The following is a 70,245-nucleotide window of genomic DNA, read 5'->3' on the forward strand; positions in this document are numbered from 1 at the left end:
TTTCTATCTTATTTCCTTGAAAAAGAAAATAGAGCAAAAATGAAGTAAAAATGTAATACTCAGACACTAACAACACCGAATGCTGGTGAGGATGTGGAGTGGCAGGAACCCTCACGCATCGCTGGTGGGAACACAAAACAGTGCAGCCGCTTTGAAGGACAGTTTGGCAGTTTCTTACAAAGTGGCTTTCATAGCCTATGAGTCAGCAATTTACGCTTCCTGGTGTTTACCCACATGAGTTGAAAGCTCATGTCTGCATAAAAGCCTGCCCACAGATATTTACAGTTCATTTATAATTGCCCAAACTTTGAAGCCACCAAGATGTCCATCACCAGGTGAGTGGATAAACGCTAAATTCAAAGAATGAAATATTACTCAGTTCTGAAGAGAAATGAGCTATCAAGCCATGAAGAGACATGAAAGAAACTTAAAATGCAAAATACAAAGTAAAGGAAGCCACTGGATAATGCTACATATGATCTGATTCCAACCATGGAGCATTCAGGAAAAGTCAAAGCTATAAAGACAGTGACAGATCAGTGGCCCCAGAGGCTGGGAGAGGGCAGAGGTGAATAGGCTGACCACTGAGGGTTTTGGGGGCAGTGAGGCTATTCTGGGTGATATTACAATGGTGGACCATATCATTATACATTTGTCCAAAGCGACAGAATGCACAACACCACTAGTGAACCCTAATGTAAACTAGGTATGGATTTGGCTGATAGTGATGTGTCAGCCTAGGCTCATGGGTTGTCAGAAATGTTTCACCCTGAATGTGAAGATGGAAGAGGCTGTGCATGTGGCTGGGGGAGGAGCTGTATGGGAACTCTCTGTATGTTTTGCTTAAATTTTCTACGAACCTCAAACTGCTCTAAACAAAAGTCTACTTTTAAAAAATGTTACTGCTACCATTTTGGAGCACCTGTTTTATGCCGGACACCCAGCCTGGCAGGCGAGGCTAGCTATCTCTCCTGCTCACAGCAATGTCATAGATTAGGTGTTATTTTGTTGTTGTTCTATCATTGAAAAAACTATTATTTATGCAGAGTCAATGAGTTTCTCAATGCTATTGTATTTAGCTAATCAGTGATACTATGAATTTCTAGCCTCAATTATCTGGCTGCAAAGACCAGCATTTAAAAGAAATTATACTATAGCCAAAACAGGTTTGGCTCAGTGGATAGAGCGTTGGCCTGTGGACTCAAGGGCCCTGGGTTCGATTCCGGTCAAGGGCATGTACCTTGGTTACGGGCACAGCCCTAGTAGGGGGTGTGCAGGAGGCAGCTGATCGATGTTCTCTCTCATCGATGTTTCTGACTTTCTATCCCTCTCTCTTCCTCTCTGTAAAAAACAAGTAAAATATGTTTTTAAAAAATTATACTATACAAAACATACATATTTGTTTAAATACAGTAGGGAAAATTGTATTTAACAATATGGGAGACAGTTGAAAACAGTCACTGAATCTTCAAGTAGAGAAAGTATCTGAGCTAGGAAACGAAGAGAACATAGCTGAGAAAAAAAACAGGAAATAAGGAAACACACAGGAAGTAGCCGAAGTTCTTCCCAAAGAAGAATGCAGTTCAAAGGCCAGTTCCGTTTAGAGGCCCCGCTTCCAGTTAGACCCTGAGCTGCACGTGTGCGTAGCAGGAGTCAAGCATACGGCTAGGGCTCAAAGAATCGAACAAAGATTTCTGCTGCTGCCCAGTACAGAGGAGCTAGAGTTTGAAGTTCAAGTTCAATCAAGTTACCTGCCAGGTGGGGGGGAAAATGGATTACTCTCCAGAGCAGTGATTCTCAACCTTTCTACTGAATCATTATGTAAATATCTGTGTTTCCCAATGGTCTCAGGCTCTACTGCAGCAGTTCTCAACCTGTGGGACCATTAGAAAACACAGATATTTACATTATGATTCATAACAGTAGCAAAATTGCAGTTACGAAGTAGCAATGAAAAGAATTTTATGATTGGGGGTCACCACAACATGAGGAACTGTATTAATGGGTTGCGGCATTAGAAAGGTTGAGAACCACTGCTCTAGAGAATCTAGTTTCCACAATGAATAGTTCAAAATGTCTATGTGGTTGCCCTAGCTGGTTTTGTTCAGTGGTTAGAGCATTGTCCCTTGGACTGAAGGGTCCTGGGTTCCATTGTCCCTTGGACTGAAGGGTCCTGGTACCTCAGTTGCAGGCTTGATACTGCCTATAGGAGGCAACCAATAGATGTGTTTCGCTCACCTCGACGTTTCTTTCTCTCTGTCTCTCCCCCTCCCTTCCACTCTCTCTAAAAATTAATGGAAAAAATATCCTTGGGTGAGGGTTAACAACAAAAAAAAGTCCAGATGGCAACCAAAAATTATATATGATGCACAAGAGAATGTGAATCAGACTTTTAAATTTCACTCTATATTTTTTATTGACCTTAGAGAAAGACAGGAAGGAAGAAAGAGAGAGAGAGAGAAAGAGAGAGAGAGAGAGAGAGAGAGAGAGAGAGAGAGAGAGAGATTGATCATTGCCTCTCACATGTGCCTGAATGGGGATATAACTTGCTACCTGGGTATGTATCCTGACCAGGAATTGAACCACAACCTTTTGGTGTAAAGAACGATGCTGCAACCACCTGGGCCACACCATGCAGAGGGTCCCATACTTTTTAAATGGCCCTTGCCTATGCTTAGAGTGTAGACCTTCCAGAACACTCGAGAGGCACAGATTCATATTCCGTTTACAAAAGAAGAAACTGAGGCTCGGCAGACACAAGTATACCGGTGTCTTGCCCATGGTCACACTATACATGGCAGAAAGGAACTTAAACTCAGACCTACATTCCAGGTTGAACGATGAGGAAGACGGGAGGCAGGTTAAACAAACACAGGGGTGAACTGCTGAACACACGCCTGGCTCCCTGTCTTCGGCCTCCAGCCAGGAGAGGCCAGCGAAGTGTGTGGAGGGGAAGCCTGGCTGGAAGGAGTTAGCCAACAGCTTTCCCACACAGGTCCCTGCTCCCGAATTCTCACCTCTGCCTGCTCCGGAACCGCCGTCCTTTTCTGACCTTCTCTCCCAGGAGCTGGTGCTGCCTTTATATGGGACCTCCTGGGTTACAGGGATCCCTCCCCACCCCTTACTCCACAGGTGAGAAAAAAAGGTCCACAACCACGGATTAACCATCTATCTTCCATGTGCCAGTTACAAGTGACAAATCCCCACTCTCAAGATCAAGGAGATGGCCCATTTTAAATTAACCAGATGCCTGACTGACTTAGAAACAGGCTCATGAGATGTGGTGATTAGAAACCCACCCTGAACACCATTCCTCTCTGGGAACCATGCGGGGAAGAGATGAGGGGCCCACGGACAGGGGTGAGGAGCCATAGCCATCAGCTTGCATAGGAAACACCTTGCTTAGCTACCCTTTAACATTTTTATGACTCTATTAGTCACTACAGCTATTTTCTGATTGCTATGGTAGTAGACTACTGAAAACAAGCCTCATTAACACTTGTCCTGCCATTGTCTCAGTCCAAACACCATGGTTTTTCTTGTTATGGACATTTATGAAAACACCTGGTTCCAAGAAGTCAAGGAGACCTCTGAACTTTCTAAATTTCAGACAATGATGCCACTGTGAGGAAAATGAAACTAAGCGATGGTCCTTGACAAGGAGAGGGGAGGCATGCTTCTTCACTCTGGATGGTGAGAAGGGGTCTCTCTGAGAAAGTGACTGCCTTAGAGCTGAGACCTGAAGGATCCCAAGAAGGCGGGTGTGCAGAGATGGGGGCGGAAGTGAATAGCGGCGCCCCTGCCCTGTGGTGGGAGCCAGCCTGGCCTCTTTAAGGCATGAAAAGAAGCCGGAGTTTATACCCCCTTTTACACAGGAGGAAACTGCCAAGACCCAGTAAAAATGGAATAAACACTTTTTCCCTTAATGTGGCAAACACAAGTAGCAAGTTCTTTTGCATTCTAAAGTGAAAATGATGCATCAAAATGCTAATGAGAAAATAAAATAGCAGAATCAATTGTAATTCCACATTCTCACACAACTGTCTTTACTGTGCCTTTTTACTCCTATGTGCACATACTTTTCTAGAAGTTGCAATTGGCGTGTACACACATTTTATGTTCAGTTTTTAAAGTTGAGCCTCGGAGCCATGCTCCATGTTGCCACAATCTTCCTAATGAGCATGTTAGTGGTTGCACAGTAAATGTTTCCCTCATGGACAATTAGCTTGATTCCAGTATTTGGTTGCACAAATCAAATTATGTTTTGTGCTAATAGTGTTTTGTTACTATCAAATTATTTCCGTAGAATGAATTCTCAAGTGTGATATTAGTGAAGAAGAGAGGATAAACATTTTTATAGCCCATGCCGCATGATACAAAATTAGCAGAAAAAGAGCACTATGAGTCTAATGACCCACAAGTACATGTGGAGTTAGACATTTTCAAAAACAATCAGGCTGCTTTCCGGTTTTGGCAATGGCAGTAAGTTAGAAATCTGGAAAGACCCTCCAAGTTACAAACAACCAAGATAATGATTTTATAATAATAAAGGGTACTATGCTAATGAGACCAGACATCATTCTGGACGTAGCCTGGGCCTGAGTGAAGCCCGGTGCCAGGGTGCCTACCAGCAGCCAGAAGGAAGCCCAGGTCCTGGATGCCAGAGAAAAGCCAGTCCTGACAGTGGAGGGAAGGGAGGCCTACTCTTGCATCAATTTCATGCACAGGGCCTCTAGTAAAATATAAAAGCCATCTTCTTAAATGAATGACAGAGCTGACAATAAAATAAAAATCTAAGATCCTCAAAACAGATGAAAACCAACAACCCTGGGAAGCCAGGGAAAAGCTGGCCTTGCCTTCGGGGGTCTACACAACACAAGAGGATATTATATTGATGGCGTATCCTTCCGGGTGCATCGTGTTAGGGGACAGGGGATTCCATTTGATCTGTTGCTGGTGGCATTAAGTCTGACCCTAGAAGAAGGTGGCATGCGTGAGATTCTCCCATGGTGAAGGCACCTTCCCATGTGTAATTCATAGATCATCTGCTGGGTGGTACCTTGAGATTGCATGAATGTCCTGTTCCCCCCACCTGTACCCACCAACAATGCTTTCCTGAAATGTTCATTATAACTGTTGTTTGCAAAACAAATGTTCTCCAGTTCTGTCATTTCTTACTTGTTGTTTGATTTTCTTCTGTGAATAAGAGCTCCCCCCCTGCTCCTCCATGGGCTCATGGATTCCTTTTTACTCAAAGGCTTACAACCCATTATTCTCAATGTTTTTTCTCATGCTCAAACGGTCCCAACTGTGGCCTGTGAGGCCTACTTCCAGCGTCCTGTGCTGCCCTTTGATGGGTTCCCATATGTTTTTGATCAGTTTGCCAACTTCTGAGATGGTAAGAAATTTCAGGTTCACCTTGTGCTTCACCTGCCCCAGAGCTGGAGGTCACTTCCTCAAGGAGACCTGTTTCTTTAGTGAAGGATGATAATGAGAAATCAGGCTCTGGGCAATAGGTGTGCCCATCCCACTCGGACACCACTGAATCGAGGCCCAGTCAGTGGACAGAGGCAGGGGATATATTTTTAAAGCCTCACCACAGGGTCCTTCTTTTGTTTGTCAAATCCTACTCATAGTTCTCTTCTCCCACAGTGATAACTTAGTTCCCAATTGCACCATTTACTCAGTCCTGGGTCATACAACAATAGCTTCAGGATTAGTACATCAAGGCGAGTGCCAATAAAATCCCACGCTGAAGTTCAGAATATGTTTGCAGTTCTTTTTGTCTGTAGAACATCCCCCTGAGCATGTACAGCTAGAGTATGATGTTCCACTGGTATTTGAATTGGGTCTTTCATTACTTCTCTGAGTTTATGTTACCAATACTGTTAGGTTCAATTGATTTCTGTTTGCAGTTCATTTTAGGTGTTTGTTTGTTTTTCTACTCATATTAGCTTATCTTTATTTTTAAATATATATTTGTATTGCTTTCAGGGAGGAAAGAAGAGGGGGACAGAGATAAAAAATCAATGATAAGAGAGAATCATTGATTGGCTGCCTCCTGCATGCCCCCCACAAGGGATTGAACCCTCAACCTGGGCACATGCAGGCTCTATCCATTGAGCCAAACTGGCTAAGGCTATTTTTATTTTTGAATATATAAACAATAGAGGCCCGGTGCGTAAAGTTTGTGTACAGGAGAGGGAGGGTGGGGAGATTCCCTCAGCCTGGCCTGCACCGTCTCACAATCTGTGACCGCTGGCTCCTAATCACTCACCTGTCTGCCTGATGGCCTCTAACTGCTGGCCTACCTGCCTGATAACCCCTAACCACTCACCTGCCTATCTAGTCACCTGCCTATCTAATCTGCTTTGGCCCCGCTGCCACGGATTCGGATTCGTCAGGAAGGACATCTGGAATGACATCCGGAAGGTCATTCAGCTGTCTGGTCTAATTAGCATATTATGCTTTTATTATTGTAGATGAATATGGCTCAAAAGTCAAAACCATATATAGATATATACTGAAAGAAGCTTCCTTCTTTTCCACCCTATTCCCACTAGCACCAGGAGATAATCAATTTCATTAGTTTCTGACTTATAGTTCCTGTGTTTATTACTGCAATATTAGCAGCAGATGCATGCTTATGTATCTTATTTCCCTCTTCTGACATGAGAGGTAGCATATTGTATTCCTTGGCACCTTGGTTGACAACATAATTGAACAGGACTTCATTGTACAGTTGTGCCCCCGTTTATTCAGTAAGTCCCCTAACTTTGTGCATTTGGGTGTGGGGAGCTGCCCTGAAAGCAGGGGTCTCACTTGTTGAGACATAGCTCTCTTTTCCTCCCTCGCTGCACAGCAGGCAGTGGGAAACCACTGCTGTTTGCAGTTTTCAGGAAGTGTTTTGACTTGCAGCACAAGGATTGTGTGCATTGCTAGCCTTGACATTTACTTGACCTGGTTAAAGAGCAGTCAGTAGACATAGTAAGGCAAATGTATCTTGCGTAAACAAGGAACTTACTACTTTTGCCTAGATTGCTGTGTGTGCTTAAATACACTGTTTGGAATAAACTCGGGACTGCAGACTTCGGTCTCAGTCCACCCGACCCCATCTTTTCTTGTCTGTCTTTTTTCTCATCCTCACGCCCTCATTCAGGTACTGTTTGTTGCCTGCAGGTTCCAGCATTTGGGTCCTTCACAATATTTTGCTATTAAAATCACACCATAATGAGTAACCTTGTGCATATGTATTTAATATTGTTGAAGTTTATCTTCACCCCAAATTCCTAGAAGTGGGATTGATTGCTTGGTCAAAGAATCAGGGCCGTGCCATTTTGCTGGATGTGGCCAAATCCCTCTCCATTAGGATGGGGCCTTTTCCATCCCAGCAACATATGGAACTGAACGTTTCCCCTCAGTCACTCCAAAACAGTGTGCTGTCTAGCTTCTGAGACAGCCCCTCAACTTCTAAATAGCTTGTCCTCCTAGGGTCTCTATTCTCTCTCGTCCTCCATTTCCCATCGATTTTTGGTTTAGTTTAGGTTTGTTTTGTGAATCCTCACGTGAGGATATTTTCCATTGATTCTTAGGGAGAGTGGAAGTCAGAGGGAAAGATGGAGAGAAACATCAATGTGTGCGGAACACATCAATTGGTTGCCTCCAGCACAAGACCTGAACAGGGCCTGGGCCGGGGAAGATCCTGTAACCAAGGTATGTACCCTTGACTGGAATTGAACCCAGGACCCTTTGGTCTGCAGGCTGACACTTTATTTATTGAGCCAAACTGCCTCGGGACCATCAGTTTTGTAACATTTTTTTTTTTTTTTTTTTTGCCTTGGATTTTCTTTGGTTCTGTGAAGTCTCCAAAAATACCGTGTTTGGCTTGGGGTTTTCACATGCACAACATTTGAGAGGAGATGCTTGTTTGTCAGCGGCTATTCTGAGGCCAGAGGTTGTGCTTCATGGTCCTAGAACACCTAAACAAACAAAGACAGCACGGAAAAATGATGAGCTGTGAAAACCCCCCACGGCCATGCTGAACTCTGCAAAAGCAAAGCCAAATTTCTTTAGGGACCAATCACACAGCAGTACAAATCTCAAAATACATCTTTCTGCCCTTGAACTTTTACAGGACCATGTGCAAAGGGGAGTGTCCACGCCAGCACCCAAGGCTGCAGCATAAATGGAAAAACAATTGACAGAAAACAGCTTACGTTTCTGCTTATGTAGGTGGGAGGTTAAGACAATCTTATTCTGGAACAAAATGTTTTCCTTGTTTTTATCAACAGGACTGCTTTTGTTCGAGGAGGACCAGTGTTTCTAGAAACTTGCCTATAGAGTGGGCCGCTGGCTCACAGAGACCGTGTTTGCAGCTTTGACTATTGAATGGACGTGACATTTGGTAACTTGTAGTTTTTCTGAGACTGGATTGTGAATCCTATGCTCTACCCACAGAAAGGCAAGTGTGTATTGGTTAGAATGCCCCCTAGCCAGTGAGTGAGTCTTTCCTCTAGGGCTCTGTAAGTCTAATGATACACAAAGTCTTTGAAGAAAAGGTAAATGCTGTGCATTTAAAGTTAGATAGTTTCCAATGTTTTGCTACTAAATATGATGCCACAGCCGAAACCAGTGTTGCTCAGTGGATAGAGCGTCAGCCTGTGGACTGAAGGATCCCAGGTTCGATTCCGGTCAAGGGCATGTACGTTGGTTGCGGGCACATCTCCAGTGTGGGGCATGCAGGAGGCAGCTGGTTGATGTTTCTCTCTCATCAGTGTTTCTAGTTCTCTATTTCTCTCCCTTCTTCTCTGTAAAAAATCAATAAAATATATTTTAAAAATTGATACCACAATGAATAATCTTGTGCATACATGTTTGTGTTGTGGGGTTGAACCCTGGATTCAAAATAAGACCGGAGGCTGATGATTGATTAAAAAAAAAGCAGGCAAGAATTTATTGAACAACTGGCCAGGACTGCCTCGAGAGCACCATAAGCAGGTGGGCTCCACACAACCGCACTGTTCCAGGGGTAGGCAATTCTTTTTAAAGGTTCAAACCACAGGAATTTCCCTTGGTTCTAAATCCTAAAGGCTGAGAACATTGGAATGTGGCCCTATTTGCCAAAACCAAGAAGCAGAACTCAGAGGTTAATCTCTAAAGGTCATCTACAGTTTCTACCCCTGAAGCTACTGAGTCTGTGGGAATTAATCTCATGTAACTACCCTATTGTTTAAGCAAGTAAGCGAAGGTCAAAGTCAGAATAGTGGGGTTAAAATTCAAACAGCAGTTTTTTTTGTTTGTTTTTTTTTAAAATATATTTTATTGATTTTTGTACAGAGAGGAAGGGAGAGAGATAGAGAGTTAGAAACATCGATGAGAGAGAGTCATCGATCAGCTGCCTCTTGCACACCCCCTACTGGGGATATGCCCGCAACCAAGGTACATGCCCTTGACCGGAATCGAACCCGGGACCCTTCAGTCCCCAAGCCGACGCTCTATCCATTGAGCCAAACCGGTTTCGGCCTCAAACAGCAGTTTTTACCAAAGTATGGTTGCTGCCATATTTCAGTTTGCATATGTTAGAGGCATGTCAGAGAACGGTGCAGTAGGGAGAAGTATCCATGAGACAGTAGAATGGGGAAATATGTAGGTAGGCAGCTGCAGAGCCCATTTCTCCTCTAACGGACTTATTGGCCTCTCCATGCTAATGAGTATGAAGATTTTCAGGAAGAGTCTTAGACAATTTTCCAAAGTGATTTGGCTGATATTCTTTTCGCACCTCCGGAAAATGGCATTCTATAAGCCACTGAGGTGCGGGCACTGTACTCATACAACGGGTACCCTGGGGTGCTGGGTGCCCATCGCACAGGAAGGCCACGTGTCATCTCCGACCCCTTTCCGAATCCAGCCTGCCCTCTCCAGGGCCTCCCGAGGCCCTTCCTGCGTCTCCCCTTCTTTCCCTGCACTCCGTCCAGATGTTTCTCAGCCACGGGCTTCACACCAGCCTGGACGTCTCCTACCTGGCCAGGCTGGCCCAGGTGAGAGGCATTGCCGGCATCATTCATGGCTGTTCTGAAGGTGGGTTGAGTTCCCAGGCACCATGTGGCAGAGCCACCTTTAGGGGATCATCTCGGAATAGCAACTTCTAAAATCACACTTCACATAGTATCATAGGTGGTGCTGCTTCCTCAGACCTACAGACGGCAAGTACTTTATTCATATTATCTCATCTACTTTTACTTTTTAAAAACCCACAACTATGATGCAGAAAGAATTCCATTTTACAGACACGCACTGTCTCACAGCTTAAGCTCACAGAGAGGCAATGCCAGTGTGTGACAACACCCAGAAGCTTTTCTCTTGCTGATTTGCATAACGACAATGACCAGGGTTTTCTTCATCTTTTTTAAAAAAAAAATATTTTAAATGTATTTTATTGATTTTAGAGAGGAAGGAAGAGGGAGAGAAAGATAGAAACATCAATGATAAGAGAGAATCATTGATTGGCTGCCTCCTGCATGCCCTCTACTGGGGATCAAGCCCACAACCCAGGCATATGCCCTTGACTGGAATCGAACCTGGGACCCCTCCACAGGCTGATGCTCTATCCACTGAGCCAAACCAGCTGGGCTTTCTTCTACTCCATGCTGCTTCCCAGTAATTTAGCAACGCTAAGGCCTTATCAGTTTTCTATTAAACAAAGAAAACCCAAAAGATGTGCGCTTGCTTCAGTCTTCTGTGTATTTCAAGGGGGAAGGTGACTCATTTCTGACCACTCGGAGAGCGGCCTTAGTGTCCCCGAGGGTTTTATTAGTGAGGCTTCTGGCCTGCGCAGGGCTGCGAGGAAAGTGTTTCATTTTCCTGAGTCAGACACCCCACTCTTAATGAGGGGAAACATTCCACTTGTTAGAATCACAGATAAAGACACTCCCATGCCCACTGCCTGCAGCCAGACTGACTGGAGGCATCTTTTCAGGAGGCAAAGCAAAAAGGCCGAGCTTCTTCAAAAGCTATTGTTCTTCTCTTCCTCTCTCATCTCCCAGGAGCAGAGGCGCTGCCTGCCTCGTTCCTGTAACTCTCCCCGGGGGATCTCAACTCTGTGTTCTCGCCAAAGTCAACCTTGTCCAGAGGTGAACGGAACCTCTCACAATCAAAGGCCAAGGAAGCCACCAGCCAGAGAGCCAGGAGATTCCGTTCTGAAAGTCGCCCCGGCTCCTTCCCCAGGCCCCTTCCCGACAATGAGGGTGCCCTCCCCCGACCCCACCCCCAGATTTTTGGTTTCACCGTCTGGGTGCTCTGTCCCACAGGGACTCTGGCAAGCAGGGCGAAGGGGAGGCGGCGGCCCACGGTGACTCCATGTCGCAGACACATGGTCGTGCCCGTGGGCAGACACAGGGACACACTCAGAGGCAGCGCCAGGGTGGTCGGCACAGGTCCGGGCTCTGTGGGACTCTCCTCTCCAGATTCCTCAACAGAAGCGAGAGTGCTGCCCTAGCCGGCTTGGCTCAGCGGGTAGAATGTTGGCCTGTGTGCTAAAGAGTCCAGGCACATTCCCAGGTTGTGGGCTGGATCCTTAGTAGGGGTGTGCGGGAGGCACCCGATCAATGATTTTTCTCTCATCATTGATGTTTCTCTCTCTCTCTCCCTCTCCCTTCCTCTCTGAACTATAAAAGAAGGGAGAGTGCTTTCCTACGTTTGTGCCAACGTTGCCTGGTTTTGATGTGAAGGTTAGAACTTTCCAGAATTAGCTGGGAGGCTCCGCATATTCTAATAGGATGTTAAGATTATTTTAAGGAGGGTTTGCAAACGCTGTAAGTCAGAGGGATTCCTTATTGAGAAAAATCTTCCACTGCCTTTCAAGACAAACACATCCCAGCTACATCTAGGATGGGGAACCGCATTGCTCACCTTGTGGAAATGTGACCCTGAGGGCTGCTCCCTGCCCTCTGGGCACTGACTGCCCATGGCTCCGGGCGTGTCTGGAGCTGCGGGCCAGGCTCTCCCATCTCGCTCAGCAGCTCCTCGAAGCCGGCGCTAGGCTTGGCATGAGAGATGCTCAGGCTGGCAGCCTGTCCCGGAGGCTGTCCTGTCTTCGTGTTGGAAGCAGTGAAGTGCAGAGAGCACGCACACGTTCTCTCTAGGATGCCCAACCCTGTCATCCATGATCGGGACACATGAACACATGTTTACATGCTTCAAGTGACTTTGTCCCTCTAGCTAACCTTCAGTAGCTAACGGTGACAGGGTGTAACCGCAAGTGATATCCTCGATGACAAGCCTCACAGTAAACCCTAAATTACCCCCATTTTTCAGCAAAAATTTGGACACCAAAAAAGAAAAAAATTTGGACACCAGCAACTAACAGACAGGAAGTAACATTGGATCATTGCAAGTGCCACGGATTAGAAAATGGCTCTGTATGGTGGAACTGGCCTTTCCCTATGCCGTGTTAGAACAACCCAGCAAAATAAAATTCCAGTTTATTGTGGGACAACATTGTATCACACATATATCACATGGGCCAAAAAACAAACAGCAATTTACTAGATCACACATACATAAAATAATAAATGTAAAAAAAATAAATAAAATAAAGGAGCTCACTACCGACTGATACAGATGCCTTTCAACATAATGGTTATTGCTTATCTCATTTTTGATTCTTATTAGTATATTCCCAGTAGGACATGATCTAACTCACTAGGGGAAATGGTGAACAACATAGACTGATGAACAAGAACAGACCCAGAGATAAGGAGCCATGGGTCAGACAGTTGGACCTCAGAGGAAGGGTGGGGATAAAAGGGAGAGATCAACCAAAGGACTTATGTGCACACATATTAGCTTAAGGTCAAGGACAATAGAGGGGTGGGAGTATGAGGGGGGGGGATTGAAATGGGGGGTTGAAAACAAATATGTGATAACTTAATCAATAAAGAAATTAATAAAAAATAATAAAAATAAAGGCTCTAATCCTGTCCTGGAATGTGAACGTGGCCTCCTTTGAGTAGAGGCCAGACTAGCTGGTAGCCCACCGAGGCGGCACGCCCTGCAGGTGACCTGTGTTCTTTGCTGCCCCAACCAAAACCACACCGGGTGCTGGCCATTCGCCTGGCCCCTGGAGGCATAGCTGAGCCTACGTCCCTACCATGGAGGCAGAATGCTGAGGACTTCTTCCCCCCTAACAACCCCCCTGAAGTTCCTGTGTGTTGGTTATCCCAGCAAACACCAATCTAGGCCCTGTGAGACGGGATTCTGCAGATGGCATTAAGGCTGCTAACAAACTGAGCCTAACGGAGGGGCGTTATCCTGGGTTATCTGGGTGAGCAATGCAATCCCATGAGCCTAATCGCAGAAGTGGAGGCAGCGGAGTGGGGCAGAGATGCAGGGGTGTTGGGCAGGAGACTGAGGAGGCAGAGGGGAGGCAGGAGAGACCCAGAGAGGGTGACTCCACCTGCCATGGCTGGTTTGGAAGGTGAAGGGGATAAGGAGCCGGGACGTACAGGTGGACAGCAGCCAGCAAGGAAGCAGACCCCAGGCCTGCAACCACAGGGAAGCGGATTCTGGGTGACCTCCGTAGTGGAATGGTCCAAGCAGCTCCAAGAAGATCCCAACGGCCCGACACCTGGAGTTTGGCAACAGGAGACCCAGGGCAGAGAAACAGCCTCGCCCCCTGTACTTCTACCCACAGACACTGTGACACCCCCTGGGCTTGCTGTCAGCCATGGCATTTGTAGTAACTTGTTAAGGCAGCAACAGAACACTAACACTTCGCTTGTCCCAACAGAACACACAGACCTCCTTTTAAAACCAGTCAGATGAGGCCATTTCCAGCTGCAGACACCTGCAGCTCCATGCAGGAGGCCTGCTCCGTCCCAGGAACCCACGGGAATTAACCAGGCCCTCGGCCGATTGCCAGCAGTGGTGGATACATAGACCCCCTCCCCCAGTTCCTTTGCGCCTCTTTGGGGACACTGTGCAGTGTCTCCCAGAGTTCTCTAGGGGGAGGGGGATTGGTACCAGGTGTCTGACCGCTGGGGTGAGACCAGGCCTGGGTTCATCAATCTCAGCACTTGAGTTCTGGCTGGGAAAGAATCCAGAGCAGGACTCAGACGCGCTGGAGATTTGCTGGGCAAGCAAAGAGAGAGAGTAGGGATTTCCGTGAGGGCTCCTTTAAGCCCTCAGAGGGGGCAACAGCATTCTCCTTCCTGCTGACCAATCAGGGTCTGTCTGGTCGCCTCCACCCTCCAGCCCCTCCCTGGTTCTTCCCTAAGGGTGGGGCGGCCCCCATGGCATCACCAGCTGCCAGGGGAGGAAAGTGTGGGGTCGAACCCTGGGTTCAAAATAAGACCACCAGAGGCTGATGATTAATTTTAAAAAAAGCAGGCAAGGATTTATTAAAACAAAAACTGGCCAGGACAGCCATGAGGGCACCACACACGCAGGTGGTCTCCACATGACTGCACTGTTCCAGGTATAGGCAACTCTTTAAAGGCCTAAATCGCAAGAGTTTTTCTTTGTTTCTAAATCCTAAAGACTAAATTCTAAAGACTGGGGACAGCCCGCAGGGTTGGTTCCCAGTCACATCCTGCTGGACATTGGAATGTGGCCCTATCATGCGTTAGCCGATGACACAGAAGCAGAGCTCAGTGGTTAGACTCTAAAGGTTATCTACAGTTTCTATCCCCGAAGCTACTGAGTCAGTGGGAATCAATCTCGTGTGGTCCTGGTCCCAGGCGAGGGCAAATTGCCTTAACCTCCTGGTCTCCACCTGGAAGCTGAGGTAAGTATTCCGTGTTTAATTAGGCAGGAGCCAGACTTAGCAAGGTTAAAATTCAAACAGCAGTTTTTACCAAAGTATGGTTGCCACTATATTTCAGAAAGGTCAGAAGAATCGCACTGCGTGGGCGCAGTATTCTAGGTGGACCGAGGGCCTTAGGGGCAAGTTCCTGATTAACGTACTTCCCTCCAGCACTCGCTCCACCAGCTGTGCCATTACCAGCTGTCCCGACCTTCTACCCGGGTGCCCTGTATCTGGCCCATCGCCCTTGCTCTGGGCATGCCTGTCTAACTGCCCACCTCCATCAGCTGCTCATTAGCACACCTTCCTTCCTCCCTCCCTCCCTTTCCCTCTGTCCCAGAATGGATCCTGGGGTCACGCCCCAAATTAGACTGCACCGCATGGTGCCTCGGGCTCTGCTTCGGAAGGTGCTGACCTATGACCTATGACCTATGACCAGGTGGATGGCCAGGGTAGCCAAGGAGGTGGCTATAACTAGAACTTTTTTCTTTTTATGAAAAAGCTCAGGTACACTCTCCTGTGTGGTTTCTAACTGGGCAGGTGTGGAGACAGCCCGAAGGGCATGTGCTTTGGAGTAACACAGACACGGACTCCAATCCCTGCTTGGCCAGTCATCAACGGGGAGAAACACTGGCCAGTCACGGAACCTCTCCCGTCTGCGCGCCATCGTCTGTAAATCGGAGTGGGTGCTGTCCACCTCACTGGGCGAGACTCCATGCAGGCCTGTCCCTCAGGCATGGCGCACAGTGGGCACTCTGCGGATGGCATCACAGTGAAGGATTAGCTAAAAATCACAGCAAGGAAAAGAGTGAACCCTTGGACTTTAGTGTCTTTTCTGGTGTTTGTACATTGCAGCCGGCGGGGCCTGGAGCCAAGGGCCTTTGGTCCCCAGATGGGAAATCGGAGACGGAAAGAGACAAAGGAGCGCCCTGACTCGTATGCTCAGCGGTTAGGGCGTCAGCCCGTGGACAGAAGGGTTGTGGGTGTGATTCCTGGTGAAGGGCATGTACCTGGGTTGCTGTGTGGTGGGTTTGCTCTGGCCCCAAGGAGCACGTGCAGGAGGCAACCAGTTCATGTGTTTCTCTCACATTGATGTTTCTCTCCCTCCCTCCCTCCCTCCCTCCCTCCCTCCCTCCCTCCCTCCCTCCCTCCCTCCCTCCCTCCTTTCTTTTCACCTTCCCTGAAAAGCCGGGAAAAACATCCTCAGGTGAGGATTAACAACAACAACATAAAGAGGCAGAGAAGCTAGGTAGTGTAAAACAGCAATCTCCTCCTGTCTGAGAAGTGACCAGGCCGGGGTTTTCTGCTGCGAGGCGCGGTGAGCAGAGCTAAGAATAACCCTGAGGAAACTTCCACTTACAAAACACGGGGCGCAGCGGCCAAGGAAAACAAGCAGGGGGCTTTCTCAAACCCGGCATTTCCCTGCCCGCGGTCAGCAGCGAGGGGCTGCGGCCAGGACCAGGAAGAGCGGTCAGTTCCACAGCCGACTGAGACCGTTGGCCGCCTGGGGAATTCACCGCCGGCTCCTTTGGAAGATATTCCCATTGGTTCCTTCCCAGAGCTCCACACCGAAGAGGAAGCCTTGAGATAAGGCTCTGTCATGCAGGAAGCAAGGAAACATTAAAATCATCTCAGCGTTATCTAGCTAGAAAGCTTAGGAAGGGGAGTGGGATTCCATTTCTCCTCCCAGGCAAGCGGAGGACAGAGAATAAGGTCACATGTGTGTACCTACGTCCCTATAAGCCATGGACCTCCCATGTCCAGGAGTCTGAAACCCCCACTCACCCTGCATAGTCCCTGTGTCTGCCCAGAGTTGCTACCAACCGGCATCCAGGCGTTCTGGAGAGAGGGTGTCGGGATTGCCTGCAGCTAAGCGGTGCCTGGAACTGAGCCCCTGACGCAGGCCTTCTCGGTGGCCCCGCCCACACGTGTCAGAATCACTGGAGATATTCGCTTAAAGAGCAGATTCCTGGGACCGACCCAGGCGTGCTGAGTGGGGCGCTCTGGGTGCTGGGCCCAAGGACGTGCATTTCAAACAAGCTGCCCGTGGCCCTGGCCAGGTAGCTCCCGTGGTGGGAGTGTCATTCTGCTACACCAAGGCTCCGGGTTCCATCCCCCGTCAGGGCACATACAAGAATGAATCAATGAATGCATAAACAAGTGGAACAACAAGTCAATGTTTCTCTCTCTCTGTAAAATCAGTAAGTATAATATTTTTATAAACAAACAAACAAACCAATAAACACATACATAACTGAGCTGCCCATTAGTCTTCTTCAAGAGGAAAATCTGAGGACCCTTCCTTCCCCCTTCCCCCACTCACCCTGCATCGTCCCTGTGTCTGCCCAGCTGCTACCCACGGGCGTCCTGCCGTCCAGGAGAGAGGGTGTCAGGATTGACTACAGCTGGGAGTGGGGGGAGAGGGGGGCTGGCAGATCAAGAGTGCCCAGGGCTCCTACCTGACTCCGATGACCTAAGCTATCTCCAGTTCCCAAATGAGTGACCAAGCCTTCCTGGGGAATGGATGTAGAAGGAGCCAGATCAATTTCCCATCAAACATGTCTGTGGGCTGATCAGAGAAGCCACGCCCACACGGTGAGAGTGACAGGAAGTGTATCTCAGGGTTTGGGGTGTGCAAGGACTACACCTGTGATCTGCACAGAGGCCTGAACCTTCATCGGGATTGCCTCCCCTACCGGAGACTCCGCAGAAGTGCTTTGGATGGCAGCAGAGCAGAATTTGGGGGGAAGGTGCCAAGTTTTTTAAAAATGAGCGCCTAGCAGCCCTGCCCAGAGGGGAGGGGGCTGGGAGCCTGGGAGGGCGAGAGCCAGGCCCCTGCCAGCTTTGCCGTTGCCCTCTGCAGCGAGGAGCCAGCGCTAAACCCTCGCCTTTCACAGGCTGCCTTTCGGCCTGTGCCACGGCCGGTGCTGCCTTTTCCCGCCCGTGGCTTTTCTTTGTCCCCTTCCGGTGCACAGGATGCCCGGGATAAAACGGCAACATGTGTCTTGGAAACCCCAACACCCTTGCCCCGGCTCTGGCTCCTCAGGGATGTCCCTCCGGCACAGAGGTGAGCGTGAACTGGCCTGGCACAGCAGCCAGCGTGGCCCCCGGCCTTGGCGCCCCATTAAAGGAGGAGCGGCTGGAGCTTCCAGGAAAGGGATGCTCAGCCGGGAAGTGTGGCGCCTCTGAGACCAAGCGGCCCTGGTGGTGGGGGTGGGCCGTGCCCACGTGTGCTCCCCTCCTGCTTCTTCTCTCCTCTCCCCCACGATGGAGATGGCAAAGGGGCCCACGTGAAGCCAGAGGGGCAGCCCAGCAGGGACACCTCCACAGCGTGTTACTTGGGGGAAATAAGGTTTTTGGGGAGTGAGAGATAAGATTCAACACCCCTATCTATTCAGCTCTCACCCAGTCTCCTCTGGAATTCATTGCTGATCTCCAACAGGGGGTGCCCCCAAAGGGGGGTGCCCTCCACCTGATAGGAAAGTGCAGGTGAAGAGGCTGCCATCCGTCACCTCTCCTGCCCCTCCCTCTGCTGGGGTCTCTCTGTGACAGGCCTCCAGGTCTGTCTATGACCCTTCAGCAGCCCTGGAGCCTGAAGAGAGACCCCTACACCCCAGGCACCTATTCTCAGAGCCCTCTCAGGGGCTCCCTCTGGGAGAATGCAGGGTGACTGTGGTAGGTTTGGAATTTCATAGCTCTGGTGACAATAATAATGTAACCAGAACAACCCCCCCCCCCCACACACACACACACACACAAACTCATGAGACAGGTGCTGGTGAAAAAGGAAAGAGGTTTATTCAAGTGCCGGCATCTCGAGGAGATGGGGGGCTCTTGTCCAAGCCCATCCGCCCATCAGTGGTTTTCATGAGGAGGGAGAGGGAAAGCTGAACAAAGAAAGAAAGGAGAGGGGGTTGGTCTCGGAGGGGCCACACTTCCCTCCAGCACCGTCCATGCCCATAAGGATCTCAAAACTGGTTAGGTGACGGTCTGACGTGCATCCTTCTGGCCTTCGTCATCCTGACTCCGCACTTGAAGTTCAGCAAATATCCCGGAACAGGGATGACTGAAGATCAGGGTCAGTGTCTGCTGAAGCTAATTCCTGGGATTCTTAGACAAACATGCTGTTTACCTACCAGCTGCATACTAGTCTGAGTCTGTATTTAAAGATACAGTGTCAGGAGAACGGTGGGGTGGATTGCAATTCCCACTGTTACAATCCTATGTAATAAAAGGCCAGAGGCCGTAAGCGTCACAACCAGAATGACCGCCTGACCAGTCGCCATGGGGTGCATTGACCACCTCCTGGTCCCTCCCCTGAGGCCCACAGGCTCCAATGGCAGCAAAGCAGGCAGCATGCAAGCGTAGCAAGCAGCGGCGAGTAGGCTTGTGGGGTGGTGGGCGTGGTGAGCAGTGGCGGGCTCCTGCACGCATTTTTTGTGCACTGGGCGTCTAGTAATAAGAATAATAGGTCACCTTTACCCACTCACCTTTACTGGGCGTCTAGTAATAAGAATAATAGGTCACCTTTACTCATTTCTTTTATCCTTCCTTGTGTATTGGGTTCTCTCCCTTGAGTTATCTCAGTTTACATTTAAGCAATCATTTTGTCCTTTAGCTACAGGGAGAATTTGCTCTTGAATGAGGACCTCCTGGAAAGTGTGGCGAAGGGGCCACAGTGGGTCCTGGGGATGCTCAGCCTCATGCTTGCTCCTTTGTCCTCTCCCTCCCCGTATGTTGGGGGCCGGGATCCATTCTCACTGCAGGCTCCGTCCTCTGCTCTGGGTTTCCTTCCTGCCTCCATGTCTCAGAATACGAGAATATCAGCTCTCCCCGCCGAAAGCTGGGGTGGTCCTGTTGCTCTGGGAAGAAGGAGGAGGACTGGAGACCCGGGCAGGACAAGGAGGCCCATCGAGGGTCTGACAATAAGGAACCGGGATGCGAGGCAGCAGTTCAGGGATCGGGTCCTGAGGGTGACTGTCCGGGCCTCCCCCATCGCTCTGTGCTGGTGGCTGAGAAGGGTAAAACCTGTGATGTCTCAATGTCCTCGTCTTTAAAATGGGGAAACTAAGAGCTCCTATTTCACTGGCTGTCGTGAAGATTAGACAGTCTGATAGATGAATGTGCAGAATGCTCAGAATGGGGCCTGGCACATAGTGAGTACTCAACACATTTTGGAAATATTATATCTAGTAGTTTGGCTGTATCTATGCACAGAGCCTGAGGATTATTGTATAGCTTGTGACTCATTGAGACAGTGTTCCTTAATATGGGTTGACTTGATAGGCGAGAAAGAGGAAAAATGTGGTTGGTGACCCATTACTGCTATTACTACCACAATTACAGAGGAGATGCTGCTAAGCAGCAAAGCTTTTTTTTTTTTTTTTTAATTCTCACCTGAGAATATTTTTTCCACTGCCTTTCAGACAGAGGGGAAGGGAGGGAGGGAGAAGAAGAGTGGGAGAGAGAGAGAGACATTGACATGAGACACACCAATTGGTTGTCTCTTCCGTGAGCCCCGACTGGGGCGGTGATCAAACCTGCAACCCAGGTGCATGTCCTTGACTGGGACTCAGACCCCCAACCCTTCAATGCATGAGCCGGCATTCTAACCACTGAGCACGCCGGTCAGGGCTAACTGGCAAAGTTTAAAAGGTGGAGATTTTTTCATGATTAAAATGAAAGACCATGCACTTGTGTCATATTCATGGAATTCATGGAAAGGTGTGTAACAAAGGAGACTTTGGTGTGCGGGGCAGGGTTCCTGATATCATTGTCATCTTTAGCACCGTGGATATTCCCGGGAAACTTCTTGGATATGCCGGGAATTCCTGCCCGCGGGTTTGGGCTGTTTGGCTGTGACTCACAGGAAGCCAGCCGCCCTATAAAGGCTCCAGCAGTGCGGGCTCTGCTGCTGTCGGCTGGCTTGGCACTAGCCCCGGAGGAGCAGCGGACACAGCACGGGGACTCGGAGGGGACAGGACTCAGAGGGGACGTGCTGGGAACCAGACTCGGACAGGGAAACAGCCTCTCCACAAACCCGTAAGTCTCTAGAGAGCAGCCCTGGGCCGTGCCACTGAGACGGTCTCAATGATCAGATATGCCACGGCCTCCTGACGGGACCTTTCCACATCCGGGCCGTCAAAGGCGGGCTTCTCCCTGTGACCTCAAGCACGCAGATGTAAAACTCTCATTTATTCATTCAGGCAAACCTCTCTCTCACAGAGACCGTGGCCCTGGAGCCCTTCACCGAAGGTCTTGGGAGGCTGCGGCAAACATCCCTGGAGGCTGAGCTGAGAAATCGGCCGCCTGGGTTTCGTCCTGTAATTCACTTTGTACCTTTTCTCTCAGGAAAACCACCTCAAGTCCGACCTTGGACGGGAAGAACTCTTGAAGCCATGACTGCCTCGTGGCTGCTCTCTGCTCTCACCTTTGGTAAGCCAATGCCATCGGAGCAGCTCTCCCACCCTCCATCCGGGCACCTGGGCCCTTTCAGACCCATGATGCTTCCTGGTGCATCACAGGGCGAGCAGAGACCCTGCCCTCCCACACAGAGTGGTGGTGTGCCCTGGACCAGGGCAGTTTACCTCTTTGTGTCTCGGTTTCTGTAAGTGCAAGGTGTTGGTCGTGCACAGCTCAGTCCCAGCAGCACCGTAAGGGTCAGGGTCATGGGCAGGCACAGCTCCCAGCAGGCTCGTGGCGCCCAGCAGCGCTTGCTCACTCTGACTCCTGGCCCACGGCAGAAGGGTCCACGGGCTGTGGTGGGAGCAGGCTAAGCAACTGCTGTCAGTCATAGAAGAAAACGCAGGAGACTGAGGTTCCTCTGTGCGAACCCCTTCTTACTCTGGAGAACAAGGCTTGAGTCATCCTGAGGCCCACTGTGGGTCTCCCTAAGTGGGAAAAAGGCCCAGAAAGAGCCGCAGAGCCCCACGGGCATGAGCCAGGACAGGGCAAGCCAGAGGCATGGAAAGCGGAATGCTGGTCGCCAGGCCTGGGACAGGGAGGGGGTCATAGTTCAATCGATGTAAGGTTTCCATGTTCAGATGGAAGAGCTGGAGATGAGTGGTGGTGAGGCCTGCCCACATGAAGCTATTTATACCCCTGGACGGTGCCCGTCACACGTGAGGGAGGCGACCTGCACTTTCCCCGGGGGCAGGAGGAGGAGGAACAGCAGGGAGGGGAAGGAAGGCCAGCTCAGAGCCAGACCTCGGCAGGACTGACCGCTCTCCTTCCTTTCGCCTTCCCCCTCAGCGCTCCTCCTGGTCAGACCGGGTGCAGCCTGGTCCTACCACACCTCCCGGGAGCGCCTGACCTTTGACGAGGCCAGCGCCTACTGCCAGCAGCACTACACCCACCTGGTGGCCATCCAGAACCAGGAGGAGATCCAGTACCTGAACTCCGTCCTCAACAAGTCGGACAGTTACTACTGGATCGGGATCCGCAAGGTGGAAGGCCAGTGGGTGTGGATCGGCACCGGGAAGCCCCTGACTGAGGAGGCCGCCAACTGGGCGCCCGGCGAGCCCAACAACAAGCAGGAGAACGAGGACTGCGTGGAGATCTACATCAAGCGGTCGCTGGACCCCGGCCAGTGGAACGACGAGCGGTGCAGCAAGCGCAAGCTCGCCCTGTGCTACACAGGTGGGCACGGCGGGAGGGCCTGTGCCACACAGGTGGGCACGGCAGGCAGAGGGAGGGCCTGTGCCACACAGGTGGGCACGGCGGGAGGGCCTGTGCCACACAGGTGGGCACGGCAGGCAGAGGGAGGGCCTGTGCCACACAGGTGGGCACGGCAGGCAGAGGGAGGGCCTGTGCCACACAGGTGGGCAAGGCGGGAGGAAGATTTCACCACAAACTGCTGGCATTAGGCAAACACTGGTCTCCATGTGATTTATATATATATATATATATATATATATATATATATATATATATATATATATATATTGATTTCAGAGGAAGGAGAGGGAGAGAGAGAAACATCAGTGATGAGAGAGAATCATTGGTCGGCTGCCTGCTGCACTCCCCCTACTGGGGATTGAGCCCACTCTGTGGATTGAGTCAAACCGGCTAGGTCGATGATTTTATGTCTAAAAATCTGGTGTTAAAGTGTGCCGCTGGAGAAAGTATCTCTTTGCTTCTTTGTGTGAATGCAGGCAAGCATCCATGTGTGCCTGCGTCCGCAGCTGCATGTATAGGCCTGTACACATGTAGGGTGTGTGTGCCCACGCACAGGGCATGTGTTGGCTCCTTGTTTGCCGGTGGAGGGGGAGCCGTCCTTAGGGTTTGGGATCCAGTGAGTTTCCTAGCCTTGGTGCCGGGGATGGCCGTCCCCCTGCCTCCGGCGTGCTGGCATCAGGGTCTCAGGCGCCTAGCCCGGAGCCCGGCTCTGGCGCTCTGTGAAGGCTCCTCCGTCAGGACGTGGGGCACTGGTGTCACTGGTGACGTCTGTGGTGCTCACTGCTGACCCTCAAGTCCACGGGCTCACGCTCCTTGCCATGCCTCTGTGCCCGCAGCTGCCTGCACCCCGGCCTCCTGCAGCGGCCATGGCGACTGCGTGGAGACCATCAACAACTACACCTGCCAGTGCCACCCCGGCTTCCGTGGCTCCCAGTGCGAGCAGGGTGAGTCCGATGCCACCTGTCCTCCCTGGGATGACAGTGCCAGCAGAGCTGGCTGGCTCGGAGCCGGGTCTGCAGGCCTCGGTTTCCCGGAGCATGGGGTGCCCAGGGACGGTGGGCAAGGGCTGAGCCTGTGGAGCCGGACCCTCCGGGTTCAAATCCCAGATTCCCTGCTCACGTGGCACCGTGACTGGAACTGCACGCCGGTCCCAGCTTTCTCGCTGCAGGATGAGCAGGCGAACAGCCTGCCTCTGGGGCTGGTGGCTGGGATTCTGGGACCCGAGGCAGACAGGGATTTTCAGGAACCCACAGTAGCTGCGGTTCCCGGGGTCCCTCCTCCTGAGGAGCTGAGAGAGGGTAGAACTGACTCGGTTTCCCTTCCAGTGGTGACCTGCCCGGCCCCGGACGGCCCTGAGCACGGGCGCCTGGAGTGCACCGGGCCCTGGGGAAGCTTCGGCTACAACGCCTCCTGCACCCTGAGCTGCAGGGAGGGCTACCGGCCCCGCGGCCCCCGCGCCGCCCGCTGCACCGCCTCCGGGGCCTGGAGCGCGCCCCTGCCAGCCTGCGAGGGTGAGTCTCCGGGGCCCCCTCCCGCCCCAGCTTCCCACCCGACCTGGGACATGTCCAGACTCTCGGGAAAGTTCTTTCCAAAAGCTTGTCCTCAGCCAGTGTCCATGGCCGGGGCCGTCCCGCTGTGGGTGAGAGGCTCTGTCCAAGTGTGCAGGGGGCCCCTCTGCGGCCCTGGGACCTAGCAAACCGGGCACACGCTCCAGACCTCAGGCCTCTGCCTCCTCGCCCTGATTGACGGCAGCAACAGCCTGGTCCAGGGCTGTGTGGCCAGCCCGCCTCTGCGTCTCCTTCTCGCTCTGTCTTATCTCTGGGCCAGAGACAGACCCCCCTCGGGGAGCGTGGGAGTTAGTGAATGGTGTCTGGTCTGTCCCTGCTGTTCCCGCACACCGAGCCAGCTTGGGGCTGAGGGTCTGCTGCCCTTCACTGGGGCCCTGACACCTCGCTCAGGGCTCGGGATTGGGCTCCAGATCAGACCCTGAGCCCAGAGCGACGCCCAGAATGGAGGGGAATGGCCACCAGGGAGAGAAAGCCTCCCGGGTGTGCCCTCCGTCCCGGGGAGTTGCCAGGCCTCTGGAAGGCCGCTCCTCGCTCCATCCCGGACTCAGGCTGGGCAGGAAGCGGCTCCCACGCTAACACCCTGTCCCTGTGCCTTCTCCCCCCGCAGAGGTCCGGTGTGCTCTGGTGACGCCGCCTGCCCACGGCTCCGCGGCCTGCTCCCAGGACCCCGGGGCCTTCCCGGGGAGCACGGTCCCTGGGAGCACGGCCTCAGGGAGCACCGTCCCAGGGAGCACCGTCCCAGGGAGCACGGCCCCAGGGAGCACCGTCCCGGGGAGCACGGTCCCATGGAACACCAACTGTGCCTTCAGCTGCGAGGCCGGCTTCAAGCTTGAGGGGGCCCCGCGCCTCCGGTGCACGGCGGCCGGGCGCTGGGACCATGAGGAGCCCAAGTGCACAGGTAGGCCTGTGGGATTCACTGCTCAGAGCTCCCCCCCCCCCCACCCCTCACCCCCTCACACCTCCTTCTCCCCCACCCCCTCCCCCTGGCTGCCCTGCTCACTGCCCATCCCTGCATTACAGCCCTGACCTGCGCTGCCCCGGACGCCCCTGCGCACGGCTCAGTGAACTGCAGCCTCTCCGCGGCCGGGGAGCTGGCCTCCGGGTCCGCCTGCAGCTTCGCCTGTGATGATGGCTTCGTGCTGCGGGGGCCCGCCCGCCTGGACTGCACCGCGCAGGGGCTGTGGGCGCAGCCCGCCCCGCGCTGTGAGGGTGAGCCTGGCCCTCTGAGCAGCATCAGCCCCTGAGGGGGACAGGGGTTGGGGGTGGTCCGGAAGGAGACAGGAAGTCAGACTGGGGGGCAGCAGGCTCTCAGCTCCTGGAGCGCAGCAGGACCAGGCGCAGCCCGGAAAGCTCTGCCCAGTGAGAGCAGTGACAGGCCGGCTCCCTGCTGGGCCGCCCACAGAGCCATGGCGGAGGGTGTGGGAGAGGCAGTGTCACTGTAAGATTTACATTTAACCAGTGGGACCCTGAGAGCTCCCCCTGATGTTAGAACCCGGCTTCCTTCCTTCTGAAGTGTCTCTGCCAAGGGGGGAGGGGCGGGCGTCCGCTGTCACCTGGCTCAGCACAGCAGTTAACCAGCCCTAAGGCAGGAGGCACCCGGAAAACAGCAGGTTCCACTCCAGGTGCTGCTGTCCTCACAGCCACCCGCGGCCCAGGGCCCTGCCCCGGGCAAACGCCACAGCCACACACCCCTGCACAGCAGGCCCGGCGTGGCTGCGCTGACCTCCCTTTGCCGGCACCATCCCCGCAGTGTTTCCCAAACTTTTGACATATGTGTCCCCCTTCTATAATTTCCGTAACGCTGAGCACCCCTCGTACTCACGAGAACGTAGAATTAGGCGCAGCTGAGCACGGTGCAGTGCACATCCCCACCAAACTCCAGTGCAACGCGTGCCCCCACCAAACTCTTCCCGTACCCCTGGGGGTACGCGGACCGCACTTTGGGAAACACTGAACAGCATCCAGACCCAGCTGCACTCTGAGAACACAAACCCCGCCTGGCCCTGCCCTCCTCTCTCCCATGTCCGAGGAGCCTGTCCTGTTAGGTCAGAGCCATGGTTACCGTCCGGGTAACCTAGAGTCTGAGCTCCAGGTGTGTCCTTGTCCGGTGCACTGGGTCCACGTGACCACGTGGTCCCTCCTGTCCCGCCAGCGTGTCCTGACCATGCTCTGCTGTTTCAGCTTCCCAGTGCAAAGCCCCCTCTAGGCCCGAGAGGGGCCGCGTGAGCTGTCCCCCCAGCGCTTCCGGAAGCTTCCAGCCCGGGGCCAGCTGTGCGTTCTCCTGCGAGCAGGGCTTTGTGCTGTCAGGACCCGCGAGGCTCCAGTGTGGCCCCCTGGGGCAGTGGGACAGCGCGGAGCCCACGTGTGAAGGTACAGTTTTTGTTTTCTTTTAAGATTGAAAAAATCATTGAAACCTTAATCAGTTTGGCTCAGTGGATAGAGCATTGGCCTGCAGACCAAAGGGTCCCGGGTTCGATTCCGGTCAAGGGCATGTACCTTGGTTGCAGGCTCCTCCCCGGCCTGGGCCCTGGTCGGGGGTTTGTGCAGGAGGCAACCAAGCGTTGTGTCTCTCTCCCATCGATGTTTCTCTCCGTCTTTCCCTCTCTCTCCCACTCTCCCTAAAAGTCAATGGGAAGATATCCCGGGGTGAGGATGAACAAAAAGGAAAATTTAAAAATGTGTTTATATAGAGAAGAGCCAGAGACTTGGCGAAACCTGTGGCTCCTGAAACAAGTGAACTTCTCATGTGCTTGCTCCCCTTCCAGCTGTGCGATGTGACCCCGTGCCCCCGCCCCAGGGCGGCTGGGTGCAGTGCCGCCACGCCCCTGCCGGGGAGCTCACGCCCAGCTCCTCTTGTGCCTTCGGCTGCCAGGACGGCTTCCGGCTGCAGGGGGCAGCTCGCCTGGAGTGCACGGCCCAGGGACGGTGGACACGGGAGGCCCCCTCCTGCCAAGGTCAGACTGAAGTCACACTCAGAGGAGTACATGTGGGTCGAGTCCTCACACGTCGCCCCCAGGGGCTTGAGCCTCATTTAAAGTAGAGCCTTGCTCTAGCCAGTTTGGCTCAGTGGATAGAGCTTCGGGTTGTAAGCTCGATCCCCAGTAGGGGGCGTGCAGGAGGCAGCTGATCAATGATTCTCTCTCATCATTGATGTTTCTATCTCTCTCTCCCTCTCCCTTCCTCTCCAAAAGCAATCCTATCTAATAAAGAGGGAATATGCTAATTGACCATCATGCCCTCACAAGACGGCGGCACCCACAGCTACAAGATAGTGGTGTCCAGTCCCCTCAGCCTTGCCTCATCCAGCTGGAGTCTCCCAGTGCCCTCAGCCCCACAGGGGAAGGCAGTTGGGGATGATCATGCCAGCAAGGGAGCAGTTAGGCATTAATCAGGCCAGCAGGGGAGTGGTTAGGGGGCAGTCAGGCAGGCATGCAGGCTAGTGGTTAGGATCCAGCAGTCCTAGGTTGTAAGAGGGATGTCCAACTGCCAGTTTAGGACATCCCCCGAGGTGTCCCAGATTGGAGAGGGTGCAGGCTAGGTTGAGCGATTTTGTGCACTGGGTCTCTAGTAAAATATAAATTTAAAAAATGAAAAAAATGACACAGTGTCCATAAGTCATGCTTGTGTGCTGCCCGTCCAGCCGGGGTTAGGAGCTTCCGGGGGATTTTCCTTAACCTCTGCCCGGTCCTTCGCCTGCAGTGGTGCGATGCTCACACCCGGCAGCACCCGGCAAGGTGGCCGTGAGCTGTGACGGGGAGCTCGTGGTCGGCGCTGAGTGCACCTTCGCGTGCCCCGAGGGATGGACGCTCAACGGCTCGGCCGCGCTGACGTGCGGAGCCGCAGGACACTGGTCCGGGATGCCGCCCGCCTGCGAAGGTGAGGCCCTTGTTGACGGAGGTCTTCGGGGGGCGAGAGTGAAGAAGGGGGTTATTTGGCTAAAATAATGAAGATCCATTATGTGCAAACCGGAAAGGCCAGGTTACTAAGCTGTGACAATGCAACTTAATGGGAATACAGAGAAAACAGAAGAGGTGACATGGTGATAGAATGGGTGGAATACTGACCATCATAAAGGGAGAGCTGGGGGGGCGGGGAGCAGGGAGAAAAAGAGAGAGAGAGAAGAGAGAGAGAGAGAGAGAGAGAGAGAGAGAGAGAGAGAGAGAGAGAGAGAGAGAGAGAGAAAGAGGAGTCTGGGGTGCATTGTGTGCCGGGAAAGAGCATGGCAATGAGTTGGGCTGGGCCGGGCAGACCTCCCAGGTCTTTAATGCAACGCCTCCTCCCATGTGCGAACCGAGCGGCTCCTCTGCTCTGGGCCCAGTGATGTGTGTACAGAGCAAAGGGCAGATGCGCAGAGCAGAAGGACAGAAGGATTTCCAAGCCAGTTCCTCCTGTGACGACTCCTCCCTGTCTCCGCAGCCCCCGCCCCGTCCAGCCTGCCCCTGGCCATCGGGCTCTCCGCAGGGGGGGCCTCCCTCCTGACGGCGTCGTCCTTCCTGCTCTGGCTGCTGAAGCGCCTTCGGAAGAAAGGTGAGGGCTGTGCACGCCCCCGACACTGGCCACGCTCTGGGGCAGGAAGTCAGGGTCCGCGGCAGCCATGCCGAGCAGCGGTCTCCGGGGAGTGCACACACCGGGCGGGAAGCTGTAGGAAATGTGTGTGTGGCGCTCACTCTCATTGCAGGACCTCGGGCAGCGCCAGGCCGCTGGGCTCCATGGCCTCCGAGGCCGTGCTCCCAGGAAAGGGGGCAGAAGGTCTCTGAAAATGTACTTGGGGCACAGGCTTCCGCGGGGGAATACATCGGAGGGGATGCGCAAAGCATCCAGCCACGCTTGTGGTTTGTTTGGCCTCCGGAGTATCGAACATTTCTTTGAACAAAGTTCTGATGATAAAATGGGAAATTCCCCACAAGACCCGGGTTCGGGACTTGTCAGGAAAACGTGGACCCTGCCTCTGGCAGGCAGAGCCCGTGGCTGCGGCTGGTGCTGGGAGCCAGGCCCCTCCGTGAGGCCCGCGGGCACGCAGCCCTACTCGCCACCACGCTGTGCTGGCGCTCTGATTACACGGGGCCCCCGAAGGCGCTGGATGTGTAACCCCTGAGGGCGAATCAGACTGTCTCTGGACTTGAGGTGTCCTTCAATGTCACTGAGTCCGAATTACGGGTTTTTTTTTGCAGCAAAGAAGTTTGTTCCCGCCAGGTAAGTTGCCCTCTGCACCCCGAGTGCCGCTGAGCACAGACACGTCTGTCGTCTGTCTTTCTCTTCCGGCCGAGAGCGGTGCCTCACCCGCTGGTCTTGTGTATTCCGCAGCAGCTGCCAAAGCCCTCCCTCCGACGGATCCTACCAGACGCTAATTTAAATCCAAAGGGAATCAGGTAGGCGTTGCAATCACACGCGGTTTTGAGAGGAGACAGCCTCTTGGCATGTTCTGTTGTTCATTGATCCCCCGTCCCACCCCAAACCTGTCAGTTTCTAGTGTGGGGGTTAGGGGTTATTTCTTCACGGGACTGTGGTTTCACATGTTTGCAGGAGGAGAGGAAAGGAACCAGGCTCTGGCCACACTGAGTCAGTTCGCTATGGAAGTTAATAATAACGATGATAGCCGAGACCGGTTTGGCTCAGTGGATAGAGCGTCAGCCTGTGGACTGAAAGGTCCCAGGTTCGATTCCTGTCAGGGGCATGTACCTTGGTTGCCGGCACATTCCCAGTAGGGTTGGTGCAAGAGGCAGCTGATCGATGACTCTCTCTCATCGATGTTTCTAACTCTCTATCCCTTTCTCCTCCTCTCTGTAAAAAATCAATAAAATATATTAAAAAAAAATAATAATAACGATGATAATAGCTACCCTTTATATGGCACTTCCTATATCCTGGGAATGGTTCTGAGCCAGGAAGTTTATGCGATGGTGCTATTACTATATTTATTATTATATAGGTGGAGAAAATGAGGCCGAGAGAAGTTAAGTAACTTGCATAAAATCACAAAGCTAGTAAGTGGGGTGGCCAGGATGGATTCATGCCTGGGCAGTTCGGTTCTAGAATCTGTGGCCTTCACCACTCTGCTCTGTTTTCTGAGGATTTGAAAGGGCCAAGTCTCCCCCAAATGCTTTTTAAAAAAATGAGTACCTTTTGTGTGCATTTCCGGTTCATAGGAAAAGTGAGCAGAAAGCATGCACTTTCAACATACCCTGCCTCCCACCCCCATTTCCTCTTTTGTTAACATCTTGCATTAGTATGGTATTTTGTTACAACCTGTGGGCCTACATCGTTACATTGTTAACTGAAGTTCACAGTCTTAGGCTTCAGTCTGGGTGTTGTATATTCTAGGGGTTTTGACAACTATATGACACAAATCCACCTTCATAGCCACATACAGAATGGCTGCACTGAGCTAACGGAGTAGGATTAGCTGTTCATGTTTGCACTCCCCCCGTGAGAGTGCATACAGTGAACAGAAGATGAATTCTGTTGTCACTCTTCTTATGCGGAGCATTAAGTGTCCTGATGATCTGCACGCTTGTCCCTGCAGGAACACCAGGTAAAGGAGGGAATGAGAGCGATGCCCTGAGGACTGCAGAGGCAGAGAGCTCTCCTTGGATCTCAGACCTTTGTCACCTACTGCAGCTGGACTGTAGTGCCCTCGAGAACTTCAAAGGACCAACGTCCCACAGGCAAGGCCAGCCTGCCAGCAAAATGACTCAGTTTCCTCTGTCCTGTTCTAAGGCTCTGGAAAGTGCTGGGTACCAGGGGGAAGGACAATCTCTTCCAGACAAAAACAAAGAGCCCAAGGCTCCGGAGTCTCAGAACTCCATTTCTAATTCTCCCTACTCCTGATGAAATCTTGGTGGAGAAACCCAGTATTTCGTGACATTGTTTCTTTCTTTTGTCCTTCATCTATATATATAAAAGCCTAAGTGACTGAATGACTGGTCAACCAGTTGACCAGTCGCTATGGCGCTCACTGACCACCAGGGGGAAGACACTCAACACAGGAGCTGTTCCTTGGTGGTCAGCTAACTGACCCATCCCAGCGGCCCACCATCCCAGCGGCCCACCATCCTGGTGGTGGCCACTCCCTCCCTCAGTAGTCCTGCAAGTCCAATCTCCAGAGAATGGATGAGGCAGCCATTGACTGGTATCATCAGCCCGATCCTGACAGTACCTCTGGCCTCCTGGAAGTCGGCCTCAGGCACCACGGCTGCTTCCACTCCCTTCAGGGGTCCTCAAACTTTTTAAAGTGGGGGCCAGATCACGGTCCCTCAGAGAGCTGGAGGGCCGGACTATATGAACTACTAATTCCTACTGTAACACCTCGGCTGCGCTCACTGCCCAGAAAACTTGGCGGGCTGGATCAGACTCCTCTGTGGGCCGCATGTGGCCCGCGGGCCGTAGTTTGAAGACCCCTGCCCTAGATGCTTCGAAAGGAAGAAATTATATAAAATAGGCCGCCAGGTGGCTCTCGACAACTGGTGTGAACATCAGCAGAATGGATCAGATCCTGGGCTAGCAAGAGCCTCCCATCGCCCGCCTGGAGGGCTGATCGCATCCCGGCCACCCTTTTCACCCCCCATTGGGAAGGGCGCAGGATCAGGACTATGAGCGGGAGCAGCAGGCAGGAGCGGCAGGTGGCGTAGGGCTGCGGGTTTCAGCCCTGAGGGACCCCAGCCGTACACGAATTTGTGCACCGGGACTCTAGTAGTGTTATAACTACTGGTTATAAAGTTGCTGTCATGGGCTGAATGATAATTGTCAAAAGTTCAGAGGAAGCCAATTATACAAAGATAGTCCGTTTCTGATTTGAGATAACAAACACAGCCAACACCTGTGTGGAGATTACCAAACAAAGCCCGGACCACTTTGTCCCTGTGGGACTCGGTGCTCTTTAAGGTATTCTTAGAGATAGCATTCGTCTCACTTGCATGGAGATGTGTTCCATGATTCTCAACCAGTACTACACGTGTTGTAGGGACTTGAACATAAGTGAGTGTTAGAACTATGACCGGGCAACAGTCACTCTCTAGATCACCATCTCTTTATTTATTAACAAATTCTAACGTGGCACCTGCAGTGACCGTGTTTCGAAAAAGGGCAAATCCTATCCCCTGACAATGTAACCAGTGAAGATGGTTAATTTTCCCCTGCAGTTGCTTTTAAAAAACAGAGTAGGACCACGCGAGGAAAAGCTACTTGGCAGACACTGTGCACGGTCAGTTAATCTCTCAGAAAGTTGTGGTTTCCGTGATGAAAACCTTCCAGGAGGCCAAGTGTTCTGATTTGGTAAAAGCATCCACGCGAATGAATGAAGGTACCCTTTTGTGAATGTCTTCGTTGAAAAAGCACCCGCCTGTGGGAATAAGGATGTTCCTTTGCATCCCCAAAAAAGATGTTAGTCGGATGTGATGTGGCAGCATACAATTCTTGACGAGTGCAAGGCCCTAAGTCCACAATAGGACTAGTGGTTTTTCACAAAATGAAGATGTCGAATGATTATTTCCCAGTTGTTTTCTTGTGTGGGAGGCTGTCCTGAAAGGGAGGGAAGCCTGGAAGAGCAAGTGTTTATATTCGTGTGGAAAGGAGCTTAAAACCCCTAAGGAATCCGGCTATTGATCGCTGGCTCTGAGACGAGCTGTCAGTGACTGCAGGGCGGCTTCCACCTCGCAGATGGGAGGGTCAGAGCTCCCTCATGCCCCGTCGCCTCTGCATGTGCCGGGGAAGCCACGCTCAGAGGCCCTGTGGCCCTTTGGCCCTGGCAAAGCCAGAAGCAAGAGGAGGGGCTATAGGAGTCAGGACGACAGGGGTTTGGGAGGGCAAAGGACCCTGGGAGATAAGAGGAAGAGGATGCATGTGAAATGTGTGATCAGCATATGGATGGCCATTTTATCTGAAACTGTCCAAGTGTAAATGTGTATGTTATAGGGTTGGAAGTGTGTCTGTGTGTGTTTTTTTTTTTGAAGTATTTTAAATTATGATTTAAAATATTTTACAATGTTTAAAGTATGTATTTATTTAAGCGTACGTCATACTTATTGTATTTGACGTGGCACTATGATGTTTGGTAATAAACATGTTTATATGTATCTCTGTGCATGGCTCCTTTCTTAAAAATTCCATGCTATTTTAGGTAAAACTCACACACCACAAAATGCGCCTTTTTAAGTGTACAATCCAATAGTTTTTGTATATCCACAAGATCCTGCAGTCATACTACGTGTAACTCCAGAGCATACCTCTCACCCCCAAAGGAAACCCAGTGCCCACCAGTAGTCACTCTCCCTCCCCCCGCGCCCCCCCCCCCTCCCCAGGCCCTGTGAACAGGAGCCTGCCTTTGCCTCCACAGACTTGCCTGCTCTGGGCATCTCACATACGTGGCATCATGAGGCCTTGCGTCCGGCGTCTTTCACTCAGGACGATGTATCCAAGGCCAATCCACTCTGTAGCAGGTGTGGAACGTCATTCCTTTTTATGGCTGAGGAATCCCCTATCGTATGGCCATGCCTCCCCTCCTGACCCCATCCGCCAGCTGGTGAACTCTGGCTCGCTGCTGCACGTTGGCTGCTGGGAAGGGTGCTGCTCTGAGCTTCCTGTGAGTAGACGTATGGTTTCCGTTCTCTCGGGCGTGCAATTGCTGGACCCTCTGGTAACCCCATGTTTCATTCAAACTGTTCTGTGAGAGGGCTTCACCCTTCCACCCGCCTCCTGCAGTGCACGAGGGCCCCGGTTTCTCCACATCTGTCCAACCCTGGTACTGTCTGTCTTTGGGGCGATCACCGCACTCAGGGGCCCCTGCAGTAGTACCGCACGGTTATCTGCAAAGTGTGAACGCTCTAGAAAAGATGAGGAAGGTCAATGGAACAGGGTCCTTATCCTGGAGCCTTTGCCTCATGCCCATCTCACATCTCAAGCTGCTCGAGTCAAACCACTCCCCTTCATTTACTCTGCAGACTTGTCTTCCTCCAGGCCCAGGGCCCGGCTGGTTTTTCTGTCCCCATAACCCCCCCAAAAAAGGCGTCTCTTCTCTTCTGAAAGCTAAAAACCTCCTTGGTATCAAAGACTCCACATCTGAAGTTTCTAAGAAAACCTGGTTTGACTGTTGACCGGGTTGTCCAAGCGGAAAACAGTTGTGGTTATGGCACTGTCATCGGCCACAGTTGGTTTCACTTTGATTTTATGCTTCATCTCAGCACAAAGGTTCTACTCAAGAGGAAGAGTAAAGAAAAAAGGAAAAACCAGGCTAGATCCAGCGGGTGAGGCTGTTTCCCTGGAGGACTGAGACGGCAGCCCAACGGGCAGTGTGTGGCTGTGGGCTTTCCCGGCGGAGTGCTGCAGCAAACTGTGCAAACGCAAGGTGTGCAGCCCGGCCAGCGCGGCTCAGTGGTTAAACCTCGACCAATGAACCAGGAGATCACAGTCCAATTCCCAGTCAGGGCACATGCCCGGGTTGTGGGCTCTGTCCCCAGTATGGGGCGTGCAGGAGGCAGCTGATCAATGGTTCTCTCTTATCATTGATGTTTCTCTCTCTCTTCCTCACCCTTTCTCTCTGAAATCAATAAACATATTTAAAAAAGCAAAACAAAGAAACAACGATGAATTTCATGTATGCAGAGGAATGCAGGGGCCCGAGGCACATGGACATGGCCAGTGAGAGCACAGATGTGAGGAGGGGAGCGGCTCTGGGTTGGCAGGTTAGCTTCCATGGAAGACGCCACAAACCCACGCTCCAGAGTCAGACTGCCGGAACCGGTTTGGCTCAGTGGTAGAGCGTCGGTCTTCGGACCGAAAGGTCCCAGGTTCGATTCTGGTCAGGGGCATGTACGCTGGTTGCGGGCACGTCCCCGGTAGTGGGTGTGCAAGAGGCAGCTGGTCGATGTTTCTCTCTCATCGACGTTTCTATTTCTCTATCTCTATCTCTATTTCTAGCTCTCTATCTCTCTCCCTTCCTCTCTGTGAAATCAATAAAATATATTAAAAAACAGAGTCAGACTAAGTGTCCCCCCCGCCCCCGGGCCCAGCAGGACCACCTCTCCATGGCCACCTCCTTCCTCACAGCTGGAGTGGAGGCCCCTCTGCTGGTCTGCTACCTCCCAGCCAGCTCACAGGCCACACCTCCTGACCCACCTGCTCTCCTTCCTGACCACCACCTTCACCTTCTGGACTGCTCCCCCAGTCAGCCAGCCCCCACCCTCCAGTTCCTCTCCAAGCCCCGGGCCACCCTACTGTCCCGCAGCCGGGCCTGTGACAGGCCCCGCAGGTCTCTCGACGGGACCTGTTCTCTCACACCCACACCTCAGCGATGGGAGGCAGGGGCGGTCTCCTTTATGATGAGGTTCTCTTACTGATCCTCATTCCTCTAACCCAGGGGTCCTCAAACTTTTTAAAGTGGGGGCCAGATCACGGTCCCTCAGAGAGCTGGAGGGCCGGACTATATGAACTACTAATTCCTACTGTAACACCTCGGCTGCGCTCACTGCCCAAAAAACCTGGCGGGCTGGATCAGACTCCTCTGCGGGCCGCATGTGGCCCGTGGGCCGTAGTTTGAAGACCCCTGCAAACCCCTTTAAAAACATGTTTACTGGTTTCAGAGAGGAAGGAAGAGGGAGAGCGAGAGCGATAGAGAGAGAGAGACATCAATGATGAGAGAGAATCATTGATTGGCTGCCTCCTGCATGCCCCCTACTGGTGGGCAGGTCAAGGCCGCAACCTGGGCATGTGCCCTGACTGGGAATCAAACTGTGACCTCCTGGTTCATCGGTCGATGTTCAACCACTGAACCATGCCAGCAAGGCTTCTGGAAATGAGAAAAAGAAATAAAATGACCCTGTTTCCTTGGAGCACATAACGCCAAGTTCACCGCCTCCTGGCCAGGACTCCCAGCCCCTGTGCAGGCGGCTCGGCCCCCGCTCCTGGTCCTCCTCAGCCTCAAGCACTCCTGCATCCTGTGCGACCTGAGTCAGGTGCACTGTGGTCCACTGCCCACGTTCTCCATTCTCCATCATTCTCCCTCCGCTCCACTGCCTCTCCTGAACGCCTCAACCGTGACCTCACTCACCGAGCTGCATCCACTCCAGTCACATGCGCTCTCTGGTTCGAGGGGAAGTCTGAGGTCAGTGTGGTGCATGTAGAATGTGGAGGTGGAGTGGACCACTAATGGAGATACTGGGAAGGTGTTCGATGGGCACGGGGGTTGTTCCCGGGCCAGAGGAGGGGAAAGAGAGATCGAAAGTGAGTGCATGGAGATGGCATTCAGGTTCAGAGACCGGGGCGGGCCATCAAGTCCACAGGGTAAAGGAGAGAAGAGCAGCGAGAGCTGGGGCCACAGGCGTGGCGGAGGAGATGAGGCAGCACCGGCCAGTGAAACAGAAGGACGTGGATGAGGTGGGGAGCCAGGGCCCACTGGCCGAGGAGGGAGGGGACGGAGACTGGCTGTGGGAATAGGGAAGGGAGGACCCAGGGCCCTGGTGTGGCTGAAAGCCTGGCTGACAAGGTCAGGGGAGAACGGGAGCGGGGACTTAGAAACGCAGTCCCGACACTGCTTTGGGCTGTGGGTGGAGATGGGCACTTCGTGGCGCCCCTCGGCTTCAGGCGTGTCCCCATGTCCACACGCCTCTGAGCTCCGACCAGAAGGAGGGCAGTGCACTAAACACACACACATGCTGGAGTGGGGCTGGTCCCCCACCCCCGGTCTCTTCCTTTCTCACCTTCCTGGGCCTGGGAAAACCGGGGTAGCAACAGCACCAACTGTTGCTGTTGTATTTAATTTCTATAAAGATTAATAAGGTAATTGACATGGAACGTTGAGATCTATAGCTATTGTTGTTATTATTGTCTTTTTAAAAATGTAAATCTGATTGCCAGTGACTCCCCCTTCTACTGCCCCCCATCATCCAGGTCCTGATTTCATATGCAGTTTATCTCCTTCAGAGAAGGGTGTTTTAGGCCCCCAAACCCCGAGGGCAGAAAGCTCTGCAGGTCCAGGCTTAACGTTAGGGGTGCCATTGACAAGGACGTCCACTAGGGGGAGAGCGAGGGGCAGGAAGGCACCCTCGGGTTGTTGCAGGTGAGCTCTATGTAGTGAAAGGGTCATCGTGAATGTGTCTGAAGTACTTTTTGATTGTGTGGTGTTTGCGGTCATCAGGCGCCCTTTACTACGGATAGTGAAGAGTTAGCCTGGTGCTGATAGAAATAGAAAGAGGAGAGACAGAGAGATAGAGAGAGGGAGACTGGGCAAGAGGGAGGGAGGGAGGGAGAAAAGAAGGGAGGGAGGGAGGAGGAGAAGGGAAGAAAGGAGGAGGAAAAGGAGGAAAGGAGAGAAGGAAGGGAGGAAGGGAGGAAGGAAGAGAGGGAGAAGGAGGCTGGAAGGAGAGAGAGCGGAGGAGAGGGAGATCTAACAGTAGCACCTTGGTCAGAGCTCTGTTTTTCTCAGGGGAGGTGACAGGTCAGGAAAGAGGTGGGGAAAGAGGAGCCAGAAGGGGGGCGGGGAGTGGGGAGGAGGAGGATGTGAGACTGCTTAGAGAAATGAGAGAAAGCAGCCCTTCTGGGCACTCAGTGCACAGTGCAGCCTCGCCTGGGCCAGGACCGGAGCCCGGAGCAGAGTGGGACGTGGGGCCGCAGAGGGCCGGGACCAGGACCGCAGACATGGTGAGCTCAGCCTGCAGGGCCTCGGGGGCTCGCAGAGCCTCTTCTGGGGTCGCAGAGGTGGGTGGTGAAGGACAGGAGGCAACACATTTCATTTTTGCTTTAGAAGAGCCAGGAGCTCAACCTGCCGGAGCCCCCAGGGCCCTCCTCTCTCACTCTGACTGCTCAGCTGTCTGGGCTGAGACTCAGGGCCCCCTTGTTGCCATGAGCAGCTTTGCGAGCTAACCTGCGGCTCCCCGAGAAGGGACACTGCAGTCCACATGGTTTTAGGGGTGCAGCAACGTGTGGTCTTGCCATCCGAGTTACTCAAAAGGTATCTTTTCTTACTTGAAAACAATGAAACTGCCTTTCTTTCTGCAGTCTGGCTGGCTGTCTCATTCTTTTAGGAACTGGAAGCAGCATAATCAAGTGGGGGATTTTAAACATTCAACCTAAATGTCAACAGCCCATTAAGCACCAAGGGACACTTTAAAAACAATACAGATTAAGTATCAAGTGGTTCCGTCTTACAGCTCAGCCGCGAAGCAGGTACTGAAATATAGAAAAAGTCAGAGGAGTCACCATCAGCACCTGGAGGCTGAGACATGAAAGTAAAGGATCCGTTTTGAGGCAGATTTGATGCTTCTCTTTCAGCCGTGTCTGAGGAGTCAGTGCCTTTGCCTGGCTTTCCAAGCCCGTGTGTCTGGATTAGAACTCTAGGAAAGTGGTGGGAGGCTCCCCGGGGCTGTGCACGTGGATTTAAGTGTACATCTCGCGTTTTCCCCTCAGCTCTCTCCCCGGAGACATCGGAGCGCTCAGCGGGCCTTGGAGCTGTGGGTGTGGACGGCGCTCTGCTGGGGTACGTTCTGAGGGGTGTGTGTGTGTGTGTGTGTGTGTGTGTTGCTGAGCCTTTGTCCACTGGTTTGTTTTTCTTCAGTGGCCCCTGGGCTTGCAGAGCCACTGGGAAATCGGTAGGCAGACACCGTGAATACCACCCCTCCCGGGAAGATCTTTCTTCCTCTCCTCTTCGGTCCTTTCCCGGAACCCCCGGGCCCCTGCCACACCCTTTGCTGCAGGCCCAAAGCCTGGCCGGACCCACGAGAGCTGAGTTGTGAAGGAAGAAGGCCAATTAAGAAATATCTAACAGGGAACTTACCACATGGTTAGCACTGCGCTTTCTATGATTCATCCACCGTTCAGTGAACATCAATTCTACAACTAGCGTGTGAGCTTTTAAAGGGCCAGCCCTTTCTCTGTTTTTTGATGCTTTTCCCATGGCTGTGACAGATGCCATGTCTGGTTCCTGAAGAGTGTTGGCGTTGCTGGGAACGTTCCCATCGTCGCAGTCAGCGAATGTCTTCTTACTCCCTGGCTTGAAATTGCAGTTCTGGCCACGCAAACGTGCGTCCCTCGGCCCCTCACACATCCCTTGTGCCATGTCTGCCCATGCCCCCTGGCACCCTGGGGAGGCCCTGCTGTGTGCCAGGCACTGCTGTTGGCACTGAAGGCCCGGAGAGCAGTGAGCCGAGCGGTTTCCTCCCTCCAGCACTGGCCTTCTGGTGGAATGCCCCTTCACAGCTCGGCCCACCTGTCCATTCTAGGACATTCTTTCCTCACGAATCATACATTTCACTTCCGATATGTTTGACTTGCTCCAGGTGAATTATGTCTTCTTTGCATCTGTGTTGCCTCGCTTAGAATCCTCAGGAGACGGTAACGTTGGACCTGTTTTCTGTGACATTTCTCCACGGGGTTTGCCCTACACGGTGAAAACCCAATCAGTGCTGACGGCTGTGAAAACGGTTACTTCACAGGAGAGCAGTGTTCCACAGATCACACATGCTCGGAACGGCCCGTGTTATCACGAGGTCACTGTGTGACTACGTGTTTGTCTTGGTTTCTTCAAGGTGCTCATAGCTGAAGCACCCGTGATGATCACACGCCATCAGCTGCTGTCTCTGTGTATGGGACACCATCTGAGTACATCCCCCAGTCCCACAACATTGGCTGTGTGCACTTTGAGTGTTGTGATGTAGCTGGATATCTAAGGCTTGGGCTGTGGACGGACGTTTTCCCAGAAGCAGTTCTTCCTGTGCTAACTATTATCTTTCTGATACAAAAGAGATTGCTTAGCAATATATAATTACTCCTGTCCTAATCTGACTTCTCTCCTAGAAGCAGAAGTGCTGGCCTTTAGGAAACTATCCTGGGATTAAAAAAAACACGGTATAGAAAGGTTAAACTTAAATTACTTGTAAACAATGGGCAGCTACAAAGGTAGACATGAATGTCTGAATTAGGTTGGTTACATTTCACTTGAAAGAATTTGGAGAGAAAAAAATTATTTCACGAAAATAAATCTAGAAAGCCACCAAGTTTGTCGAAAACAGAGCTATGTGCAAAAGCGCTCTGTATTGTGGTGAGAAGTGATTGGGACTAGCGGGGGTGTTTTCTGCTTCGAACCTGCAGATGACTCATTCTGCACCAGGCGGGACCTTACACCTGAGCTGTGAGGTTCCTCCAGTCCCAGGGGGCTCGGCCGGGGTGAGCCCCGCGGTGCCAGCTGTGACAGAGGTGTACCCTCTCGCTCATGTCTTTTCAGAGTTCTCTTCCTACCATGGGGCCGACGGCTGGACATACCATTATTCCGAAAGACCCATGAACTGGGCGAGCGCCAGGAGGTTCTGCCGACAGAACTACACCGACCTGGTGGCCATCCAGAACAAGGGGGAGATCGAGTACCTGAACCGGACGCTGCCCTTCAGCCGCACCTACTACTGGATCGGCATCCGCAAGGTGGCCGGCGTGTGGACCTGGGTGGGCACCAACAAGTCCCTCACGGCCGAGGCCGAGAACTGGGGCGCCGGGGAACCCAACAACAAGAAGTCCAAGGAGGACTGTGTGGAGATGTACATCAAGAGGAGCCAGGACGCGGGCAAGTGGAATGACGACGCCTGCCACAAGCCCAAGGCCGCGCTGTGCTACACAGGTAGGGAGCTGGCCCCTGTGCTCACAGGCAGGGAGCCCCGTAGAGAGAGCCAGGCCCCTGTGCTCACAGGCAGGGAGCCCCTTGGAGAGACCAGCCCCTGTGCTTTAAGGCAGGGAGCCCAGTAGAGAGAGCTGGCCCCTGTGCTCACAGGCAGGGAGCCCCATAGAGAGAGGTGGGCCCCTGTGCTCACAGGCAGGGAGCCCCGTAGAGAGAGCTGGGCCCCTGTGCTCACAGGTAGGGAGCCCCGTGGAGAGAGCCAGGCCCCAGGGGATGCTGGGCAGAGCCTGTTGCTTTCTGAGTTCATCCCAGGCCTCCAGGCAGTGCGACCCATGTCACTGCAGAGCCTTCCTGGAGTGCAAGGCTGGTCCCAATACCCCAAAGCTGTGCACCTAAATCCATTTACATCCCGCTGGTTTGGCTCAATGGCTAGAGCATCAGCCTATGGACTGAAAGGTCCCTCCTAGGTTCGGTTCCAGGTCAGGGGACAGGCCTGGGTTGCAGGCTCCATCCCTAGTAGGGGGCATACAGGAGGGAGCCAATCAATGATTCTCTCTCACCATTGATGCTTCTATCTCTCTCTCCCTCTCCCTTTCTCTCTGAAATCAATAAAAATAAATTAAAGAAAAAGAAAAGGATGCGCGGTGTTTAAGGAGAAAGGACTAGACTGTCAGGGTCCCTGAGGAGAAGGCGGGGAAGCGCGAGGAGCTGAGCCTCACACCCCCTCAGTGTCTTCACCACAAAGCAGGGCCTGGTGTGGCCCTGCCTGCGGCGGAGCCCGAGTTCTGGGCAATGGAACATGTGCTTCAATGTCATTGGTTATAACAACTCCCCAAGGGCCATGGCAACAGCCCAAACAGCCCCGACTCTTTTCCGAGTCAATTTGAACAGCGAAACACCATTCCCTGGGGCCCTGGCAGGTGGGACGCCCAGATGATTTAGCAGTTTGGACTTTTCCCTCTTTCTATCGTTCTTTCTGCAAAGAAAGGGATTGCTGAGCAATCTGACTGCAGAAATGATTGGGCATCACTGAATCTGTCCATTACATTAAAAACCAAGTAATGTCAAGAGTTTCAACTCATATCCCTAAGACTTCCCAAAATGCTAGAGTGTTAGTCAGCACTGGCGAATTCATTCACCAAATAAATGTGTATGGCTATGGGCCAGTATATGACGTACATAAAAATGTTAGTGTATGGTATGGTTTTTATGCAAAGGTACTATGAATATACAAATGAAGGTTTCCTGTGTGGTAAATTAGTCTCAGGCAGAAAGTTATCTAAAAGTCTAAAAATATGACTATGCGAACTACAAAGTAATCACATTAAAGTAATTTCTTCCTGATCCCCCTAAAGCTTCGTGCCAGCCCTGGTCATGCAGCGGCCACGGCGAATGCGTGGAAACCATCAACAACAACACCTGCCGCTGTGACACGGGCTACTATGGACCCCAGTGCCAGTTCGGTAAGCCCTTTGCCCTCGTGGCTTCTTTCTGTGTGAGCGACTGGGTTCCTGCCACGGTGGAAGTGGGCTGGGACAGCAAGGTGCCAGCCATTCTGAGAAATGAGAAGTTGTGATCAGAAGGCTGGGCTTGCGAAATGCGGGCACCTTTCCGTCAAGATTTCATAAGTCAGGATGAAGTTTCAATTCTCTTCTCATCAAGTCTCTCCCAGAGCCACAGAGAACACGGGGTCAGGAGGACAGTGACAAATCAGGTGTGGCCGATTCCTGCTTTTAGAAACTCATCTCTAGTGAGCTTGTTGGGCTCATTGGAACTCTAAAGTCTGAAAGACACGAAAACATTTATGGTTAGGAGGGTGAGTTACCCAGAAGGCAATCTCACTTGTTTATGTTAATCCTCAAAGTCATAACAGGGCAAAGCCAAAAAGAAGAGTTCATACACATAATGGCATACAGTACATAGAGGTCGGAGATATGTAATAATACATTCAACACATTTGGGCTGGGTATTTTAGAAGATAGAAAGGCAAATCTATTACAGATTCTGCCCTTAAAGGATTTACAGTTAACTGGTGGAAATTATATATGCTCATAATTGGGTTTGCTTGAAAGCAAGATAAGCCGGGGTAAGTTTGCAGGGACGGGAAACTGCCTAATGAAGCAATCTGGCCTCTGTTTAACAACTAGAGGCCCGATGCATGAAATTCGTGCAAGGGGCTCAGCCCTCACAGTCCCAGCTTTTGGCTATCTGGTGTAATTAGCATATTATACTTTTATTATTATAAATGGGAGACTGCTGGTATCTTTTTATTGACTTTATTGGGGTGACATTGGTTAGCACATGTTACAGGTTTCAGGTGTACAATTCTATAAGACATCATCTGAGTATTGTATTGTGTGTTCACCACCCCAAGTTTAGTCTCCTTCCATCACCATTTATCCCCACTTTTGCCCTGTTCAACCTTCCCCACCTGACTCCCTCTTTTTCACTGTTGTTTGTGTCTGGAGGGTTTTTTCTTCTGCCACTTAGTATTTTAACACCTGCATGTGGGGCAAGTATCCCAGAAGCAGTGTGGGCGATGGAGTGGAGAGCAGAAAGGGAGAAGATGGAGAGGATCGGTAGGATGCTCTTGAAATCACCCAGAGTCGAGGTGGTAGAAACAGAAAGGGAAGAAAATACAGATTCAAAGCTAGGAGCCTTTGACCCAGTCAACTCACTACCGAGAGACACATCAAACCCTTTGACCGAATTGGTTGAGTTTCAAAACTATGTTTGAAGTATCTGGTGCATAAAGTATAAGGTGATAAGGAGGGGGAAAGAATAAAGAGTTGTATTCCGTGGGACAAATGACAGGTGGACATGAAAGGGTGGGTGGCCACAGATATGTGATGTTCGATTGTTTCCAATTGATCAGCCTGCTCGTAGTGTGCATATTTGAGGGGCACAAAATGTTTGTAAAGAATGTTTGTAAAGAATAAAGAATTGAGGCTGAAGCAAATTTAAATGTCAACCAATTGGAATGGATCCACCTCATTTCACTCGATTGCAGAGCCGTGACTCCTACCCAACCCTACACCCTCACTCCATCCCGAAGCTTTATTTTCTGGTTCTTACATCATTGCCATGTCCACTCCCTCATTGAACACTTCAATCTTTTTGGTCTGGGCTTCCATCATACCACTCTTTCCTGGTTTCCTTTCTACCTGTGATCATTTCTCTCCGGTATTCTTCATGGGCACAAGCCCAAGCCCACACACTATTGCTATTTCTCGTCTTCTACCTCTTGTCCATTTCTCTTTTGACTCTCTACGCTCCCTTTGGTCAAATGTGCCAACTTTTGTGAATTCATGAGTCTATGTGAGCTTTGGACTGACGACCTGTTTCCAGCCCTGAACTCCAAATATACAGGCATCTCCGTGGGATGCCCACAGGCTGCAAAGCCACTGTCCCAGCAGCTTTCCAGGGATTCCTCATCTTCGTGTGTGGATCACCATTTATACGAGTGCTCTGGTATGAAGCCCTCTCACCAACCCTACGTGTACACACTACTCATTTTTATACAGTTTTATTGTTTCTCCAATTTGTCTCCTGCTTGTCAATTCTACTGCCACTGCCCTCCTCAACCCCTTCCTAGAGGATTGTCCAGTTTCTTAGCTGCAATCCACGACCTTCAATGAGTGCCCCTCAAATATGCACACTACGAGCAGGCTGATCAATTGGAAACAATCGAACATCACATATCTGTGGCCACCCACCCTTTCATGTCCACCTGTCATTTGTCCCACGGAATACAACTCTAAACTCTTCAAGGCCTAGAGCGATGCTGCTGTACCATGGGTGCTCAGGAAACCAATGAAAAAAGACAACGGCATTTTGTCTTAGTGCCTATCTTTCTCCCTAATCTCATTTCACTCCCCCGCCTCTCCATCTCCTCTTTCCTTCTAGTGACATCAGAATGCTCACAGTTCTTCACATTGACCTCGAGAGCTTTGTATCTCGTCGATTGCTCATGGATTTCTCTCTCATAGATAATCCACCTGTTTATCTTGAACACATAGTTCAGGGACCATTTCTTTCAGGGAGCTTTCTGAGTACCCCAAATAGGCCGAGTGTTCCTATTTTTGTTCTAATACCTCCATGTATATCTTCCTTATGATCCACATTGACAAGGCCACCTGTGCACGTGCCTGTATCCCCTGGCACACTGATGGCACAGGAAGTTGGTGCACATCTGACCTGTCACTGCATCTGCAGGATGGAGGCTGGGCCTGGTGTGTATCGGGCACTTGCCTGTGGGCATGGATTGAACTGGACAATGTAATTCACCTTCTTTAAAAAAAATTATTGATATTTTACAGAGAGGATGGGAGAGAGATAGAGAGCTAGAAACATCGATGAGAGAGAATCATCGACCAGCTGCCTCCTGCACACCCCCTACCGGGGATGTGCCTGCAACCAAGGTACATGCCCTTGACCAGAATCAAACCTGGGACTTTTCAGTCCACAGGCCAACGCTCTATCCACTGAGCCACACTATTTCAGCATGTAATTCACCTTCATTTGGACTTGGAATGGATAAGAAAAAATATAAAATGTCTCCCAATTCCTTGGATCCATTCTTTATTGAAATGTCAAGAGCAGGATCACACAATGGCTCAAACTTAATGAAACATAAGGCACGAGAGTTGCAATATTGGCCCAAATAACATGACAGAGCCTAACATTGGAGCCTTAGTGTGATCCACTGCACCACCGACCAGAGCAGGAGACGGTGCGGCTTCTGCGGAGGCTGTCCAACTGGAGGAGCTAAGGCCTGGCACCGGCTAGGGAGGGTGAGGCAGAGTCCAGGCGGAGACGCCCCCTCTTTCTCCAAACCTCCTAGCCCATCACCCTAAAATTCTCAGTAATCTCCAGACTGAGCCGGTCATTCCCACTTAAACCCGTGTAAGTATTAAAAATTCTCTCCCCAGATAATGCCACAGATAACAAGAAGATTAGTTCATGCTTAATAAAACTTCCTGTGAGCCGGGCTCTATCCTAAGTCCTTGCCCTGCACTCACTCATCTAATTCCCACACCAACTCCAGGAGGTGAGGACAGTCAGCAGAGCTGATAGTGATCATGGTCCTGTCACCGCCCTGGTCCTCAGGTGGCCGCGCCTGGACTCACGAGCCACCAGGCCCTCTTGCCTCCCAATGCTGTCTCTCTTCTTATTCAAGTGACACGATGTGCGCCTCTGGAGGGCCCCGAGCTGGGTGTCATGGCCTGCAGCCACCCGCTGGGAGACTTCAGCTACAGCTCGCGGTGTGCCTTCAACTGCTCCGAGGGAACAGAGCTCACCGGGACGGAGGAAGCCACCTGCGGGCCCTTTGGGAACTGGTCATCTCCGGTGCCCACCTGCCGAGGTGAGCAGCTGTCCCCCGGGCTTTGTCACGCAGCCCTGGGTTCCCACAGCGAGGCCTGGACCCTCTGCTGGAGCACGACTTACCCGTAGACTATTCTGTGATGCTGCTCAGAGGGGCCCTCTCACAGCCCGTGAGTGATTTTCAGCAGTCACCATGGTTATGCTGTATCTTTTCCTCCTTGTTGTCAGTGCATAAATCACCCACCTTGCTGAGCCTCACTGAAATTTGGGTTGTTCTCTCCTCTCAAAAACACCTGTTTTATGTGGTGTCCTTCTTAACACCACCTGATTTCCTTCTCTAAGGCAGAGGTCTTTTTTTTATTATTATTGTTTTATTTGTTTATTCTCAAAATCATTTTTTTAAAGCTTTTCTCCTCCCATGAACTCTCAGGAGAGTAACAACTGCTGTGAAAAACACAGTGTCTTGTCCTTTTCCATGTGAAATATGGTGGGTGTTTTCGTTTTAGCTGGTGGGACGATCCCCTTGCAGGAGGAAACTGGGGGTGCCAGTTTTGGTTACATTTCCTATGTCGTCGATGCTTCTGACCCACTAGTTTAAGTGGTTTAGTCTCAAAAGAACTGTCAGAATCACTTATTGAAATCTTAGCACTTGGTGAAGGCCTAGGGTTCAAACACCCACCATATTTCACATGGAGAAAAAAAGGGGACATGTGTAATACTTTCAACAATAGAGATTTAAAGAAAAGAAAGAAAGAAAGGAGAGAAAGAGAGAAAGAGAAAGAGAAAGAAAAGAAAGGAAGGAAGGAAGGAAGGAAGGAAGGAAGGAAGGAAGAAAGGAACAATTAAATTGATCAGCCTGTTAAATTTTACAGAAGTTGAGGAACTTGCTTCAGGGAATTGGGATGTTTCTCAAAATTGCTTGGACAGACTTTGGGACCGGGGGAGGGGTGGGCCTTCTCTACACTCAGTGAGAAGATTCCTCAAGGGCCAAGGCCAAGTCCAGGCACTTCCAGCAGAGTTGGAGTGACTCCCAGAGGGGCCCATCCTCCCTCCTCTCTCCACCTTTCACCCCAAATGCTTCCGGTGCTCTCCTGGCTTCACCCCTGCCTCTCCACTCTCCATCGTTCTGAAGAAAGTGAATTCTGGAAGCATCATCAGGAGCAATTTCTAGATTAGGAATGGTTGGGGTCCTGTGGGTGGTTCCACAGTTGAGTAAGGCAGCTTTGGCTAAATCCTTGGGTCAAGAGAAGGCCTCTCCTCAGAACGTTTTTCTTTTTTGTTGAAGTGATTCAGTGTGATGCTCTAGCAGCACCTGATTTGGGGACCATGGACTGCCGTCACCCCCTGGGCAACTTCAGCTTTAACTCCACGTGCACCTTCAACTGCTCAGAAGGAACTGAGCTCATCGGAAAGACGAGAACTGTCTGTGAATCATCTGGAATGTGGTCCAGCCCTCCTACAATCTGCCAGAGTGAGTCCATGTCCCAATCTCCCAAATACCTTAAAGATGGAGCAGATGTGGGAAAGATATAGTAACTTTTTATATTTCATTTTGCTTAATGGATGTGCTTTAAAAACAAATTCATACATATTAATTTACTACATAACCCCTGTCTATTCTTGCCTCTACCTTTAACGATAGCTATTTCTTTTTTCCAGTCAATTCTCAACTCCTCCTATCTCAGACCTTAACATCTAAACTCACTGTCTCTACTGAGTTATTTCCTTTCCATTCTCCTATTCCAGTGCAAGCTCACTTCTCTGGTAGTCCATTGAAGTGCCCCTCCAAGAACACCAATAACCACATAATTCCAAAAGCAGGGGGTACATTTCCATTATTATTAAACCGAAGCATCCAAATCTGTCTGTGTATAAGGGCTATGTCTCCCTCATCTCTCAATACCCTCCACCTGACTGTTGGTGCTAAATAAATGCACATTAAATTGGCATATGAAAGACTAGCTACCCATGTCTGCCCCTCAGGCCATTTGCACCAATGACGAAAGTCTTTTGATGGTGTGACCCGTGGAAGCTGTCCGAGAAGCTGATCTCTGTGGGCCAGGGAGTGGGCGGGGACTCAGGGTCTTCAGGGGAGGACTGTGTATCAGGCTAGGGGTCCTTTCCTTTCCAGACAGCCAATAGGTGCCTTCTCTTTGGATCCTCTGGGACCTTGAACCCCTTTCCACTATATAGTTGGGGTGGGGATGGAAGCCCCGTGAAAGGGTTTCTCAGGGTCACATGAGAATAGGGATGCTGTCAGACCCCGTGCCAACATGCAGAAGGAAGTGCCTTTCACTGGTGCCACCGATTACAGATGTTCCCACGTGGCACGTTTTCAATAAAGTTTCCCCAGTGAACTTGGCTCACACTGACAAGAGGACATGGAGGTGTATCCCTTTGTATATCGGTGATGGAAGTGGGAAGAGTGAATCATTCACAGGTCCATGCAGGTCCCCGGCAGGTAAACCCCAAGTACAGACGCCTACACAGCTGCTTCCGAGTAAAAGCACTGATCTCTCCTGCGACTGACAAGTCACTGGTCCGGAACGCTGGCTTTTATTTTCCCTACAATCAAGTGGGCCTTTCAGCTCCTCTCTGCTTTAGTGTCTCAACCATTCAACAAGGCCACGGAGCTAAACGCAACGATGGCCACTTCTTGACAAGATTTTTAGGTGCATCTCCCAGAAATTCTACTAGTGACCAGTCCGGGAATTGAGATGGCATAGGTGTGGGGCTAGGAAAGCCAGTCCAGTCTTTGTCTCTGCCATGGGCTCATCACGGGCCTTCCCACGCCAGGTTCCTCATGCCAGATGGCACCAAAGGGGCAGTTGTTGGGAGCTGGAGGGAGGGGGAAGTCTACCCTCAGGAAATGGCACCAGAGAGATCATGCCGTGGCCTCACGTGACGTGCCTCCCGATTCTCTTTCAGAATTGGACAGGAGCTTCTCCATGATCAAGGAAGGCAACTACAACCCCCTGTTCATCCCCCTGGCGGTCATGGTCACCGCCTTTCTGGGGCTGGGCTTTATCATCTGGCTGGCGAGGAGATTAAAAAAAGGTACGTGCGTTCACCTTCCTATGAGAATAATAGAACTGCAAAGAGAAGAAAATAGAAACCCACAGGAAACTAAGTACAACAGCTTCTGAGGCTGGCTAGGGGGCGAGGCCGCACACCTCAGCCCTGGACACGTGGGAGGCAGCCTCACACACACCTGCATTAAGAGACGTGGGCTGTTTTTTGTTTTGTTTTTTTTCATCCAACAAACTTTAAAACAAACAAACGAAAGTCCTGCTATCTTCAAGGCACCTCGCTTGGGTGATAACGGACAAATGGGCCTTGGCTCTGACTTAATTCTGAGAAAAGGACGCATGCACCTGCCCTCTAAGAGCCACGTGCCTTGGACTCTGTGCTGCGGGTCCTCTGGGAAGCGGATCCAGTGCCCAGGAATGTTTCCCCGGCACTGTCCCCGAATCCCTGACCTCACGAGAGCCGCACACCTGCCTTGCTTCTGACCCTAGGAATCACACATCCAGGATTCACCCCAGGCTCCTCCCCTGTGCCTGTTCACCAGCAACGAGCAGCCTCTCCTGCTTCTCCTCCACTCTGGGTTGGAGGAAAAGAGGGAGCAAGGAGGGCTGCCTGAGCAGCCAGTGTCTGCCCCCCAGGGAGGAGCAGCCTCCCTCACCGACCTGCCCACATTTACCCAAACCCTAACGTGGCTGGCCTGCCAGTTACAGACCCACAGCCCGAGGCAGAGCCTGGTGTGGGCTGCCTCATGGGCCGGACTCAGCCAGCAGAAATGTCCAAGACTCTGAAACTCATGCACAGTAAGCAGCTTTTAATACGTCCCTGCTTCAGGGTCAGGGGTCATAGGTGACCTCAAAACAACTGCTAAGAAGCTGTGCCCTGTTGCCGTTTTACTCCCACTTCCGCCGTATTAATCAGCACGTATTCTGTTCGGTGAATGTGGTACGTCAGGGCTGCACCCCTCACCCACTCGTCCTCACTGGCAACTGCAGGAATAGTAGCTGCTATTTCTCAATAGTCTTCGCTGTGATCCGCTCTTTCATCCTAAATGTAAGAACAAGGGAACCTGATTCCTGTTCTAACCAACCCAGCAAGACGGGGTGGGGTTTGGTGGGGTCGGGGGGCGGGCGAGGATGTGGGAAGACCTCAGTAGCTGCAACCTGAGAGCATGAGGAGTTAGCACCTCTGCTTCTGCTCTTAGACATTTGGTAGCATCGGGTCCCATGAACTTATAGGACAGCACTAAGTATGTGAGTAAAAGGCAGAGCAGGAACGGGATTTCCCTCCCACTGCCGATGGTCGTGTCCACGGAGACTTCAAAGCCTGGCCCAGCGCCCTCTGTCCTCCTACGTTGGGTAGCGGTGGCCGGACAGAGGGGGTAGAGCATCATGGGTAAGGGATAGCTGAGTAACTGTTGACGGCTCTGGGGCTGCGAGTCACCAGCAAAAGGAGGGTACTTATTTCCAAATTCTGAAACCTTTTCATAAATGCCAGTAGAATCACAAGAACAAGATGGGAGTCACAGTGGTTCAGGGAGGGCGAGGGGCCGGCTGGGGCTGGTTTATGAGCAGGGGTGAGAAAAGGCAGTGGGGCTGTTTTGACATTCTTTACCTTGGAGTCATTTCTGTACAAGATCTCAAACCGATAATCTGAGAACTGCGTGCCCCACTGTGGGAATGGGTGTGGGGCAAACAGGAAACAGATAACGGGCAGTTTGCCTGTTACAGTTATGCCAGCAGCGAGCGGAGCTCGGAGATCACGGGCTATAGGAAGGTCATGCTTCTCGAACAAAACATCCGAACAGTCTTCACTTTTGAACTTCTTCTGGCAGCCCCAACTTCAAGTCACTTTTGCTTCCAAAAATGTTAGTTGTAGATTCATTGAAACACGAAATATATATATATTTTCCCCCTGCAAGGTAGCTGAGGCATTTACAAGAATAAAAGTGAAAAGCAACACATCTGGATAGAGGCAGTGCTCATCGCCACTGAGAACTTTATATGCTTTGGGGCTGAGAAAGCTGGAAAGGGGATGGGTGAATCTTCACAGAATAGTAGCCAATGAAACGGCCAGAATCCGGGGATCTGAGGAACCCGCACTCTGACCCTTGCCCGCACTCTAGACCTCAGCCCCGTTCTCCTGAGTGAGCAATCGGTGGCCCAGAAACATGCCCCTGTGCATGGCTGTGTCTAGAAACCTTTCCCCCAGCTGACTAGCCAGTGTCCTTGGCCCTGCTTGGTAAATGGGGAAATGAGGCAATAATGTGGTTTTTTTTAAATTTGAAATGTGTTTATATTGATTTCAGAGAGGAAGAGAGAGGGGGAGAAAGAGAGAGTGAAACATCAATGATGAGAGAGAATCATTGGTCAGTTGCCTCCTGCATGCAATCCCACTGGGAATTGAGCCTGAAACCTGGGCTTGTGCCCTGACCAGGAATCGAACTGTGACCTCCTGGTTCATGGGCCAAAGCTCAACCACTGAGCAATAATGTCCGGGCAGAGGCCATCATGTTTTAGGCCAAATCTCTAAAGTCCCTGAATGTCAGCAGGGCTGGAGCCGGACTCCCATCTGGACGTGCCCCTGAGACGGCTGGTCTCTGGGGTAAGGAGGCTCTGTTTTTCCCCGGGGATGGAAGACCCTTCCACCGGGACCACAAGACTGGGACAGGGGACAGGGCACCGGGCACCAGGGCACCAGGGCACCAGGGCTCCAGGGCACAGGGCTGAGCACAGGCCCTAGTTCCCTTTTCTTCAGAAAAGAAACTCTCAGCAGGAACTGATTCTTGCTTGTGTATTGCTATATGTCTCCTTGCTCCTAGAAGGAAAATATGTGGAGATAAAGAAACAGAAACCTGAAATGCGTTTAGATCGAACTCCCTCGGGGCAGGTGTATTTGACCCATGATGTCAGTCGCTGAATTTGGGGAGAAACGTTAAAATGTTAACTTCTGATCATTTAAAGGTGTAAAATAGTAAATGAATACTATCTAAGCTTTAGTCTCTGCACTAAGTACTTTGAGTACATTTTAAAAATCAGCTCCGGGCGGAAGATGTAAGTTCAGGCCCCGTTCCCAGGAGAAGTGGAGGCTCAGAGAGGCTACGTGGCTGTTCAGGGACACGCCGCTGGTAGCCACCAGGGCTCGCTCGGCGGCTGAAGGACGCTAGAGCTCCAGGGGGTCGCCCCTGAAATACACTGCCTTCCAGAGAGGCTGATCTACTAGGAAAGTTTTTCTTAAGAGATATTTTTATTGATTTTAGAGAGGAAGGGAAGGGAGAGGGAGAAAGAGATAGAAACATCAATGATGAGAGAGAATCAGTGATTGCCTATCTCCTGCAACGGGGTATCAAGCCTGCAACGGGGTATGTGCCCTTGACTGGAATCGAACCTGGGACCCTTCAGTCCTCAGGCTGATGCTCTATCCAACGAGCCAAACCAGTTGGGGCTACTCAGGAAGCTTGTATTTGCTTTTATTCCCTCTGCAGCTCAATTCTACAGTTGGCTCATTTATCTACTTATTTATTCTCTGCTTTTTAAAGAGAATGTCAGATCACTTACAAAACACGTTCAACAGAGCACATTAAAATTAGTTTAAAAGGAAGAAAAAGGAGGCCAACATGTACTGTACAGAAATAGGTTGGAGCCACGGGTTAGGGTAGAACACAGAAACGTGTGTGTCACCAAGTCCTATAGGCTCGCTCAGCAAGCGTCTCGGATGGGGCTCCGAGTTCCTGGCAGGCCGTCAGAGGAGGAAAGCAGACCCCTGGGCGTCGCTGTGTAAGGTGACAGCACGCCGGTTCCTCAGATCGGGGTGTCACTCCTGCCGCCTGGCCTGAGGGTCTCCCTAGAGAAGATGGTGTGAGACACGTGTTCTCCCTGTATCAGCAGTCAGGTCTCCCAGGGAAGGACCCGAGGGAGTGGGAGGGCAGGTGGGGAAGTGGAAGCCTGTGAAAGGGGGGTATGGGGCCTGGTTACCGGGAGGTCGGGATGCACTTGTCTTTATGGGCCGAGCAGACCGCGGAGTGGAACCTGGTTCGACCGAGGACCAACCGCTGTTTGAACGAGAGCCTTAGCCCTCCGACCTCAGAGGCTCTACTCAGCAAACACATAATATGCTTCAAAAGATGGTGCTGAGGGTGGGGATTTCTGTTTATGCTTGTCTTAAGACGTTGAAATTGTCTACTTTTGCTGATGCCATTTTTCTATTTCTTCTAATTTCAGGCAAAAAGTCTCAGAGAAGGTAAGTGTTATCAGTGAGCAGTTTCTACATCTGCTGATCTATTCTCTGCCTTCCTAAGACCCTCCTGCTATAGTGAAACACACTGACTCCAGTAGCTGTTTACACGGGGCCTCATTCCAATGACCTTTCCAGATAAATCGATCCATCCATCCGCCTCCCTGAAAGTAGTGGTCTTTTTAGTGTGAGCGGAACAGAATGAATGAACGGACAAGTAACGCCCCATTAGGAAAAGGCTGGTATGGAAAGGGGGGCGCTTTCCAATTGCTCTGAATATTTTGTGAGGATTGGAAGCACTGTGACATACTTTGTCTTGTCCTGGCTGAAGGTGAGGACAAATAAGGTACTAAATACGGTATCAGGAAGCATCTAATTCAACAAATATCGATGGAGAAACTGTTGAATGCCAGGCTTTAAGAAGCAGGTATAACCCTGGACCCCAGGTCCTCAATGCCCAGCACAGGGGGCAGGTGACTGCTGCTCTTTCAAGCACTGCCTTCGGAAAGGTGGGAAAGTTGGGAGCACAGACTCTATCTGCAGCTTCCTTAAAAAGGTAGTTTTTTAGTTTGGTCCTGAACCTCAGATTTCTTACCTGGAGAAACACACACCTAGGAGAGATGCAAGCAGGTGGCAATGCATGGCCCGTCTGGCAGAAATGAAGGTGGCAAAACATTGATCCGCTCGAGAGCCGTAGTGACTGGCTCTGGAATGTTAGGAAGGAGAGTGTCCCTGAAAAGAAGGGTGAAGACGAGATTGTGGTGCCATTCGAAGTACCCAGCTGGAGGCTGGAAATGAAACAAGATGGTCCCCAAGGAGGGGTGCTTGTTCAGACAGCCATCCTGCAAACCACAAATTATCACCGAGAAGTTCCGCGGGCTGTGCGCAGGGTGCGAAAGAGAAAGTGGGGAGCCGGAGGTGACAGGGGCCAGATCACAGAGGGGCCCACGCGCCACAGTGAGAGTGGGCTCTGTCCTGAGGCCCTTGGGGCATCGCCACGGGGCTGAGCAGGTGGGGGTCCCTCCCTCCCAGCACCCTTCCCGGTGCTGAGATGTGTATCTCGGGGATCTCTGCACCCGATCTGTGAGGGTCACCTCACACAAAAGTAAGCTTGGAGGCAAAGAACTGCTTGGGAGGAACTTGAAATGATGAGGTTAAAACTGTCTAGAACCATAGCAGCGAGGATGCGCTCATGAGGCCAGAGGAGGTAGAATCAGTCGCCTGTGGTCCTTCCTTGGCGAATAACAGAAGACAGAGGAGAATCAGAGAAGGTGCCGTGGTTCTGATTGGGAAACTGATAGGCGGCCGCTATCTGTACTCCACTGTGCTATTCCCTGGGAGGGGAAAGCAACAACAACCAATAAAACTAACAGAGAGAGAGTTTGGAGGTGGTGCTCCGGGGTTGTTTTGTGCACGTTGTTTGGTGCTGGTGGCTCACTCGCGGTCCGTTGGCTCTGTCTGCAGCCCAGAGGCTGCCGTGGGGCAGACATGGACTCGGGGGTTCTCACATCACAGGAGGTAACTGCCATCGGAGGACCAGGTGCCATCGCCCAGGCCGCAGTGTGGGGAGGAGGGGGTGGGAGGGAGGACAGGGCAGCCCGAGGAACATCAGCAGTGAGCAAGGCAACTGGGAAAAGGAAAGTGGGTAGGGGTGGCCAGGGAGAGAGAAGAAAATGGGGGGTGGGGATGGAGTACGGGGTTGGGAACTCTTAGGAAACGGAGAAATGAAACTGTTTCACGTGCTGCCTAGAGAACCAGTACATTTCCCCTGGATGTGACCGGGACCTGGTGGGAACTATTTTCAGTGTGGAGGTCAGGACAGAAGTCCGGTGGCCAGGGCTTGAGGACTCAGTGGGAATGAGAAAAAGGGCAGACCATGTCAGCCATCTCTCTTGAGAAGCTTGGCTGGAAGGAGCTGAGAGTGCTGGGGTACCTGGGTGGGGACAGAGGTTCGGTGGAGGTCCTTTTATTCTATGTTATCGCCTTACCTTCCACTGGACAGTGTGTGGGTGGGTCCTAGGCCCTTCCCAGCACGTGCCTCCCGGCTCTGCGGGCAGGAAACCCACAAGATGCTCACACCCACCGAGTAAAAGTCTTCCTGGCACAATCCACCCAGAGCTGGCTTCTGGCCGCAGGAACCATGTGTGTTTTTGTCACCACTTGATGGATCGATTCAACGGTTTAGATGTCCTAGGCCCGTGGTTGGCAAACTGTGGCTTGCGAGCCACATGCGGCTCTTTGGCACCTTGAGTGTGGCTCTTGCACAAAATACCACTGGGCGAGTCTATTTTGAAGAAGTGGCGTTAGAAGAGGTTTAAGTTTAAAAACTTTGGCTCTCCAAAGAAATGTCAATCCTGTTGGAGGTGGCGCTCCGGGGTTGTTTTCAAACATCTGTTGCTATTTGGCTCTGGTGACTCATGGATTTGCCGATCACTGCCCCAGGGCAGGAGGGATGCCAGCCTTAAGCTCATTACCCTTCTTTGCTAACTGCCACATCAGGTTGAATGGTTTGCTAACTTTCACCTGAACCAATCCACAGCTGTCTTTCTGAGCGCCTTGGTGAGGAACAGTGGTAGGCTGGGTGGGAAAGAGGAGTCCATCCTTACCCCTGACCTCAGGGAGACTGCCTGGTGAGGGAGCTAAGACAGAAAAGTGTTTTAAAGAAAAAGAAAACTATGACCCCGACATGGCAGTGGCCAGGGAGTTCTGCGTTGGTCAAAGGCCTCCTTCGCTGCAGGGTTTGGTGATCACTGAATGTCCCGTGAGATCTGTGCCCCGCTAGGTCCAAAGATCATGCTCTTAGCGTTCATGCCTGTAGAACTCAGGACTCTTGGCCCCAGGTCAGAGGGGTAAGTCCCGGTGGTGTGGTTCCCCCACACGGAGCCCGGGGTGTGCTGGCACTGAGGAAGGGTGGGGTGGGAGGAGCAGGGCGTGTTCCTAAAACAAGCCGAAGGTGACCGAACACAATCACAGCAAACACCTGTCTCTGTGTTTTTTTAAAACGCTCTTTGTGCTCAGTCCTACTCGCCGCTGGCTGGTGCTGGCTAGTGAATGACTGCTCCTCGGGCATCTGCGGTTTTGATGCTTGCCGGTTTATTTTGATTCTTCTGCAAACGGGTTCTGTTTATCACCTCACTTGGTTTCTAGTGTCTAAATTCTGCCCGGGTAAGAGCTCCGCCCGAGATGCACAGGAAGATACGATGCCAACCTCAGAGGGGGGCCGGCGTGAGAGTCTGTTTTCAGAAGCCTTTCAGTCTGTGTTGGCGGCACGTTGGCAGCTGCTGAATTGTGGTTTCCCAGGGCGGTTCGCCGTGAGAACAGCTCAGGCTGGTGCTCCCTGGGAGAGGAGCAATGAAAGCAGACGGCGTTTGGCTGTCCCCGTCCTTCCCAAGAACGAGACCCTGCTTCACACGCACCAGGGGTCATTCCGTTCATGTGTCTCCACCTCCTTCCATCATCGACCCCCGGGGTCAGGCCCGGGAGGCCCACCCCATTGCGTGCATGAGCTTTGTTTGATGTCCTCTGATTTCTTTCTCCTTTGGCGCATGTCTGCTTCTACTGTCCTGACTCCCTGCTGCTCAGGGTCTGTCTCCAGCGCCCCATGTGCTCACTGAGTGGAAGACAGAGCCTGGGCGAGGACGCTGCTCAGTGCGGGCTGGGGACCAGCGGCACCCTCTGGGATTTGTCAGAGATGCAGAGTCCCTGTCCCCACCACACCCGCTGGGTTTGGGGGGAAGCAGCTGAGGCCTGAGAAGCTCTGCCTGAGGCTTCTCTGACCTCCTGTCTCCGCCTCAGGCCTGTCTGGCATTTCGTCCAACTCACTGGTCATATTTTCTCTACTTTCCTCACCTCTCGGGAACAGTTACCTTCCCTAACACTTTAGTTTCCACAGTGTTAAGCCCCTCCCTTTAACTCGCGTCCCCTTGTTTTCCATGCAGCATGGATGACCCGTACTGAATCACGCTCTGGGACAGAAGGCTCTCTCGAGATCCCAGCTCACCGCTGGGTCCTTCCAGCCCTCCGCCGTTGGGATGGCGTGTGTCTCGCTTAGGACATACGGAAAGTTCCTCCAGGGCCAGCAGCTTCTTCGGCCCCCGTTCCCCCCCCCCACCCCCCCGCGGCGCTGTGTCTGTGTAGCTCAGTGTGTGCCTCTCCCCCCCTGGAGGAACGAGACCCCAGGGAGAGGGCTGCTGTGGGACATAAAGACGCTGGCGTCAGGCTCTTCCTTGACTCTTGTTTCCGGTTTCAACTCAGAGCTGCACCTGATGACACCTTCAAACACCGTGGGACGGGGGTACACGCCAGCACACGGGGGTGGGGGTGTGTACATTCTCACGGAGAGGCCCTTCAGCTGATGTCCTCCTTGCTTCCAACGCCAGTGAAACCATGGGGTTCTGCTCCCAACAGGACCAGACCTGTCTGCACTGGGTCCCACCTTCTACAGCCGCAGGCCATGCTGTCTGCCTTCCCCTGCTCCCCCCCGGCCGGTGGCTGACTCCACACACACATCTCATGAGCACCAAACCCCGGGGAGGAGAAAGAAAGGCGCCAGACCCACACTTGCCTCAGATTTGGGTTTCGCTGTCTCTTTTTGTCACACCCACCAGATTTCTTGAATTCCGTGTTTTGTATAACCCCTGCTTAGTGGGTAAAGCCTCTGTCCCTGTGGTTCTGCAGAAAAGTTGAAACCGGGAGAAAGAGATTCCGGGCCTCCTGCCGAAATGCTCCCCTTTCCCTGCCCCCAGTTCTCTCATCCATCTCCCTGGATTCCACCCGTTCCCCATGGTTCACCTCGGTCCTGCCTCCCCCATCACCTGGCCACTTTCCTAGCTGGTCCTCACCAGCCCGCCCATGGCAACCTCCCCTTGCCTCCTTCCCAAGGACAGTATGCCATGTGCAGTTTTGTCCTTAGACACAACTCTTCCCCCGCCCCAGTGTTACCTTGTTTGTTATTTTGAACATTGTCACACAAGTGTTTTCTCCCCAATAAAGCCCCCCTCCCCCTTGAAGGCAGAGACTTTGCCATACCCCGGGAGGGTCTGATTCATTCCTGGACACTCAGTAAATGTTCAAGTAGACCAGGGGGGCTCCCAGTGCTGCTGGCTCAGCAGCAAACCCTCTCTCTGTGGCTTGTGAGGACCTGAGCAGGTGGCACCCTGTTCCGGGCGGAGCTCTCAGAGGGAACAGGGCCCTGGCGAAGACCAGCTGCAAACAGGCCCTGCCCACGGCCAGTGCCGCACTCACACGGTGGCAGGGCCAGGAGGATGGTTTCTGGAGGTGGTTACAGCTTCCTCTCTGCCACCGCCTCAGAGTCTGCCTCACACCGCGACCGCTATCAGCAGCCTGGGTCGTGCCCTGTGAACCCAGGGCTGCCACTCACGTTCCTGCAGCCTGGGACGCGCCCCATGGGGCCAGGCCATCACCACCCACTCAGCTTCCCAGCAGCCCTGCCGGCAAGGCCCCCTGCCCCTGACACAGCAGGACCGGGGACCCCGCAAGGCTGTGCACACCTACAGACACAGCCTTGCCTTCAAGGCCCAAGGGATTGTGGTCTTAGGACTTATGTGCCGCTCCAACCATCTTTTACATAAAGATTCATAAGATTCCCAGAGAAATGAAGGTTCAAAAGATAAATTTCTCCAAAGGCCTTGGGGTTAGCCTTCCCGAGGCTGTTTCCCTGCCCACAATGTAGAGCGAGACACCCCTTGTTTGTTTATCTCACAGGGTGACTGCGACCATTGAGTCCGGGACGAAACTGCCTTATGAACTGATCTTGATTATAGATCCCTTTCCTCCCCCACTCAGCATGGCCCTTCCTGCTTTCTGTAGGACCTGGATCTCAGCAAGGGCTCATCAAATAGATACAGATCTGGGGTCTTCTCTGAGGTCAGAGGCCAGAGGGCCCTTCACCAGAGGCGGCCCTGCTCCCGCACACCAGCTGAGGGAGGTGGAGAGGCGTGAGATGGGGAGTCCCCCATGCCACTGGGACCCTGCCTTGGCCTCTGTGGGGTGACCCTGGCAGTCATCAGCCTCTGAGTCTCAGGTTTATTCAGGAAACGGGGGTGCCAGTATCTCCCGACACGGGTGTGCTCAAGATTACACGAATAAGCCTGAACGCCGGCCTCGGTGAAACGGAAGTTCTAAGGGACACAGAAGTGTCGATTTCTCTGGATTTGTTCACTGTACTTGTTTGTTGGGTCTGGCTACTTTATTTTCATTTTCTAAATACGATCTTATTAAATTAAGATTTGATTTGATGACTTCGGTTCTGATAAGGCAAATCTGTCACGTGAGTGCCACACTTCCCACGCGTGACCCAGCGCTCACCCCTCGGCCTCCTGGGGCTGTGCCGTTTTTGACACGTCCCTGAGACATAATGACTTAATGAGAAACAGAAGAGGCAGGAAAGTGGCTCCCTATCCAAATCCTCCTGTGAGCAATGAATACATTCACCCTTTAGACAGTGATGTCCCCTCTCACAGTCCCCATTCTCCGCCCACCGAGCCGTCTCTCTATTTCCCCTAAAATGTCCCTCTCTTGACTCCCGTGATTTGGTTCTTCCACGTGTCCCGTTCAGAAAAGAAAAGCTGCCACCACCCAAACAGCACATAACGGTGACAAAGGACGAGGAAGTCATCAGGAGAAATAATGAGCTCTCGCTTCCCGTAGGCCTTGGCAGTCCTGTCGCATTAGGTGGCTACGGCCTTCCTCCCCGGCATTGCCGGACGGACCCATTGGAACCAAGCGTTTCCCCGGCACCTTGGCAGGAGGCTCGGGCCAGGGAACAGATCTAGTGTCAGTGTTTCCAACTTTCCAAATTCCAATCGCCGAAGCAGCCTTCATGACCACAGTATAAGGGAGACAGGTTTTTTTTAAGTTCATTATCTTACACTGATCTTTTGTTGACATCCAATGGTCTTACTTGACATCCAAATCCAAATCGGACACTGCGAGCGTGGAGGGCCGCCTGGGAAGGCACATGGGCATTTCTTTTCATCGTGGCCACCTGAGACCGAGACGATTGGCAGAGCCGAGTCTCCAAGATGGCGGAAAGTGTAATCAGCATCATCTTCCTATCAGCCCAGGCAGGGGCAGGACTAGATATGTAAATCCAAGCATGATAGAGCCTACTTAAGAATGCAAATAAGTTGTGTTACTTTCTGTTATTGGGAGTATAAAATAAATGCGCTGGGAGGGGTCAGGTCATCATCCGGCCTCTCCATTCAGAGAGAATGGCGGCCCACCCAGCTCCCAGCTTTAAATCCATTTCTGCGTCTTCTTCCCTCATAGGTTGGACAGTCTGTTTGATGCTTCTTTGACTCTGGTTCTATTTTTGTTCATCAGTTTATGTTGTTCATTATATTCCACAAATGAGTGAGATCATGTGATATTTATCTTTCTCTGACTGGCTTATTTTGATTAATATATGGCTCTCCAGATCCATCCATGCTGTTGCAAATGGTAAGAATTCCTTCTTTTTTTTATAGCACCTAGTATTCCATTGTGTAGATGTACCACAGTTTTCTAATTTACTCATCTGCTGATGGGCACTTAGGCTGTTTCCAAATTTTAGCTATTGTAAATTGTGCTGCTATGAACAGTGGGGTGCATATATTCTTCCTGATTGGTGTTTCTGGTTTCTTGGGATATATTCCTAGAAGTGGGATCACTGGGTCCAATGGGAGTTTCATTTTTAATTTTTTGAGCAAACACCATACTGTTCTCCACAGTGGCTGCACCAGTCTGCATTCAGAGAATACAAATTTCTTAAAATAGATTTGATTTCTGTGGCCATTCCCCAAGTCACCCGAAAAGCACCCTTGGAAGGGGCCTGAGAGAATAGACTGTCTCTCACCCTCAGTGTCCTTAGAACTCGCCCTGTATCTGGGGATAATAGATGCTCATGAGGGTTATTGCCACATGTTTAATGTGAAGAGAGGCACAAGCCTTGAGGTAGTAGTTTCCAATGAACCAATTTAATGTCTAGAAAAATCTGCTATTGCAAGGCATGTGAGCAGATGAGAGGGCACAGCTCCATTTTGTGCTATGGGTCAGGGTGGAGCTATCCTCCAACTGGACCCCAGCCCTCACCCAACCAATCAGGGTCAGCCAAAGCAGTGACATCACCATCCGTATAAAACCCCTTGACTTGTCGAAGTTTGGGCTCTCGTCCGCCATGCTGTCGGCATGAGTGGGACAGAGCCCATGCTAGCATGGAAGAGGCTCTTTTGTTTATTGCACCTGACTCGGCTCCCTGGTGGTCCTTGGGGATCACGGAATCTTGGTACAACACAGAGGCTGCGGACACATAGGGGCAGAGTCCTGCCCTGAAGGACCCAGCGGTGCAGGGAAGAAAGGGATGGCCTGCTGGGTGCGTGAGTCCAGAGAGCTGGGCTCAGAGGAGGGCGGGCCCCTTGGCGAAGGACAGCGGGGTTTAGAGATAAAATAGAGTGAGGTCCAATTAGCAACCGGAAGGCGAATTGAGTGTCTGAGACAAAGGTATTGAAATCAGAGATAGCGACAGATTGGCCTGGCAGAGCACCAGCAGCAAACAAAGGGCGTACAATCGCTTCACACCCCAGACCCAAGTTTGCGAAGTTTGTTTCGTAGTTTTTGGGAAGACCTGAGCAAGAGGGGCAAGATGACAGTGATATTCTGGGAAGGTTAACTGGTCTGAGGGGTCAGGAGCTGAGGAAACCGGAAGTGGGACTAGTCAGCAAATGTAATTAGTCAGGTCTGATGATGAGGGTGGGGCCGGGAAGATTCTACTGGGAAACACTGTTCACTCTTTGATCTGGACTAGCTGGGGCCGAGGGTCAGAGGTCAGGGATCAGGGAGGGGACTGCAAGGGAGTGTAACAAAGCACTCAGAAAGGAAAAACAAAACAAAGACTCTGGTTAAATATGGTTTATGCAAATGCTCTTTTTAAAAAAGATCTTGTAGGAAAGTCCCTCCTTGTTACATTTCCTCTGCGTGAACCTATCCTTTTTATTCTCAATATAGGATTGAGTTAAGGATATGGTCAAAATGGCTTTGGATTCTCCCCGGCAAGTGGCGGAGACTGGGATGGAAAAGTTCCCAAGCTGAGGGCTCCTAGAGGTATCGGTTAAATTGGCTCGGACCCTGCACCGAAGCAGTCTGAGTTCAGTTCTAGAAACGCAGCTCTGACAGGGACCCGCTGCAGACTAGCGACTCGTCTCCATGTGCTGGGGCCTCTGAGAATGCCTGTCCAGTGGGCACCGCTGACAGTGTCACGTGGATTTAGAATTAACGCGCAGAAGGCACATCTGATGGTGCGCGTGACTTGCACAATTGTGCTAGTAACTGCTTGAGCATCGTAGGATTGTGCTGGGGAAATCTGTGTCTCTTTAGAAAGCATATACCCACAGGAGTCTTTTCCAAACTTTACTATAATAAGGAACAGGCATTAAATTTAAAAAAATTTAGGATAGTAGTTTTGCTACCCACTGATTGAGAAAATACAGACGTACGTATGAGGTTAATTAAGAAAAAAATACTCCTTGCCTGGATGGAAGTGAAGACTCAGAGGTTGGAAATCACTGCTTTTCTAACACTGCAATATCTTTAAAGAGCCCAGCTCTACAGATGACTTTCATCTTAATCAGATTGTATATTCATCACTAATTCCAGGCAAAAACACCTGTGCCTGATGTCATAGACGTACATACATATAACACTTCACTTAACAACGAACAATTCTACTACATGTGGGACATGTACAAAAAAAAAAGATCATAGAATAGGCTATAAAGCAAATCAATAAATTTCAAAGAACTAGAATGACACAGATCAAATTCTCTCCTATATAAGTTAATGATAAAAAATTAACATTAAAAATCCCTGTATGCTTAATATTTTTAAACATTTAAATAACTCATGATTCAAATAAACACAAAATTTGAATTATTAGCATTAAATGATATTTAAAATACTATGTATCAGCAATTGGAGCACAGAAAAAGGAAATATTTAGGGAGACATCATTTTAATGCTCATATAGGAAAGCAAAGAAGGTTAAAAATTAAACACTGAACTTCAGAAATTTGGTAATAATGACAATAAACAAATTTGCTGAAAAAAAATTACTTGCCCAATTTACCCCTGAAGAAAGAGAAAGTCCGAATGGTCTCCTAGAGTCATTAAAGAATTTGAATCTGGGATTAAATTCTACCAATTAAAAAAAGTAAGCCCACCCGAAACCGGTTTGGCTCAGTGGATAGAATGTCAGCCTTCAGACTGAAAGGTCCCAGGTTCGATTCTGGTCAAGGGCATGTACCTTGGTTGCGGGCACATCCCCAGTAGGGGGTGTGCAAGAGGCAGCTGATAGATGATTCTCTCTCATCGATGTTTCTAACTCTATCCCTCTCTCTTTCTCTCTGTAAAAAATCAATAAAATATATTTATAAAATAAGTAAGCCCAGATTTTTTCTGAATATATTCAGCATTTTATAGAGCTATAAAATGAATCCTGATTCCCCAATCAGGATTATTCTCCAAGGCCAAAATATCCTTGATCCAAAACCAGAGAAAGACTTTGCACAAAAGAAAAGTTTTATTGCAATCTCACTTATCCTATCTAATAAAAGAATAATATGCAAATTGACCATCACTCTAACACATGTGTACACAAGATGGCCGGCAGGGGAGGACAGTTGGAAGGGACCAGGCCTGCAGGGGAAGGCAGTTGGGGCAATCAGGCCTGCAGGGTAGGGCAGTTAGGGGTGACCAGGCCTGCAAGGGAGGACAATTGAGGGGCACCAGGCCTGCAAGGGAGGACAGTTGAGGGGCACCAGGCTGCAGGAGAAAGCAGTTAGGGACTACCAGGCTGGCAAAGGAGGGCAGTAAGAGGTGACTGGGTCAGCAGGGGAGGACAATTGGGGGCAATCAGGCAGGTAGGTGAGCAGTTAGGCATTGATCAGGCTGGCAGGGGAGTGGTTAGGGGGTGATCAGGTTGGCAGGCAGAAGCAGTTAGGCAGGTAAGCGATTGGGAACCAGCAGTCCTGGATTGTGAGAGGCATGTCCAACTGCCTGTTTAGGCCTGATCCCACCAGGATCGGGGGTCCCAGATTGAAGAGGGTGCAGGATGCACTGAGGGACACCCCTTGCCCCCATGCTTGAATTTTGTGCACATACATATATATTTTAGTGAATACATATGAAAAGAATCTTAAACATAACAAGCCAAATATAGTAGATAAAAATATATATAAACTCCTGCTCAGTTTAGGTTTATTTCTAGAATATAAGGGTAGAATTTACATTAGAAGATCTCTAACTATAAATCACCATGCTAATAGATTAGAGGAGAACACCATCTAACCATCCCAATATTGCAAAAAAAAAAAAAAAGAGGCAATATGAGTTTTAAAAAGAAGAGAAATGTTTAGCAGGGGACTTTCCTCGGCTGCAGAGGAGGCCTGTGAGCGTGGCAGAGGCGCTCCTTGCTGTGGGCTGTCCGCAGCGGGGCCTCTCCCGTCAAAGGTCCCTGTGACTGGGCACCTGTCTGGGGATTGGCACTGACCAACAACCCCACCTGCCACCTCCGGACCCACCACCATGTTCCCCGAGGCTGCACATCCCTCAGCCTGCTCCCAGCCAATGCTGACAGCGTTGGTGACAGTGCGAGCCCATCTTGCCAGTGGGACTCGTCTAATGGATGGCTTGGCCTCAAGGATTCCCCACTGGTCTAATTAAAGCTCTCCTGGCTGCTGAAACCGGTTTGGCTCAGTGGATAGAGCATCGGCCTGCGAACTGAAAGGTCCCAGGTTTGATTCCGATCAAAGGCATGTACCTTGGTTGCGGGCACATCCCCAGTAGGGGGTGTGCAAGAGGCAGCTGATTGATGATTCTCTCTCATCGGTGTTTCTAGCTCTCTATCCCTCTCTCTTCCGCTCTGTAAAAAAATCAATTATATATATATATATATATATATATATATATATATATATATATATATATTTGCCGGTTTTGGCAAAATATATATATATATTTTTAAAAAGACAATATTAAAACTTCCTGGCTGCACTCAGTCTAAAACCCTCTTTTCTCTCCCTCCCTCCCTCCCTCCCTCCCTCCCTCCCTCCCTCCCTTCCTCTCTCCCTTTTTCTTTTCCTTCTTCCCTTCCTTCCTTCTTTTCATCCTTTCTTCTCCCTTTTCTTTTTATAGGTTCATGCTTGTGCCCATTCAGAAGGTTCTCCTTAGCTACCTCTGTCTTGCTCCCTTTATCCTTCGCAGCGTGTCTCCCCACACAGCTCTTGAATGTCTCCCCATATAAGCACCAGTTTCTTGGAGACTCAGCTGACAGCAGCGCTGCTCCCGGCACACCAACACACCAAGCACGCCTGCAAGGCCTGAGGCAGGTCCTAGGTACACGAGGGTGACTGACGTTCCTTGGCTCACTCTGGGCCTTTCTGCTCCCACGTCTCTACTTGAGCTGCTGTCCACTTTCCCCAGCCTCCATCGTGTAAGTTCAGCCGGCCCAGGAGAGCCAGCTCATACACGGGGACGCCTCCTAAATCCCCCAAAGGAATAGTCTCTCCCTCTGCTGAGGTCAGCGGCACTCCGTGGGCTACAGCACTGGTCACAGTGGGTCACTCACAGCTTATTCGTGTGCATGACTTCTACCAGGTGATTCATCTTGAAACAGGGGCCTTGGCCAGGTAGCTCCTGAGAACTGCTCGTGGCGTGAATCTTAGAATGGAAGCAAGATTGAAACCTGGCCCGGCTGGCATGGCTCAGTGGTTGAGCATTGACCTATGAACCAGGAGGTTCCATTCCCGGTTAGGGCACTTGCTTGGGTTGCGGGCTTGATCCCCAGTGTGGGGTGTGCTGGAGGCAGCCAATCCATGATTTTCTCTCATCATTAATGTTTCTCTCTCTCCTCTCTTCCTCTCTAAAATCAATAAAAAAAAAAAAAATTTCCCCTGCTTTTATTTAGTTATTTATTTATTTAATTTTTTTAAATGTCTTTATTGATTAAGGTATCACATATTTGTCCTCAAAACCCCATTCCAATCCTTCTCCCCCTCATGCCCCCACCCCCCTTGACCACTGGTTAGGCTCATATGTGTGCACATAAGTCCTTTGATTGATCTCTCCATTTTATCCCCACCCTCCCTTTGATGTCCAACAGTCCGACCCATGGCTTCTTATCCCTGGGTCTGTTCTTGTTCATCAGTCTATGTTGTTCACCATTTCCCCTAGATGAGTGAGATCATGTCCTACTGGAAATATACTTATAAGAATCAATAATCGTTATGCTGAAAGGCATATGAATCAGTCTGTGGTGAGCTTCTTTCTGGGCCACCAGTTCTTTTGAGACCCAATTTCGACCCCTTACCATAATAGCAGACAGCAGCTGTGTATCACTGCAGGTTGCCCAGGACCAAACCAGAGAGGGTCGGACCTGCATTACCACCATTTGCCCACCATCCAGAACTGAAATATCATTGCTGACATGTACACATAAGGAACTGTTTGACATTGAAATTGGGTCTCAAAAATATTTTTTAAAAAGATGGTTCCATATGGACTAGGCAGGACTCTTCTTCACATCTGTCTGACTCCCTCTTGCTGCAACGCCAGTGTAGTGTCTCTTTTGGGGGAACTGGGGCAGACAGTTGTGGCTGGCAGACCCTCACAGAGGGAACGCCAATGTTCCCGGTATGCTTAATCCAAGATCCTCGAGGTTGGCCAACACTTGAGCACTTTTAAACCTGTAACGGCGTCCGGTGGCTGCCTGAGCTGTCCCCTGGGAGGCCTGCGGCTCCTGGCGGGTCTGCTCTTCTCCCACGGGTCATTCTGCTCTCGACTGAGCCACTTCCTCAGAGCAGGCGCGGGATCGGGATGGGCATCTGGAAAAATCCCCGAGGTTAGAGGTCAGCACTTCCCCTTCCTGCTATTGAAGTGCAGGCCCAGGCTTTGCCAATCCCCGCGGCAACGACCTCTCCAGCCCGCAGGTCAGGTCGCCCTTTGGTGCGCCAGCCTGGGAATGCCCCCGGGCCCTTTCTGAAGCCGCCTCCTGAGAAAATTCTGGGGAAGCCTGTGGGCCAGGGCCCTGGTTCATGCACCACCAGAAGCCACAGCCAATGCAAACAAATAAGCGAGCACCAGGGCGTGCTGGCATGAGGGGCAATAAATTTAGCTTTCAGCTTTGTAATGCTGACAAGGAGCATGCCAACAAACTTAATTTTCCTCAGAAGTGGCTTGTTATTGCCAAGCAGCCTGTTCATCTGATAAGAGAGAAGACCCAGTTTGTGTTCTGCCACACACCGCATTACCGTGGATACTGGCTGAACGGCCATCTAGGGTTGCGGGGGAGCGATGGGTGCAGGACGGACTTGGTAATCCTAAGCTCCGAGTCTCTGTCGCTGAATGAATGAAACACACGCATGCAGCACACACACTGATATGCCTGGTTTATCCAGGGAGCTGGCCCTCCCCTTATCCCTGTATTTACTGGGTTTTAAAGAATAGTGAACTTGGAATTTTAAAGGCTTGAGCTTAAATCCAGGTCCTGAGTTGTAGCTCTGTCTCATTTTCCATGGCTTTGAAATGAGAATGCCACCAGCAGAAGGTCTCTCCGCTAATAGTAACCTTAAATTGCTCTTATGAACCCCAAATAGTCTGACCCGAAGAGAATCTGATAAAGGGTTCCCGTGTAATTTGTATGAACTTAGAAGGATACTATGGGACCACAGGGCTCCCACACTGCTGTCTCAGGGACATCACTTATGTTGTGGTCCACATGAATGGGGCCCCTTGCATTCTGCAGAGCAGTGGCTCTGAGTACTATTAAATGATATTTGTACAAAAATGCCTCCAATTTATTTTTTAAATATGTTTTTATTGATTTTTGTCTTTTTTTAAAATTAATTTCTTTATTGATTAAGGTATCACATATTTGTCCTCAACCCCCCATTCCAATCCCTCCCGTAGGCCCCCACCCCCTACTGTCCTTGACCACTGGTTAGGCTCATATGTATCACACAAGTCCTTTGGTTGATCTCTCCCTTTTATCCCCAGCCTCCCTCTGAGGTCCAACAGTCTGACTCTTGGCTCCTTATCTCTGGGACTGTTCTTGTTCATCAGTCTATGTTGTTCACCATTTCCCCTAGATGAGTGAGATCATGTCCTACTGGAAATATACTTATAAGAATCAAAACTGAGGCAAGCAATAATCGTTATGCTGAAAGGCATATGAATCAGTCTGTAGTGAGCTTCTTTCTGGGCCACCAGTTCTTTTGAGACCCAGTTTCAATGTCAAACAGTTCCTTATGTGTACATGTCACAATGATATTTCAGTTCTGGATGGTGGGCAAATGGTGCTAATGCAGGTCCAATCCTCTCTGGTTTGGTCCTGGGCAACCTGCAGTGATACACAGCTGCTGTCTGCTGTTATGGTAAGGTGTCGTCAGCATCTTCCATCTCTGGACTGCTTCTCTTCTGTCTTCATGGTTGGAGTAGTCCTGCCAATTCCTCTCTCTTGCCAGAATCCACATGGTCTCGGAGTTGTTTTCTGAAAATATACAAGCATATTCTCTACCAAAAGTTAATAAAGGAATATTTTCTATAAATTTGACTTGGGATCCTTTTTCATTTTTTGCCCAAATGATTTTCCTCTGGCTTGTTTTGACACCGTGTGTGTTTTTCATGGGTGTATATTTTTATTGATTTAGAGGGCAAGGAAGAGGGAGATAGAAACATCAATGGTGAGAGAGAATCATTGATCAGCTTCCTCCTGCAAGTCCCACACTGGGGTAGTCGAACCCACAACCCAGGCATATGCCCTGATCTGGAATCAAACCGTGACCTCCTGTTTCATAGATAGACACTCAACACTGAGTCAGGCCAGCTAGGCATACATCCCATTGATTGATAAACTAACACAATTGTCTCAAATCCATATAACAACACTGCAAGAAGGAATTATGTCCACTTTATAGATGAAAAATCAGAGGCTCAGAAAAATTCAATACCCCCACCGCATTCCACATAACAGTCAATAACTGAGGATAAGGAAAGAAGGTTTAAAATCTGCCTGATTCTAAAACTCAGGGATTTCCCTCTATTTTGTCAGTATCCAATATCTTTGTAGTAAATGGGTATTTTTTCACCCACTCAACAGATACTTTTTAAATGCCGGTGATAATAATGGTCAACAACTATGGAACACACTCTGAACCAGGCCGAGGACACATGGAGAAGATCAGCTTTGTCCCTGAATAGACGAGGGTTAGTGGCTAATAAGATAATAGTGGATACATTTGGGCTTAATATGAGAGAGACACTGTTCTATGTGTCTTGTATAATTTAATCCTCGCACCGAGCTGCTGAGGCAGGTGCTATCTGTGTCTATTCTACAGAAGCTGAGGAACAAGAGTCACTGACTCAGGACTGCACAGCTGGTTCGGATGGAGCCAGCTGACAGCCCAGGGAGTCTAGCTCCAGAGGTCAAGCACCCACTCGCTGGCAATGCCAACATTGGTCACACCAACCATTACTTTGAGACTGCTGTGACCAACACCACAAAGTGAAAGCATCGTGTTAAAGCATATAATATTGCACTTACTTCGTTATACTCAAAGGGCATTAGTATCTCCGTTTTTATTCAGATCTACGCATGCCCTTATACAGAGAAAGAAGTCTGGGCATAGTAGTATGTGTGTTTGCAAAAACTTTTTTGAGAAAAATCAAATTCTTAACCACTGTCATCTCTGAGTAGTAGGGTTTCAAGTGATTTTTAAAAGAGCATTTTTGCCGAAACCGGTTTTGCTCAGTGGTAGAGCATCGGTCTGTGGACTGAAAGATCCCAGGTTCGATTCCAGTCAAGGGCATGTACATTGGTTGCGGGCACATCCCCAGTAGGGGGTGTGCAAGAGGCAGCTGGTCGATGTTTCTCTCTCACCGACATTTCTATCTCTCTATCTCTCTCCTTTCCTCTCTGTGAAAAAATCAATAAAATATATTTTTAAAAAAATAAAAGAGCATTCTTATTAAGGTGATTT

General features: G+C 51.0%; 2 protein-coding genes across 3 annotated transcripts; both read left to right on the forward strand.

The window, feature by feature from the left end:
• The first annotated feature begins 20,731 nt into the window (after positions 1-20,731).
• On the forward strand, positions 20,732-33,116 carry SELE (selectin E). 2 transcript variants are annotated; one of them, XM_084867066.1, is made up of 14 exons: positions 20,732-20,842; positions 21,152-21,235; positions 22,052-22,438; positions 23,314-23,421; positions 23,803-23,988; positions 24,653-24,943; positions 25,066-25,254; positions 26,227-26,415; positions 26,811-26,999; positions 27,745-27,921; positions 28,462-28,572; positions 29,217-29,238; positions 29,350-29,414; positions 30,569-33,116. In XM_084867066.1, the coding sequence occupies exons 2-13, from the start codon at positions 21,199-21,201 to the stop codon at positions 29,396-29,398; spliced, it is 1,935 nt and encodes a 644-aa protein (XP_084723192.1). In that variant the 5' UTR covers positions 20,732-20,842; positions 21,152-21,198; the 3' UTR covers positions 29,399-29,414; positions 30,569-33,116. The 2 variants fall into 2 exon arrangements, with proteins under 2 accessions (XP_084723192.1, XP_084723193.1); XM_084867067.1 differs by having other exon boundaries at positions 29,353-29,414.
• A 4,403-nt stretch (positions 33,117-37,519) lies between these two features.
• On the forward strand, positions 37,520-57,436 carry SELL (selectin L). The gene is made up of 9 exons (XM_084865775.1): positions 37,520-37,674; positions 38,440-38,509; positions 40,253-40,639; positions 41,992-42,099; positions 45,816-46,001; positions 47,247-47,432; positions 48,890-49,018; positions 53,206-53,224; positions 57,157-57,436. The coding sequence occupies exons 1-9, from the start codon at positions 37,552-37,554 to the stop codon at positions 57,173-57,175; spliced, it is 1,227 nt and encodes a 408-aa protein (XP_084721901.1). The 5' UTR covers positions 37,520-37,551; the 3' UTR covers positions 57,176-57,436.
• Positions 57,437-70,245: the final 12,809 nt, after the last annotated feature.

This window comes from Pipistrellus hanaki, assembly GCF_964339955.1.
Source record: "Pipistrellus hanaki genome assembly, chromosome: 18".
Classification (NCBI taxonomy): domain Eukaryota; kingdom Metazoa; phylum Chordata; class Mammalia; order Chiroptera; family Vespertilionidae; genus Pipistrellus; species Pipistrellus hanaki.

Coding starts and splice junctions, on each gene's coding strand:
- SELL (XM_084865775.1), top strand. CDS start 37,552: ATGAGAGAAAGCAGCCCTTCTGGGCACTCAGTGCACAGTGCAGCCTCG. Junction 42,100..45,815: donor TGGACCCCAGTGCCAGTTCG/GTAAGCCCTTTG, acceptor TTCTTATTCAAG/TGACACGATGTGCGCCTCTG. Junction 46,002..47,246: donor TCCGGTGCCCACCTGCCGAG/GTGAGCAGCTGT, acceptor TTTTTGTTGAAG/TGATTCAGTGTGATGCTCTA.
- SELE (XM_084867066.1), top strand. CDS start 21,199: ATGACTGCCTCGTGGCTGCTCTCTGCTCTCACCTTTG. Junction 21,236..22,051: donor GCTCTCTGCTCTCACCTTTG/GTAAGCCAATGC, acceptor CTTCCCCCTCAG/CGCTCCTCCTGGTCAGACCG. Junction 28,573..29,216: donor GAAGCGCCTTCGGAAGAAAG/GTGAGGGCTGTG, acceptor TTTTTTTTGCAG/CAAAGAAGTTTGTTCCCGCC.